Consider the following 72,089-nt stretch of genomic DNA (forward strand, 5'->3'; position numbering starts at 1 on the left):
GCTCTCTGAGGGTGGGCTCCATATTTCGCTGATATTTGCGGAATGGTAGAGAATAGGAACAAGACATTCTCCTTTCTCTTAAGAACTCTACAGGAGTTTTGAGCATTTATAGAACAACTATTTATCAAGCATTTCATATACATGAGATATTTTGTTAGATTTGTGGGAGATTTCTAAGAAAAGATTTAATCAGCAAATTAGAGAGAATAGTACAGATCCATGTTCTTGAACTCTAGCATGAATCAAAATTACCTGGAGGGGTTGTTAAACACTGATTTTTGGGCCTACCCCCAAAGCATTGGATTCAGTAGATATGAGGTGAGCTCCAAGAATGTGCTTTTTAACAAATTCCAAGATTATGCTCATGCTGCTGATCTGGCAACCATTGCTTTTTGAATCACTCCTATGGACCACTGAAGGTTGGAGAAGCAGAATAAGCACTACCACAGATGATGGACTCAGCATGAGGAGTCCGGCCTGTCTGCAACATAAATATAGCTATTAAGCTACCCTGACTTGCTCCTTCAAAGGAACTCTACCTCAGTGAAACCTGGGACTGATCTCCTAGCTCTAATCCACCTGCTGCCTAGCTCATCAGCAGAACCTGAGACAGCTGCCAACCATCCAAACCAAGTTAGAAGTCTTACGTAAGGATCCAACAGGAGTCACTCCCTTGTCAACAATATTCCTACAGGTTGTCTCTGTAGCATTGCTTATTAACACCAAATGAATCTAGAGTCCTCTCTACAAAAACAAATTTTCTTTAAGGTACTCAAGTATCTTGTTGTTCTCTAAGAACTTTCAACAACATTTAGAACACAACTCTCTTTTACAACTAGTAAAAATCTTGTTTCCAAAGGTCTATAGAAATCCAGTTTTCTAATTCTTTCTCAATGCCAGTCTTTAATCTACTATGTCACTCCCTGTGTCTCTGGTGATCCCAACTTCAAATGATAGAAGACATTTGTCTCACACTTTCTCACCAACAGCAGACCTTCTCTGAATATCTAAACCTCATCTTGTATTATTGATTTTTAAAAAGTGAGAATACTGAAGCTTAATCAATGTTTTCTAGATTGATTCATGGACTTTGACCTACATGCTACATTTGAGCTCATGGATTATAAAACATATTCAATAAGGTAGTACTGCTTTTATCTTCTTTATTTTACTAAGTAAATAAATTAACTCATTAATAAAGTGAATAGAGTGACTAATGAGTAACTTTCATAATAAAGAATATATTATCTAATTCAGTGGGAAAAAACCATAAACCATCAAAAACAGAGGCTCTATCCCATGTATCTTTATCTCTCTGTCTACTTCCCTATGTGCATATCATCTACCTATTATTCAGTCTATGAACAATACTCAGTTCATAGAGCTCAGTTTTAAATTCAGCAATGGTACCAGTAGGACCAAACTAAAAAAGTTGTCATGTATCAAAAAAGCAAATGGTATACCAAGAGCAAAAAAATAGACGTATAAAAGCAAAAAGAAAGATGAAAAAAATTACCTTACTATAGGGAATAAGGAAAAATCATCATAATATATTTTTAAAATAATAATAGTAATAAAACCATTAGAAACTCATTTTGACTTTTCCCCTTGCAAAGATTCAATAAAACATGGGAAAGAGTTTCAAAATTCCCTCTTCCTGCAGTTGGAAGACCTAATGCCTCAAATGAAACCAAGCAACAACTTACATTTTAGAGGTAGACCCTCAGTGTTTACAGCTGTTTATAGAACAGGAACCACAATGAAAGAGAAAGAAGGAAAGCTGTAGTCTTCCCAGGGTGCTCTGCTTACTTTTATTTACTAAAGATTGTGTCTACCTTTCTAAAAGTAAGTAATCACTAACAATGTGAAACACATATAAAACAGAATAATTCAACATTAAAAAAAAGGAGCATTCCAATTAATAACTAGAGGTATTATTTTCAGTAAAGACAGAAAACGATTAAAAATTTTCAGGTCAACAAAAATTGTGTGTTAGGCTAGCCACACACCAGTATATCTACTAAGCATATAATTATTTGTCCCAAGATAATTTCTCTTATTTATTCTATTTCTATGACCTACAATAAAATTGCGTGCAAGCATAAAAGTAAATATATAATTTGCATTTGTGTACAATAAATTGTCAATAATTTAGAATCAACTAAATTAAGCTTCCATAAATTAACAAGGTTGAGACTAAAGTTCCAAATGCCTGTACAAAATAATTTACTAAGCAAATCAATAGTGCAAACATGATTATAAGACACTTTGGGGATACTTAATTATGTCAATTATTTGTGTGCAAATGGTACTCCCAAAGGTAAAAGGGCCTTATTTAACTGTAAACAATTAAGCAATAACCTTCCCCACAACTAGTTAGTTCTTGTAACTGTGTTTCTTTAAATTCCTTGGCAATTCAAATGATTTCTGACTCACAGATAAACCCTACACACTGTGCCTATGGCTCTTTCCCTTAACATGTCCTTACCTCCAACCACAAAAGTGACAAGAACATCAGCTCCTGCCCCCATTGGAATAAGGTGAAAAACTCAGAATCCAAAAGTGGAGGGAAAAAAAGAAACTGAGAGATCTAAGGAGTCAGACCGTAAAGAAGCCTGTTCTGAGATATGTAGCCTACACTGACTACTATTCCTCCCAAAGCCTCTCCAACAAAATGTTGTGCTCGTTTGCTAGGACAGCCATTAAAATTTCACCACAAACTAGGTAGCTTTAAGTAACAGATATTTATTCTCTCACAGTTCATGATGCCAGAGGACCAAAATCAAGGCATTCCAGGACCACACTCTAGAGGAGAAGGCTCTAGAGAGGAATCCACCCTTGCCTCTTCTGGTTTTTGTAGGTTCCTGTCTCGTGGCAGCATCACACCAATTTCTTTCTCTGCCTTCACAAGTACTTTCTCTGTGCATTAGCAGAGTGCTTTCACCTGACAAAATAGTTCCAAGTATGATCATCATCCCATTTGATGGCAAGTGCTATTTTAATTTTACAGAAGACATAACTGAGCTCAGAATGGCCCAGGGTCACCTAGCTAAGTAGAAGTCATAGTCTTAACCTCAGGTTTTCTAAGTGCAAATCCTATGATATCAAACTACTCCTCTCTTTTCTTATATATATACAGGCTAAAATACTTTCAAATCATTCTTTAATTAAACATATTGGGTGACATTAATAACATGAAAGAAATTTAAGGTATACAATTTTATAATACATTACCTCTTTATTGCATTCTGTGTTCACTACGGAAAGTCTAGTCTCTTTCCAACACCATATATCTGAGCCCCTTTACTGCCTTCATCCTCTCTCATCCCCCTCCCTCTCCCGTAATCATCATACTATTGTCTGTGTCTATGAGTTTGTTGTGGGGTTTTTTTGTTGTTTATTTTATTTGTTCATTTGTTGCTTCTGTTTTATAATTCAGAGCCCAGACATAAACCCACATACATTTATGGGAAACTAATTTTTCAAAAGGATTCAAAAACATGCATGAAGAAAGGGAAGCCTCTTTAATAAATGGTGTTAAGAAAACTGGAAAGCCATGTGCAAAACAATGAAAGTAGACTCCTCTGACATCATACACAAAAATTAACTCAAAATGGATTAAAATATTGAACATAGCATCTGAAACAATAAAATACATAGAAGAAAACATAGGTACTAAACTTATGAACCTCAGTCTCAGAGAAGTTTTTGTGAACATGACCCTAAAGACAAGGGAAGTAAAAGCAAAAATAAATGAATGGGACAACAACACAGCCAAAAAATATGATAAAACAAAAAGGCAACCAACTGAATGAAAAAAGATATTTACAAATAATACATTTGATAAGGGTCTAATATTGAAAATAAAGGAAGAACTTGTACAACCCAACAACAACAAAAATCCAATAAAAAACTGAGCAGAGGACTCAGACACTTTTTCCCAAGACAGATGGCCAACAACAGATAAATGAGAAGATGTTCAACTTTACTAGCTATAAGAAAAAATATTATTGATTTCCAGTTTCATGGCTCTGTGGTCAGAGAAGATTCTTAATATGATTTCAGTCTTCTTAAATTTATTGAGACTTGTTTTGTGGTATAACATGTGGTCTACTCTAGAAAACATTTCACGTGTATTTGAAAAGTATATATATTCTGCTGCTTTGTGGTGAAATGCTCTGATGGCATCAATTAAGTCCATTTGATCTAGTGTGTCATTTAAGGCCACTGTCTCCTTGTTGATTTTCTGCCTGGAAGATCTATCCACAGATAGATCAATATGGTGTTAAAATCTCCTAATATGACTGTGATTCTGCCAATCTACCCCTTTATGTCCATCAAGATTTGCTTTAAATATTTAGATACACATTTATGCTGGGTGCATAAATGTTTACTAGGTACATATCCTCTTGTTGGATTGTTCTGTTTATTATTATTTAGTTTAGTATACTTCTTTGTCTCTAACTATAGTCTTGGTTTAAAGTTTATTTGTTGGATATAAGTATAACTATCACAGCTTTTTTCCTTTCCATTTGAGTGAAATATCTTTTTCCATCCCTCTACTTTTAGTGTGTATATATCTTTTGATCTGAGATGAGTCTCTCAGAGATAGTATATATATATATATATAGTAGTATATATATATACTACAATTATTGTAGTATATATATATACTACAATTATTGAAGGTAATTGAAGGTGGGTGGGATACAAGGGGATAAATTGTAATGAAAAAATGCAATAAAAATATGCAAAAAAAAAAAAAAGAATAGAAAAGAAAAACCCCTTCCCCCAAAAAGAAAAGTGCAAATAAAAACCATGATGAGGTACCACCTTACACCTACTAAAATGGTTATGGTCAAAAAGACATAAAATAACATGTGTATATATATATATATATATACACACACATATATGTGTGTGTGTGTGTGTGTGTGTGTGTGTGTGTCTTGTTTTCTTATCCATTCGGCAACCCTGTGTCTTTTAATTGGAGTATTTAAAGCATTTACATTTAAAGTGATTATTGATAGATACGTATTTATTGTCATTTTATTTTTTAACTACTTTCCTCCTTTTTTTTCAAAGTTTTTCCACAGCAAAGGAAACAATCAACAAAATAAACCCATGGAATGGGAGAACATATTTGCCAATACATCTGATAAAGGGTTAATATCCAAAATTTATAAAGAATTTATAAAATTCAACATCAAAAAACAAACAATCCAATTTTTTTTAAAATGGACAAAAGACCTGAATAGACACTTCTGCAAAGATGACATACAGATAGCCAATAGATATATGAAAAAATATTCATTGTCACTAATCATCAGAGAAATGCAAATTAAAACCACAATGAGATATCACCGCACACCTGTCAGAATGACTATCATCAATAAATCAACAAACAATAAGTGCTGGCAAGAATGTGGAGAAAGGGGAATCCTAGTGCACTGTTGTTGGTACATATGCAGATTGTTGCAGCCACTGTGCAGAGCAGTATGTAGATAACTCAAAAAATTAAAAATGGAACTGCCTAATGATCCAGCAATTGCAATTCTTAGAATTTATTCAAAGAAACCTGGAACATTGATTCAAAAGAATATAAGCACCCCTGTGTTTATTATAGCTTTATTTACAATCACCAAGATATGGAAGCAGCCCAAGTGTCCATCAGTAGATGAATTGGTAAAGCAACTATAGGATATTTACACAATAGAATACTACTTGGCTGTGAAAGAGAAGAAAATTTTACCCTTTGTGACAGCATGGATGGACTGGAGAACATTATGCTAAGTGAAATAAGCCAGTCAGAGGAAAACACATACCATATGATTTCACTCATATGTGGAATCCAATGAATAAACTGAACAAACAAGTAAAAACAGTATCAGACTCATAGATAGAGAGCAGACGGACAGCTCTGGTATGTGGGGAGGGTTAGAGGACAGAGGGATTAGGCAAAAAGGAAAAAGGACTAATGGACATGGACAACAGTGTGGTAATTGAAGGTGGGTGGGATACCAGGGGATAAATGGTAATGAAAAAATGCAATAAAAATATGCAAAAAAAAAAAAAAAGAATAGAAAAGAAAAACCCCTTCCCCCCAAAAGAAAAGTGCAAATAAAAACCATGATGAGGTACCACCTTACACCTACTAAAATGGTTATGGTCAAAAAGACATAAAATAACATGTTGGAGAGGATGTGGAGGAAAGAGAAGTATCATACACTACTGATGGGAATGTAAATTGGTGCAATCTCTATTAAAAACAATGTGGAGTTTCTTCAAAAAAATTAAGAATAGACTGTAAAAAGAAAAATGGCTGGGCCAAGATGGAGGCATAAGTAGATATGTTTCACTTCCTCGCACAACCAACAAAAGGACAACAACAAATTTAAAAACAAAAAACAACCTGAGCTGCCAGAAAATCGAACTGTACAGAAGCCTGACAACCAAGAAGTTAAAGAAGAAACATTCATCCAGACTGGTAGGAGAGGTGAAAACGGGCCACTGTGGAAAGGACATGTGGCAAGGCCGCGACTGGTGGACCAGGTATGTGTGGCAGTGGCTGGCCAACCGAGATATCCCACTTTTGCATGTGGATAAATCAGAAGGAACAATGGGGAAGCAAGACAGACCACACAACTAGGGTTCCAGTGTCGGAAAATAAAGCCTCTAAACCTCTCATTCTAAAAGCCTGTGCAGTTTGTGGCAGCAGGAGAAACTCCCAGTTTCACAGAAGAGTCCACTGGAGGGAACATGGGGTCCTAGAATGTACAAAAATTCACCCACCCTGGAATAAGCACCAGAAAGGTGCAATTCATTTGTAGGTAGCAGGAGGAATTGACTGAAGGTGGGACAAGAGCCAAAGTGGCATTGTTCCCTCTCTCACCTCTCCCTGATATACAATGTCACAACACAGCAAAATGCATTGCCTGCCCTGGTAAATGCCTAAGGTGCCTCCCCTTACAAGGTGAGCCAAGACAAAGAAATATTTCTCAAGTGGGCCAGAACAAATCAAAACTCCAGAAAAAGAACTAGGCAACGAGGAGATAGCCAATCTATCAGATGCAGAGTTCAAAACACTGGTAATCAGGATGATTACAGAAATAACTGAGTACAGCTGCAAAATAGAGGAAGAAGTGAAGGCTATGCAAAGGGCAATAAAGAAAAATATACAGGGAACCAACAGTGAAGGGAAAGAAACTGGAACTCAAATAAACGATTTGGAACAAAAGGAAAAAATGAACATTCAACCAGAACAGAATAAAAAAAATTCAAAAAAATGAGAAGCTTAGGAACCTCTGGGACAATTTTAAATGTTCTAACATCTGAATCATAGGGGCACCAGAAGGAGAAGAGGAAAAGCAAGAAATTGAAAGTTTATTTGAAAAATAGTGAAGGAAAACTTCCCCAATCTGGCAAAGAAAATAGACATGCAAGTTCAGGAAGCTCAAAGAGTTCCAAAAAAGTTGGACCCAAGAAGGAACACACCAAGGCACATCATAATTAAGTTACCCAGATTAGAAATACGGAGAGAACCTTAAAAGCAACAAAAGAAAAGGAGACAGTTATCTTCAAAGGAGTTCCTGTAAGATTATCGGTTGATTTCTCAAAAGAAACCTTACAGGTAAGAAGGAGCTGGCAAGAAGTATTCCAAGTCATGAAAAGCAAGGACCTACTTCCAAGATTACTCTGTCCAGCTATCACCTAGAATGGAAGGGCAGATAAAGTGCTTCCCAGATGAATTAAAGTTAAAGGAGTTCATCATCACCAAGCCCTTATTATAAGAAATGTAAAAAGGAATTATTTAAGAAAAAGATCAAAACTATGAACAGTAAAATGACAACAAACTCACAACCAACAACAACTGAATTTGAAAAAAACAAACTAAGCAAACAACTAGAACAGGAGCAGAATCACAGGAATGGTGATCACGTGGAGGGTTATCAGTGGGGGGAATAATGGAGGAAAAAGGTACAGGGAATAAGGGGCATACTTGGTAAGCACAAAATAGACAAAGGGAGGTTAAGAATAGTATAAGGAATGGAGAAGCCAAAGAATTTATATGCACAGCTCATGGGCATGAACTAAAGTAGAGAATGCTGGAGAGAGGGAGGTGCAGGACATAGGGGAATAAAAGGGAGAAAAATGAAAAACTGTAATAGCATAATCAATAAAATATACTTAAAAAATTAAGAATAGAGCTACCATATGACACAGCAATCTCTCTTCTGGTTATCTAACAAAAAAAATTGAAAACACTTTTTCATAAAGATATATGTACCTCTCTGTTCATTGAAGCATTATTTAGGATAGCCAAGAAATGAAAATAACCTAAGTGTCCCCTGATGGATGATTAGATAAAGAAAATTTTGTACATTTGTACAATGTAATTACTACTCAGTCATAAGAAAGGATGAAATTCGGCCATTTGCAACTACATGGATAAATCTTGAGAGTATCATGTCAAAATCAGAGAGAAAAGGACAAGAACGGTATTATTTTATACATATGTGGCATACAAAACAGAAACCAACAAAAGCATTTTTCCATTATAAATGAATTGCCACCAATTAGAGATTGTGGAATATCAAGGATCTTTTCTTAATTAAAAAAATCAGTATGTGTATTCCTGAAGTAGCTTTGGAACAGGGTTCCTCACCTACCCCAAAAAGCAGTGGTTCTCGACCTTGGTTGCACATCAGAATCTGGATGTGGGGCCCGGGCCTGTGTACATTTAACAAACTACCCAATGATTCTACCCAGGTACAGCCAGAGTCAAGAACCCTGGACTTTGGGATTTTAGACTTTATTCTTACTATCTCACATTTCAGACACACAGGATGACCTTTCATTGTTATGTTTTTTTAAAAGCGAAAGTAATAATCCCAACGGCATGTCTTATACAAGATAACACAATATATTCTTTTTAACCAAAACTATTGGGACAGTAGGGACAGAAATATCATGCTGAATGTTGGGTCTACTACTGGTCAGCAGAAGGCCTGAACACCCCTCATGCTGTCCTCACAGCCACACAGCCGCTAGGCTCTAAATTCCAATTCTGTGATGAAGATTTCTAGTGTTCTGTTAGCACGAATGGCAGGCAGATGTTTTCATCCCAAACTCTAGTTATTTAGTCACTTCCTTGACTTAGTTGTTTTAGTAGTTTCTGTAGGACTAGGACTTTTATTCAAAACTGCACCAGCCATACTTATGGGCAAGACTGAATATGCTATAACTAATCCTTTAATCCACAGTAAATCCAAAGGGTTTGATAGAGTGGCCTCTTGGCTTCCAGTGACAGAGAGAATCTGGGACTAAATGCTGCTGAGATATCCTCATGGGTGCCCTGTCCACAGGAATATGAAAAGCGCCACGTAGAACAGAAATTACATAGAGCACTGACAAACAGGAGTCCAGAGAAACCGTACATCCCTGTCCTTACCTTCTGTGGTGCCACAGCCCCTTTGCCCTTTGTGCTGATAAACTCAGCCGTTTTGCAGTTATAAAGGTGTCTTCAATATGGCAAAGGGCAGGGTGGAGAGGGGTGAAGTATTCCGAGGAGAAGTACCAAACATATGTGTGTATTACAGTAAGAGTGTGCATGCATGTCAAGTTTACAATCTTTTTGTTAGTATTAACTACAGTTATTAAAATGAGAGTTTGCTGTTAAGAACAAAGAGACAAGCAATGTAATAGTATTATTGCCATGAATATCTAATCAGCATTTTGCAGGACAGGTTTAATTGCAGATATTTGGGTGATTGTCCCATTGTACACTCTTTACTATATGATTCCGTCTTCCAGCACTGGGTTTGGAAGAGGTGGCAGGCACATGGAGCTCTTTGGAGTTAAAATAAACTTCAGCATCAGGGTAGGTGATGACATGGTGGGAGGAACATGCAGATTATGTTAAACCTTAGCCAACACATGTATTTTTTCCATCAGATAGTTTTTATTATGTAATACAAGGTCCCAGAAAAGTATTACCCAAACCAAGTCTGGGAGGGTGAGAAAGTCCAAGTTGTCTTGATAGAGGAAGAAAATTGGCATGTGGTTTTCAAGGCTGAGAGCCATATTCAAGTTTCAGTCACTGAGAGACCATGAGCTGTTCAGAGTGACTTGGGAGGGAAGGGGAAGAGAAAAGTGGGAGAAGAAGAAAATCTGTCCAGGATTTTCAACCCCATCATCTCTCATCTTGACTGCTGTAATACCCTCTTTTTTATTGTATTTTTTTTCCATTGCCATTCAGTCCCTTTATAGCCTCCTCACCACCACAATCACCATAATTTTGTCCATGTCCATGAGCCCTTTTTCCTTTTTGCTCAACCCCTTCACCCCCTAACCCTGCCCTCAAACTAGCTATCATCCTGCTCTCTATGAGTCCATCTCTGTTTTGCGTGTTAGTTCAGTTCGTTCATTAGATTCAACATATAAGTAAAATCATGTGGTATTTGTCTTTCTCCGCCTGGCTTATTTCACTTAGTGTAATGTTCTCCAGGTCCATCCATACTGTTATAAAGGGTAAAATTTTCTTCCTTTTTATAGCCAAATAATATTCTATTGTGTGAATGCCCCATAGTTGTTTTGTCCATTCACCTGTTTATGAACACTGGGGCTGCTTCCATATCATGGCGATTGTAAATAGAGCTTCAATGAACATAGGGGTGTTTATGGTCTTTCATTGTTTTAGGTCTCTTTGGATAAATTCCCAGAAGTGACATCACTGGGTCAAAAGGCAGATGCATTTTTAATTTTCTGAAGTAAACTCCATACTGCTGTCCACAGTGGTTGCACCAATCCACATTCCCACTAATAGCTCAAAAGAGTTCCCCTTTCTCCACATCCTCAACAGCACTTGTTGTTTGCTGATTTATTGATGATAGCCATTCTGATAGGTATACGGTGACATCTCATTGTGGTTTCAGTTTGCATTTTTCTGATGATTAGTGACTCTGAGCATCTTTTCCTATGTCTATTGGACATCTGTATTTCATCTTTGGAAAAGAATCTATTCAGGTCATTTGCCAATTTTTAAATGGATGGTTTATTTTTTTTTGGTGTTTTGAAAATTCTTTATAAATTTTGGATATGAACTTCTGATTATCAGATTATCAGCAAATATATTTTCCCATTCCATGGATTGTCTCTTTATTTTGTTGATGATTTCCTTTTTCTGTGCAAAAACATTTTAGTATGATGTAGTACAATGTGTTTAGTTTTTATTTTGTTTCCCTTGCCTTAGGAGATATATCAATAAAAATATTCCTATGAGCGATGTCTGAGATTTTACTGTCTATATTTTCTTCTATGGATTTTTTTTAGGTTTTGGGTCTAATATTTAAGTTTTTAATCCATTTTGAATTTATTCTTGTGTGTGGTATAAGAAGGTGGTCTAGCTTCATTTTTCTGCATGTATCTGTCCAATTTTCCCAACACCATTTATTGAATAAACTACTTTTAGCCCATTGTATGTGCTTGCTTCTTCTGTTGAATATAAATTAACTATAAAGTTGTGGATTTAATATCCCTGGTGAACATAGATGATAAAATCCTTAACAAAATATTACCAAACTGAATATAGCAATACATCATAAAGATCATACACTATCATCAAGCGGGATTTATTCTGGAAATGCAAGGTTGGTACATTTGCAAATTGGTAAAAGTGATTCACCACATAAAAAAAAATGAAGGATAAAAACCATATGATCATATCAATATATGCAGAAAAAGCATTTGATAGAATCCAGCACCCACATATGATTAAAAAAAAACTCAGAAAAGTGGGAATAGAGGCAACACTCTTAAACATAATCAAGGCCATATATGACAAACCTACTGCCAGCATCATTTTCAACAGGCAAAAACTACAAGTGTTCTACTTAAGATTGGGAACAAGACATGGACGTCTCCTTTCACTTCTCTTATTCAACATAGTGCTGGAAGTCCAAGCTATACCGATCAGACAAGAAAAAGAAATAAAAGCCATCCAAGTTGGAAAGAAAGAAGTAAAACTGTCTTTATTTGAAGATGACATGATACTGTACATAGAGAACCCCAAAGATTTCACCAAGAAACTACTAGAACTTATAAATGGATTCAGAAAAGTAGCAGGGTAGAAAGTTAATATCCAAAAATCAGTTGCATTTGTATATGCCTATATACAAATTAAACTAACAGAAAGGGAAATCAGGAAAACAATGCCATTCACAATTGCTTCAAAAAGACTAAAATACTTAGGAATAAACCTCTCCAAGGATGTAAAAGACCTGTACTTAGAAAATTTTAAAACATGGAAGAGGATACAAATAAGTAGAAGCACATACCAAGTTCATGGACAGAAAGACTTAACATCATTAAAATGTCCATGCTCCTAAGCAATCTATAGATTCAATGCAATTCCTATCAAGATTCCAATGATGTATTTCGCAGAACTGAAACAAATATTTCAAAAATTTATAAGGAAACACAGAAAGCCACATATAGCAACAGCAATCATGAGAAAGAAGAACAAAGTTGGGAGAATCTTGCTACCTAACATCAAACTATACTATAAGGCCATAGTAATCAGATCTGCATGGTACTGGTATAAAAACAGACACAGAGATTAAGGGAACAGAATAGAAAGCCCAGAAATAAACCCACACCTTTATAGTCAATTTGTAATACCCTCTTAACTATCTTTCTGATCAGTCCCATGTCCTCAAATCCATACTGCATATTGTACACTGCAAGATGTGTGCATAGCAAGATGTTCCCCCAGGAACATTACAAGAGAAATTTACGTATGGCCCTTGGTGATTTGGACCCTTTCTGATCCTCAGGTCTCATCTCCCACCCAACTTTACACCACATATATCAGGTTAGCTCCCCAGACACACCATACTATTGTATGCCTCCATAGCATACTTTTTTCTTTTCCAGAAATGCCCTTCCTCCACTGATTCATTTAGCAAGCTACTCTTCATTCTTTGAAACATCCTTCCCCTCTGTGACCTCCTCCTAAGTTAATCACTATCTCTTGGGTATTTTATGGACACCTATTTATTTATGCAACTCTGCTAATCACTTTACATTGCAATTGCTAGTTCACACATTTGACTCCGTTTCTAGAAGGATGGAAACTCTGTCTAAAATATTTGATGGTGCTTGCTGTTACAAATTAAATATCAAGGTGATAAAAAGTTAGGTCTCCCCATATTAATTCTCTTCCATTTCTAACTTTTCTTCCTTTGCAAACAATGTTTATAATTTTTCTCTATCCTCATACTAAAATAAATGAGAGAATATTATTTTTATAAAAATGATATACTACTATATGTATTACTTTGAAACTCAGTTTTTAAAAATATTATATCATGGATATCTTTCCAAGTTAATACCCTTTGATTTAAATGGTTTCTTTAGTAATGTGAGGTAGGGAGTTAAGAAGCAAAGTACCAACCAATTAGAAATATATCACAAATTTGTTTCCGTGCTTTCCAGCAAAAAATTTAGAAAGGAAGATACAATCAATTTTACCACATTTGTAATTAGAAATAAAAGCAATTAAGTTGTTCAAAAAGCAAATATTCTTAGTACTAATTCTGAAGAAGAATTTATCCTGTGCTCTTGTTAAAACAACAACTTAACTACAAGGAGTAAAGTGTCCAAAAACAACAGTACAGTAGGCATAGAATCACTTTGATGGGGGAGGATGTCTTAAAAAAACAAAAATTTATTCTCTCCTGTTCTGGAGACTAGAAGTCTAAGACTGGTTTCACTGGGCTGAGATCAAGGATATACTTAAGCAGGTCTGTGCTCCCTCCCAATGTACTATGCCTTTTCCTCTTCTAGTTTTTGGTGATTCCCAACATAGAATCACTTTCATAGAATGGACAATCAATGTCCATTAGTAATAATATCCAGTTCCCACTAAAACACTATAGAGCTGTTCAGTTATAAAGAATTCCACATATTATTTAGCCATAAAATAATGAGGAAATCCTGCCATTTGCAACATGGATGGAAATTGAGGGCATTATGCTAAATGAAATAAGTCAGACAGAGGAAGACAAATACTGTACATGAGGGAGGAACCCCCCAAAATATCTTCTGAGGGGCAGGCCCATTGTATTACAGGCTTCTCTCACTAGATGAATGTACTAGGATCCCATCTGTATTGGTGTACCAGCTGGCATTGTTGTGAGAGGCTGCACTCGGCTTCAGTGAATTTTTTTGGAAGACTCAATGCATTTGCCCACTTTATGATGGGTAATTTACAAGCTCACCTGCCCACAAAGTTCTGAGTGTTCAGCAATTTTTGACCAAAAACGGCACGAACCCCATGCCCCAGCCTCCCTATTCACCTGACCTCACCCCCAGCGATGTTTTATTTTTTTGTTTCCCCCCATGAAAATGTCCTCAAAGGGAAACATTTTGCCAAAGTGGAAGAGAGGAAACAAAAAACAGCAAAAGCACTAAAAGGCATCAAAATCAGTGCGTTCAAAAATTGTTTAGAGCAGTGGGAAAAAAGTCTTGACAGGTATATTGCATCAAATGGAGAGTATTCTGAAGGTGACTGAAGTTAAAAATGTAAAAATAAATACACAATTTTTTATAAATAAGTTCCAGATTTGGGGGGTACCCCTTTGTAAATTCATATATGGAATGTTTTAAAAACTCATTAAATCAGAGGATACAGTGATAGTTAGCAGAGGTGGTGGGGAGGATGAGGAAGGGGGAATTGGAGAAAAGTGCTCAAAAGACACAAAATAAATAAGTGCTAGGGATATAATATACAGCGTAATGACTATAGTTAATATTGCTGTATGATATATAGGAAAGCTGCTGAAAGAGTAAATCCTATGAGTTTTCATCATAGGAAAAAAAATTTGTTTTCTTTTTGCTTTCTCTTTTCATTGTACCTGTATGAGATTACGGATACCAACTAAACTTACTGTAGTAATCATTTTACAATATATGTAAGTCAAACCATTATTCTGCACACCTTAAACTTTTACAGTGATGTATGTTGATTATATCTCAATAAAACTGGAAAAAATTAATTAAAAATTTTTTAATAAAATAATGAAGAATTTCGCAGGAAGACAAAAAGTGATCTGTTTCCAAAACATGGAATATGAGGACAGCAAGAGCAGAGTTTCCTGACCTATAATCTATACTGACCCATCCCCATCCTCACAGAAAAATTATATACAAAGAAATGAATGCAACTAATAATAATGGAAATGAAAATCAAAGCCACAATGAGATACCACTTCACACCTGTTAGAATGACTATTATCATAAGACAATAATAAAAAGTGTTGACAGGGATGTAAAGAAAATGGAACCCTCACACACTCCTGGTAAGCATATAAATTGGTGCAGACACTGGGGAAAACATTATGGAGGTTCCTCAAAAAATTAACAATAGAGCTTCCATGTAACCCAGCAATCCCTCTTCTGGGTATCAACAGGAAAAATTTGGAAACATTTATTCATAAGGAGATATATACGCTTACATTCATTGCAACATTATTCACAACAGCCAAAACATGAAAACAATCTAAGTGTCCTTTGACAGGTGATTGAATAAAAAAGATATGGTACATATATACAATGGATACTACTCAATCATAAAAAATGCTAAAATATTGCCATTGTGAAAGCATGTATGGATCTTGAAAGTATTATGCTAAGTGAAATAAGTCAGGCAGAAAGACAAGAACTATATGATTTTACCCATATGTGGAATATAAGACAAAAAAACAACAAATGAACAAACAAAAATAAAAACTCATACAGACAACAGAATCATTATTATCAGAGGAGAAGAGGGTTGGGGGATGATGAAGGGGGTAAAGGCTATCAAATATATGGTGATAGAAGGAGACTAGACTTTGAGTTATAAGCACACAATGAAGTAGACAGATGCATCGTATAAAGACGTACAACTGAAACTTATGTAATGTTATTATTAAGTAATGGCAGCCAAAAATTAATTTTAAAAATGAATTCAAAATTCAGTTAAGTTTGTGCATAATCTGAATTTTTAGGGAACAATGTCTATCAAGTTCTCAGAGGGGTTTGTGCTTCAAAAAAAGGCCTTGAACCACTGTTGTTGAAGAATAAACAGTCTTTATGTCTATCCATAAATTTCATTTCTCTCAGGTAAAACTTTGACAGTCATTTGTTTACTAACACAGCTCTAGTCCCTGGCATAGATCCTGGCACAATGATTTCAATAAATGTGTACCAGCTAAATGAGAGTTATGCAGGAGAAAGTTGTTCACAATGGCTAACAGGACCTAGAAGTGATGTTGTCTCTGTGGCTTTAACAGTCATAGGGCCTGAAGACAGTTGAGGACCCTATCAAGGAAGTGATCCTGACTAGAAAATATGGAAGAAAGTGTCTAAGGGCAAGGTCTAAACTTTCCCCAAGAAGTAATTTATAAATCCCTCCAGTACCTGGATAAATAATTGATCAAAGGTTCAAAGTTCCTCACCATAGATCAAGATTACTGTAATTTTAGTGGTTTTTACATCACTTGCCTACAGGAGTATGTCAGCATATTAAATTATGTTTGTGTGTTCAATGGCAGTGGTTGGCAATATTGATATACATTTTCCTTTTAAATGAATTGACCACTAATTTAGTTGTCATCTTGCATCTGCCACTGAAAAGAGAGAAGACAAATTGACTCCATTTTTCAAATTCAGTAGAGTTATTTATTTTATTAAGCACAACATATTCATCTTTGCTAGTTTTCATATGGCAGCAAGAAAGTCAAGACATCCAGTTGTAAAACTAATTAATGGAAACAACCTTTCAATTACTAAACTGACAGGCTGATGTTGCTGATTACATTATCATGAGAACAGTGAGTTGCAGAAAATATTATTAAAATAAATCCAGACTTCTTGAGATGGTGAACACACCATACAACATACAGATTATGTATTATAGAACTATACCTGCAAAACCTATGGACATTTATTAACCAATGTCACCACAACAAATTCAATAAAAAACAAAATAAATAAAAATACGGTAAATCCACATTTTCATTTTATAATAAGAAAGGAATTTAAGCAGCTTTCTAACCAAGAATTCTTTGCTGTTATTTGGCTTAGCAGTAGTTGCTGTATTTTTTACTTTTCAGTTATTCCCATCATGTAACTATGTCCCACAAAAGACATCTGCTCAGAAAAGAATAAACTCAGAATAAACCTTGCAAATTGTCTGCTGAGGAGTGGGGAGGAAGAAATTTTGCAAAATCCTTTTTGAAGCAAAGAAAAAGGAAGAGAGAGAAAGAGAAAGAAAAGAAAGAAAGGAAGGAAGGAAGGAAGGAAGGAAGGAAGGAAGGAAGGAAGGAAGGAAGGAAGGAAGGAAGGAAGGAAGGAAAGAAAGAAGGAAAGAAAGAAAGAAAGAAAGAAAGAAAGAAAGAAAGAAAGAAAGAAAGAAAGAAAGAAAGAAAGAAAGAAAGAAAGAAAGAAAGAAAACTATCCCAAAATAGCCTATACTAGTTCAGGAATATGAATACCTTCATACTAATATAACTGGGAAAATTTTTTATACAGTTCTGACCCAAAAAAATCAATCTAAACACTATCCCTGAAACATGAATTCTCATCTTCTGCCATGATATTTTTTTCCCCATCCATCTTCTTTCTAAATTAAAACTGGCAATTTAAGGCTTTTTCTTTCTATTAGGAAGAAATCTGTAAAGGAGCACCATATTATTTCTCTTTAAATATTAGAAGCCTCTGCTACTCAAAAACTACGGTGCATGTTTACCTCACAACATAGAGATTGGGATCTGTTTCATCATCTCTGTTGAAAAGCACCAAAGAAACAGATAAAACATGAACTACCTGAAGACCACTTCAACATATACTGCTCAGTCCTGTGTCCCTTTCAAAATGTTTTATTTTTTTTAATCTCTAGTTCTTTCCTTTCAAAAGCAAGTAATTATTTTGTGGAAAGCTTTTATACACTGAGTTGTTCATTGAAAAAAAAATTGAGCTCTGGCTAGTGTGGCTCAGTGGACTGAGTGCCCCTCTGCAAACCAAAGGGTCTCCAGTTTGATTTCCAGTCAAGGCACATGCCTGGGTTGTGGGCCAGGTCCCCAGAAGGGGGTGCACATGAGCAACCACACAGTGATGTTTTTCTCCCTCCCTTCTCTTCTCTAAAAATAAATAAATACAATCTTTTTTAAAAACCTGAAAAAATATTTGAGGAAAAATACTTTATATATGCTAAGAAATGAAGAGCCAAGTCTGTTATTTCACAATCTTTTTCTGAAACGCCTTCAGTCATTTAAGGGCAGAACTACAGAAAACTCGGTGAACAATCATATTTGGTACACTAGTAAACATTGTAGAGTCACATCAAGCCAAAGAATTATTCCTGGAGAGATAATCGTGTGGATAATTTTCTTGCCCAACAGAAATAAAATTTACTGAAAGCTCTGCTATAACTGTGAGTCATAAACAAAGACAGGATCCAACACTGCAGTTGCATGATTTATTTCACTAACCTCACCCTAATCCCAGCCCTCTTTGATACTGTCTTTATTTGAAATTTTGATTTTTTTTTTACTATTAACTTCATCACTGAGTTTTTTTGTCCTGCCTTTAAGTTTTGTGCCCCAAGCGAGGACCTCACTCACCAAATGTCCCAGCCTCAACCTCTACAGTTAGCCCTAGACCTTTTTGTCACAAGGAAGGATCATGTTTAATGTTAATGGTTCTTTAAATTTAAAAATTACTTCTACTTTCTTTCTTCATGACTATCCCAATACATATACACTGCATTTACTTGAAAAAATGAATAAGAAAAAATTTAAAACATCTCTAGCCCCACCACTTAGTAATAACCAGCCACCACTCATCATTTGCTGTGTATATTTCTAGACCCGTTTTTTGTTAGAGAAAAGTACATTTTTCTCTATATGGTAAACAGATTACAGATTGACTATTTAAAAGTTATGGTTACATAATAATTTTCCAGACAGTCTGGGATTTAAAATAAGTAACATCATTCCATATTTTTTTACAAATATGCTGACATATTTATTTTTCTAAGTATAGTCTCTTTGTGAGTATGAAAGATTTCAGTATCTATGCATAGCAGAGCTTTCCTAACCATTACACAAAACATTTCATGAAACTTTTAAAAATCAAAAAGAGCAATTCATAAATCAGAGATATACCCAGTTCCCCAAACAAATGTTACAAATGAAATCAATTTCCAGGACTAATTTAAAAGTATAATGATGTGCTTATGTGTCTTGCTTTCTTGCTCTCACTCTCTATATCCCTATCCCTGCCTGTATCTATCTATACATTTAACCTATCAATGATTAAATACAAGTGTTACTATTTTATTAATATCCCCATTAATTTATCCTAGTGGATAGCATTGTGGACTTTGATGTCAGACAGCCCAGGTTTGGACACCAAATACGTGTCTCTGGGCAAGTCACAAGTGTTTTAATCCTAAATGTTCACATCTGTCAAATTCGTGCCACAAAACACCTGTCCTTATAAGGTTAAATAAAATAACCTTTATAAATGCTTACCATAGTGCCTAGCACTGAGTAAGCTATTCAATGCATGTGTACCTTGTTATAATTAAAATAAGATTCCTATTTTCATTAGAAAGTGTAGTAGAATGGGACAAAATGTCATGAATTCAAATAGTACAAAGGTAGTAGTGTAAAATGATACAAGGTGGTTAAGAATGAGGGCAGTCAACTTTTGGACTCAGAATTTGAAATTCATGTAATTGAATGTGCTTGCTTTGTAACCAATCTCTTTTTCTGGAAGAACCCTTTAGGGTTTAAGCAATATAATAACCACAAAGAAAATTAATACAAGACGACCCCATAACATGCCTTCTTAGCTACTTTAACATTATTTTTCCAGTTGATTTTTCAATAGTGAGAAAAAAAAAACACAGGGAATGGAAGTGTACCATAGCATACCTATGTGATAAAGTTGATAAACAAACATCAAAACAAAATCAGGAAACTGTCAACAAAGCTAAGTGTTATAATAAAAAAATCAAAATTTATTTGATGTTCAATAAGTGAATTCTTTTTAGGCTTATGTCAGAAGTAAGTGCTTTGAAAGCAATTTACACTATATAAATATTTATTCAGTTAATTTTTAAGAAATCCCATAAATATCTACATTGGAGGTATATAGAAAAGAAAGTGTTAAGCTCTAATTTGAAGTTTAAATTACTATCAGAGGCTGCGATTAGAAGGACTCAAACTAGAATGATCAGATGCCATCTATACCACTGACACCATCCAAGAGGATTTGGATCAGATTGAGAGTTTTTAAGAACATCCCAAAACATAATCACAGTGATATAGGGGTAAATTCAGGGAAATGTAACAAAATTGTGATTCTAGCTAAGTTTAACCTTAGTAATTATGTGGTACCTTGTCTAAAGAAAGAATGCACTATCATAAGAGGACTGGAATTCACAGTATAAAATGAGAAATTAGAGGGACAAAATTTTAGCACCACTCAGAGAAGGGAACATTCTGATCAACAAAGAAGAGTGCCTGTGTATCAGCTGTGGCTCTATAATAATGAAACATGAATCAGATTAATGTAGTTTCCTGTCACTCATCATCAGCCTCATTCACTGAAATCCACTTATTATGGTTCCATGATGAATATAGTGAGGTTTCCCAAGGGCCGTTAATAGCTCTCTCCTGTTAAGAGCTCCAGGGCTGGGGACCCTCAGACTCTGCTTTCTACCCACAATTTTAAAAATACTCTTTCTATCGTATGTCTTTGCTTTTAATTTCATTTTCTCAAACTATGTTTTTGCTAATCTATCCAGCCACTCCAAATCTTTAATTGTCTCTTTATTTCAGTTTTATCTTGAGTGCTATCTTTCTGATTTCATTTGTCCAAAAAATGATCCATAACGGAAATATTCAGTCAAATTTGTACAGTTTCATTGCCTATTGATGCCCTCTGATTTGTGCAATGTCCCAGCCATTTTTCTATAACCTGATAGATAGTATCTACTGCTATTTTCAGAACATATAATTACCTATAATAATGCAGTTTTGTCTATCTAGAAATATACTCATATGTGCACTATTAGACTGAATAAAATTGATAAAAAATATGATTTCAGGAATCCTGGAGTCTTCAGCATCTATTCTGGGTCTTGTCATGACATAAGAGTAAGATAGTATTCAAAGACTATTAAAGTTGTATCAAAATAAAACAAGAGCTACAATGAAAAGCCTTTCATTGGCCAGAGATATAATCAGAGCATCCATGAGTATAATAACTGCAATATACTAAAAGATATTGAAAATATTATTATTAGTTCATAATGCTTTAAAAATCTATTGGTCTCTTTTGGAAGGTGCTAGGAATCAAAAATGTCATTTTGAAAACTAGAAAATGAAAAGAATAAATCTTTTCTATATAAACTGTACTGAAAATAATCAAAGAGTTGATGAAAGAAAGCTGTTCCTATAGAATTACTCCAGCTAATAAATTAAGAAGGAATGACAGACTTTTGCTTCCAGGCATGATGAAGGAAAAAGAATTTGATTTACCCTTCAAACATAAACAAGTAAAGAACCAGACTAAATATATAAAACAGTTTTCAGATACTGGGCAGTAGGTGGAGAAGAGCAGCGATCTATGAGAGTGAAGAAACAAATGAGGTTAGCCTTGGCCTTACCTCAGCTTACTGTGGTAAGACCCTACAGGGAAGGGGGACCCAAAGAAAGCCCTGCAACCTTGCTGAATTGTGGAGCTAGAGAGCAGAGTCCAGGGGGACTAAGGCAGCTAGAATTTGAGAGGCAGAGTACTAGGAAGAAGCTGCACAGAGAGAAAAACCCAGAAGTCTTCTGAGGAACCCCCCTACATCTTCAGACCAGTACTGGCGTATATATGAATAAAAGGAAAGTCCCTGACGCTCAGAAAAGAACCAAAGATAGTTAGCCAAAATTCACACAGGGCTAGAATTTGTTTGTTTTCCCCTCAGCCAAAGTGAAAAGACTTCATCTTAGATGGCATCAGGTAGAATTCTCAAAAGGGCAGCATCTTAGTAGTGAAGGAAATATAATTTTAGACTCAAAACTCCTCTGAACCCACTCTAACAAACATAAAACAAGCCACAAAAGTAACAAATTAATTCCAAATAACAACATGACAGGAAAAAAAAGTCCAATGCTATTTAAAAGAACACAAAGAAAATATCTAGCACTCCACACTATAAAATGCATATTTGGCATTCAGTAAAAAATTGTGAGGCAAGTAAAGAAACAATAACCAGAAAAAAAAAATCTAAGAGAAATACAAATGACATAGATGATGGAATTAGCAGATGAAGACCTTAAAACACTATAAATATACTCTCTATATATGTTCAAGAAGATGGAGGGAAACATGCACATTACAAGGAGATAAATGGATGATATACAGCCATATGGAACTTTTAGAGATAAAAAGTCTCTAAAATAAAATTGCACTTGAAGAGACTAATAATGTTTTGATATTTCAGAAGAAAAGATCAGTAAACTTGAAAAGATAGATATAGGAATCATCCTAAATAAAGAGCAGAATAAAAAATAAACTTCTAATGGCCATCCTACCAACATAGGTAGGGGCAGTTACAAACATAGGAGTTAATCCAATGCAACTCTTTTCATCCAACATACAATCATTAAATTGCCACCCTATTCTGTATGCCGGGTATCAGGAAGTCACTCCCTTCTAGCAGAATCTTTACTAAAGTTGGTAAAACTTGTATAGAGATGGCAGCAGACTTCTACTCATGGTCTGGAAGATGAGGATGAGATATTTTAGAACCTTAAATGTCATACTGAAGAGTCCAAAACTAACTCTGAAGTAACATTAATAATTAATAATAATCCCTATTGTCAATATTTCTTAACTGCTGTTCCCAAAAGATACTTTATTTGATTATTTTATAATTAAGCTATATATTTAACTCCCATAAAAATTTAGACATAATAATCACTGCTTTTTTATTGTTAAATGCATGAATATACATATAAAATGCACACAGGGGCTGGCAGGCCCTCTTCCTCATGTCCATTCAAACTTCATTAGCTCTTTTGTAGACAGTGCATTATACTCAGAATATGCCTCAATAAATATTGAAAAGGGCATCAGTTGTTTCCCTTAGCAATTCAAAATTAATCTGTACTCTCATGAACTACATTATATATTGAAAAAATGGCCTCTCCTTGGTTAAGACTAAGGATTTGTATTGTCCAAGCACAAACTTTCTCTGCAAAATAAAGATTAGGTTAGGGTCTAAAACTAGGTTATGATTTATAAAATTGATTTAAAATGCAGTATTTCACTTCATAAGAAATTTTCAAATTTTCAAGGCTGGTTACCCAGTCAGCTGATTAAAAATGAATGTCCTCTGTCTATTCTTCTGGCTATTTTATTGTCTACCACTATCTTTAATGGGGAATGAACAAAGAAATAAAAAAGAAATGATTTTTCTTTTTTCAGTGACACAGTTGTAAGCAGCTGAGGGTCATAGGTTGGAGCTTGTGGATACAGGATTAATGGGGTCTGTAAGGACTAACAATTTTCTGTGGTCAGATTTGTTTCCCAGGTTTGCCTTAAGCCTATTATCATGGACAATTGAGAGTTTCTACCTTTTGCAACAGCATGGATGGAAGTGGGGAGCATTATGCTAAGTAAAATAAGCCAGGAGGGGAAAGACAAATACCATATGATCTCACCTATTAGTGGAACCTAATCAACAAAACAAACAAGCAGGAAAATTATAACCAGCAACACTGAAAGAAAAAACAAACTGAGAGTAATGAGAGGGAAGGAGGAATGGGGGGTAATAGGGAAAAGAAGGGGAGAAGTCAAATCAAGGATCACGTATAAAGGACCCATGGACAAAGCCAAAGTGGGGAAGGATTGAGGGTGGGAGATGGGGGTGGGTGGGGCAGGGGAAAGTGGTGGCAGGAAAATGGAGACAAATGTATTTGAACAATAAAAAAATAAAAATAAGAATAACTTTTCAAAAGGAAAGATAAACCAAAAATTTATCTGAGCCAACACAAGATACAATATTTTTAAATTTTACTTTGATGCTTTTAAGAAACAATACCTAGTCAGACAGCTCTGTTAATGATCAACCCCTAACCTCATGATTTGTGATTTTGTTTGCTTGTTTTAGATCTCATAACCTGCCATTCCTTGTTTTTCATTCTAAGAAAGCAACAAAGCTTATAAGAACATGAATTGTGGGCATTGAATCATCTTCTCCCTCCGTGGTTGACCATATAGCCCAGTTATAACATGCTTTCTTTTGAGTTGAACATAATAAACATAACATGCATATTATGTTCAACAAACAAAAAAAAAGAAAAGTTTATTCTTCTGGCAAAACATTCAAGACATCATATATCATTTTGTCTTTTGCCTTAATCTTATGCACTGTCTAGCATCTTTGCAGAGGATTTAAAGGTAAAACATCTTTACAGCTTATGCACCTCTGCGCCCTCTGTTTCTTACAGGAGTTGACCTTTCCTATACCACTCATCAGGTAGCCAGAGGATCTTTAATATTCAATAAAATGTCCCCATATTTTGAAAGCTTATGCTGGCTTCTCTTATGGTGCCTTACTTTCACATGTATAAATGTGTAAATTTTGTGTGAATGCCCTTGAAATCCAAGTGATAGAAAATACTCGTTTATAAATAAAACTCATAATGCTCATTTTTATTTCCTTTTATGTGAAGTCTTCCCTAAGAGGAAATAATAATCTTAGTGAGTGAAAATCCAAGAACAAAATGTACAAAGTTCTCTGTTCTAATGAAAGCATTTTAAATGGGTAATAAGGCATGAGAAGAGAAAAAAATTATAACATGGTTTGCTGAACCACATAATCAACTAAGGAGTTCTCTCTAAAGGAACAGTCAACACCCAGCATGCTCTTATGGGGTTGTCAAGCAACAGGGCTTTCAGCAGGATTCGTTCTGCTTAACCAAGTTAGAGTTCAATGAAACTGGTATGAAATGAAACCTATCAGTGGCAGTCTACTATGACGCAAATAACATTTTTTTCAGGACTGAAGATCTTGTTCAGCTAAGTGGTAGTTACAGTTTCAAATTCTTGGTTGCTTTAATAAAATCACCTAAAGAGAAATAGGAGTCATAACTGAAATTTTTAGAGAAATATGTTTTAAACATACAAGATCTGAAATTATGCCTTTGTTAAATCTTATTAAGTGTGCCTTAATTTTGTATATGATTTCATGGCCTACTGAACAATTATACCATCAGACATAAATTATAGTATCCCATCATCTGGACTGGTATTTCTTTTGCTCATTGGAGATGCCAATTAGCCTTAAAACATATATTCATTGTTTCTAGGACAGCGAGATATTAGAGACCAGACATCCTATCTGGTGGTAGCACTGACCATTTGGAGCTGATAGAATAAAGCCCTTTGAATGTGAATGGCCTGTAATTTTCCAGTAACTTCTGACTGCCTCCGAGGAACAAAGTTAACTTTACCAAAATAAGCCATCTCAAAGCATTCAGATATATGAGTTTCTAAATTTATCAGCCAGCAATAAAATGTTTCTCATTATGTGACCTCTTTTATTGTGATCACCCAACTAGACTACCACCTAGACTGCCTATTCTAGTATCATCTAAACTTGCATCACACCGTGACATCCCTGTTACTTACATTCCCAATAGTTTGGGCACTCTCCCCAACCAGTCCTTCCAAGGCATCTCCATCACCACTTCACCAAAGGCTGCATGTTGCCTACCCATTTTTGATCAGACACATGTTCTGTTCTGTTGTTTTCCAGAGCAGAGAGAATAGAAAGCCTAAAATGACTAAGCATTCAACTCAAGAGGCTTCTTCTGGGTTGATCCTCCCACTCTGATGTCCATTTAAGAAATACCTCCTGCCATACTGTTGAGCAAACTAATACCTTCTTTCTAAGGAATGAAATAAAAATAATTTCTAATTCTCATTTTTTGATCTACAGAAACTGGGTCCAGTATATTTTTCTGAAACTAGGCCAAAGATTGGCCAACATTTTCTGTAAAGGGTCAGGGAATAAATATTTTAGGCTTTGTGGGCCACATACACTGTCACATATTGCTCTTTGTGGGGTTTTTCTAATAATCCTTTAGAAATACATTTTTAAAAGAAACATTCTTAGCTTAAGGTCTGTATAAAAGTGGTCCACTGGCTAGATTTGGTCCATGGGTTATAGTTTGTTATCCCTGTTCTAAACACTATTTTTGCAATGCTTACCAACTTTGAGTGGCTTTGTAGCATTCCAACATTTATATGTTGAAGCTCTAACATCCAATGTCACTGCATTTGGAGACTGGATCTTTAGGAGGTAATTAAGGTCAGATAAGGTAATAATGGTAAAGGTCCCAACAGGACTAGAGGCTTCATAAGAAGAGACAGATACCTCTCTCTCTCTCCCCTTTTCACTCTCTCTCTCTCTCTTTCTGTCTCTCTCTCTCCACCTTTACCCACCCTGTACCCCAATGCAACCACTTTGAGGAAAAGCCATGTGAGCAAGATAAGGTAGCCACCTACAGGCCAAGAGAAGAGGCCTCATAATGAAAACTACCTTGCCCTTGGACTCCCCAGCCTCTACACCCTAAGAAATAGGTTTCTGTTGATTGAGCCACTCAAACTGTAGTATTTTTCATGGAGGCCAAGCAGACTAAAATGCCTGCTAATCTCAGTAGAAATTGACCATATACTATTAGGTATATACAACGAGCAGGATTTTTAATTCATTTTGTACAGACACCCATTCCCAATATACTGTCAAGAGATTAAAGTGACAGGTTATTATCAGTTCTAGTTATTAAGCAGACATAATAAGGCCCAAGTTTCTTGAGGTCCCTTCCTACCTAAAGTACAAAATTTGCACAAAAATTCTAATGTTCTGCTATCACTTGTAAGTATTCTTGAGGACTGTGTATCATATTTTTATAGTTATAGGGATATAGCACCCAAGTCCCTTTTAAAAGGAAGACTTAATGCCCAGTTGTGGGAAAAACCATCAGTATACAACCCCAAGATGGCAGTTTCTGCAGAGTCTGCTTCAGGTGGAGCAAGCTGCCACTCCCCAGATCACTCCCATTCCAGAGAAGCTTACAGCCTGTAACTAAGCAAGGCATGTGTATAAATGTCAGGCAAAAAAATAAAATAAAATAAATGGCATTCCATTTTGTCTGAACATGGGCAGTCTTGCTTCCTTCCTGTTCCATTCACATCTTGTACCCAAACTCATTCTCAGCCTGTTTCTGGAGAGTCCAACCCATGACAGAGACTAAGTCCATCCATGACAGCTGAATTATTCAATATTCCACACCACATTAATGAATGTCCTTTTTTCCAATTGCCAACCAAAACATAATTTCCAGTTTCATAACTGTGGAACTTTTAATAACTTATTTCAGGCACCATTTTGCATTTTGAATTCTTTTCAGATTAAAATTTTTAAAGAATAGTAGAAACTAATGATCTTATTCTTGTGTTTTACAGATTTCTAATCCCTTTAGAAGCTCTGTTTAAGTTTTGAGTTTGTGGCAAAGCTCCCAACCATTCTTTGATTCCTCTAAGTTATTTTAAAGATTTTCCAGTACAAAAGAGAATTATTTTAAAGAGTTTTCAGTGTGCCAGTGTCCCTTCGTCAATTTAGTTCACTCTCCACTTATAGGCTATTCTAAGACATAAAGGCTTTTAATGAATCGTGCTTTAATGCAAGACTATAGATTACCAAGAGGGATGCTATAATTAACAGTCTTATGAAACTTGTTATTGTGTCTGCTGTGAGGACATTGTTGAGGATATTCATCATTAAATTAAGCAGTTTCATCTTCATAAGGCTATCCAGGAGAAATGTGTCTCTTGTCTCAGCACTGAGAATTGTTGTGCTTAGCCTAAACAATTTATTTGCTTTTATTTTACATGAATCATGTAGAGCTCATCATCTGAGAAGTTAGTCTAGCATGCCATTAGACTGATCCAGGCAGCTGCATAGCCCAGGTCTCCCTCTTACAAGCTCTACAACCATGGATGAATTATTTAGGCTTTCTGTACCTCAGTTACTTTATCTGTAAAATGATGGTAATAATAGCACCTTTCTCATGGAGTGATATCAAGAACTAAATGAATTATAAATACATACAGGGAAAGAACTCAGTAAATATTATATTATGCTTTCCTTTAAATTGCACTCCCTAAGTCCTACTTCTTTGAGTATATTTTGTCTTCTCTGTTCATTTTCAAACTCTTCTTACACTTGGTTTTAAGTTTGCCTCAACTTTCCGGACTTCTACTTTTTGAAATGTGTAATATTTATTATGTTTTTCTGATTATGAAATTAATAAATCTGAAATGTCTAAAAGCAACCACATGGTTGAACCTTGAGGGTATTATGCTAAGTAAGACAGAAAAAGACAAATACTGTAAGATATCATTTCTATGCAGAATCTAAGCCAAACTTGCAAAAACAAAGAATAGAATGGGGTAGTGGTGAGGGAACTGGGGAGATGTTGGTCAAAGGGTACAAATTTGCAGTTGGATAATGAGTGAATTCTGGAGATCTAATGCAAAGAATTGTGATTATAGTCAAAAACACGGTATAATATCCTTCAAAGTTGCTAATAAACTAGGTCTTAAATGTTCTCACAACAACATGAAATGATAATTATGTGATGTGCTAGAGGTGTTAGCTAATGCTACAGTGGTAATCATATTGTAATATATAAATGTATTAAATCAATACATTTTACACCTCAAATTTACAAAATGTTATGTATAAATTCTTAATAAAATGAAATAATAAAAATATAGAAATCTATATTAATTTTGATAATACCATTTATGGAGTACTTGATACATGCTAAACTACATGTTCTGCATATATTAGCTAATTTAATCCTCACAGAAAATTTATTGCTATTTTCTTTGTTTCATATATGAAGAAATTAAGATCCTACAAATTAAGTGCCACATAACCCAGGATCTCACAGCTCGAAAGTGGCATTTGAATCCAAATTTACCCCATAATTTCACCATCCTGAGATAACTGCCAGAAATATTTTTATTTATTTTCTTCACCTACACATGCTTTTTGCATATGTGTATATGTGTGTCTTTTAATGGAGTCCCTTTATATAATTTTACATTTACTTAAGTTTTCCATGTCATTAATTAGTATTCAAAATAAAGGTTTTAACAGCTACATTATACTTCCTCTTATGTTTATACTAAACTGTACTTAAGCTAATTATCGCTAATTATCCCATTGTTTTTGCCAATTTTATTTTTTAATAAAACTTTGACAAAGATTCTTGCACATGGAGTTTTATGGTTGTCTTCAATTACTTGTGCTTATCTTCAATTATTTCACTTAAAATCTTATAAGTGAAATTACTGATTCAAGATACATGAACATTTTGAGGTCATTATTCATACTTCCAAAATGTCTTTAAGAAACACTAAATATTTTATTCATATACTAAAATCCAAAGAAGTTGTATAACATATCCAAGATCACATTAAAAAGAAATATTTTAATTCCATGGATTTTTATTGGAATTGCATTAGACTCATAGGCTCACCAGGGGAAAGAAATATCTTTTCAACTAAATCTATGTATGTCCCACCATTTATTCAAGTCTTGTTTTGTAATTCAGTTTTAGTTTTTCTTCATGTAGGTTGTATGCATTTGGGATAAAATTTACTACGAGATATTCTCCAGTCTTTGTTTTGTAGAAACTGTTTCCCATTATATTTTAAACCTGATCGTCTATGGAATAAAGCAACAATTTTCAACCTTTTTCATCTCATGGCACAAATCAACTAATTACTAAAATTCTGTGGCACATCAAAGAATATATTTTTTGCTGATTTGCAAAAAAATAGGTACAATTTTGATTTATTTACACCAGACAGCTATTGTTGTGTTGGCTGTTGTCATTTTTTTTTTATTTGACAGCTTAAGGGAAAGAAATCAGTGCCCCTGACTAAATAGTCAGGTATGACATGTTTTAAAATTTTTTGTGGCTCACCAGTGTGCTGCAGCGTACTGTGTGAAAATCATTGACATAAATGAAAACCACTTAGTTAATGATTTTATCCTTTTTAATTAACATTTAACTTAAAAATTCTTATTGATTTCTCATATTAGTACTATTCACTATTCTGGATTTCAGTTTGAAGATCAGTAGAGAAGCAAATGTTATTACCTAGTTGAAGCTTCCTCTTCCTCTTTCCCTCTTCCCTGCCCTTGGATTTGGTTTGTTAATAGTTCCCTGGAACATGGTATACCAAGGTTGGGGGAGACAGTGGAGTCAGCCCCAGCAGCAAGAAGTACTTTATCACTGACACGGTTCATAACTACAGGCTAATAGCAGTAATAGAAAACTGTTACACGTATTCTCTTGCCCTGGGCAGACCTCTCCTACCACTGCCCCCTGAGTTATGTCCTAACTCTAGTGGTACCCTGAGTGGGCTTAACACTGGAGTACACTAGAGAAGATAATTCTTGGTTCTCTTAGGAAACAGAGATCTACATGGTCAAGTGGATGAGGATGTAATGAATTCATGAAATTATCCTTTTTATTTTAATGTAAAATTCATTTGTCAGGTATATTTTAGGGGTTAAAAAGATTGTTTAAGTCCAAAAGAATCATCATGCATGTCATCTTATCAAGTGTTGTTTTATGCTCTTAAGAACAATATTAGGATATTGTTCATATGTTCCCCAATATTGTATCATTATTGACTTACCTTTCCTTCATAAACCATGTACACCCTATGTTTTGGATTTTCTTTGTTTTCTGACATATATGTTTCTTAAGAATTAGAACCAGAGACATGGAAATTAAGAACAAGCTGATAGTGACCAGAGGGGAAGGGGGAGGGGGATCAAGGGAGAAAGAAGAAGAAGGGCCAAGTCAAGGAACATGTATAAAAGACCCGTGGGCAAAAACAACGGGGTGGGGATTGGGGCCAGCGAGAGTGGGGGAGGAAGTTGGGGGACAGAGGGGGTGTGGGACAAGGGAGAGCAATGAGAGGAAAAGTGGGACACCTGTAATTGAACAATAATTTTTTTAAAGAATTAGATACTGAATTTATTTCATACCCTTTGCCTGAAGCCACCCTAAAGCACAATGTTCCGCACACAGACACCTGACCCCACTGCAGAGAGGACTGCCTGTGAATCAGGAACCCTAGCTCTAAGCTCTCGCTCTGCTGCTGCTAGCAAATAGATGACCTTGGGAAATTCACTTGCTACCTCAGCCTTGTTTTTCAACATTAAAGGGAAAAGTCAGTAACGTTACTTCTAAGACTCCTCCCATATGCCATGATAATCAAAATTCTGAATGGCCAACTTTTAGCTTCCCAAAGACACCGTTACGCAGCTTTTGATTTACTCATGTTTTTTCTTCTCTTTCTGCCCACTATGGACCATGACAGTTGTTAACACCTAGACACAAAGGGAAAGCATCAGATCTTAGGAACCCATTATTTATTCTTTACCGAGTTTCTCATCAGACTCTATCTATGTGGAGACTCCTGAATTTCTTGGTGTGATAACATATGGCCCTGTGGCTGCTGCATTCTCTTATACAGCATTATCACTTGTAGAACTATAACAGCAATGACACATCCAAGGACTTTTCTACACTAGGAAATGTATTTGACCTAAGTAGGAAATTAAATAAAAATTGTAATAAATACTTTTGTTTATAGTCATTTATCATTTGAAGCTAAAATTATACCCATAGCAAAATGAAACTACTTTGAGTAACAATAATAACAAAAAATCACAGAAAATTCCATTTCTCTGAATCTCACTATGACTTTTTAAGTTTTGCTGCATAGTTGTCCTGCCTTAGAAAATACAAAGGAGGTAGGTCTCACTGGGTTAGTCAGTTATACATCCTCAAGAAATTATAGAAGAGATATGTTAATATCATGGTCAGAAAATGAGACCTGAATCTCCCACACCAGGACGTGAAAATATTTCCACTTATTTTCTTCCACACATAACCCCTCATGGAGAAGTCTTTGGAGATCACAACATGGCTATGCATTTTGAGAGTTTATTTACCAGAACTATAAATTGTCTTATAATCTGGTAAACTATTAATTTTTTATTTCACCATTACTTTTATTCAATTAAGTCAGTTAACCTCCTGTTCTTCATATAGCAATTAAAATTTTGAAGCCACATATTATTACACTGAGGGCTCAACCTGCCTATCTGGGTGATCTGCCTTGGCCTGACCCCTTTACCCTGCAGAGAAGCAATGTGGGCAGTAATGAAAACTTCCCACATTCAAACTCTCTCTACACATGAAACCCTCTGCAATTGTTTACCCTCTGTGTGCCTCTGATCTATGAAATGATAATAATGGCATGGACTGTAGAAGGTAGTAGTACAGACTTGATGAGTTAAGGGCAGTACAACCTTTGGCGCTATGTTTGCTACATTGTACGCATTACACAAACATTTACCAACATCATCTTCACTGGTCCTGTACGCCAGCAGCGCTTGGTTCCTTTTTTTTTCTTTAAAGATTGCATTTATTTATATTTAGACAGAGGAGAATAGAGGGAAAAACAGGGGGAGAGAAACATCAATGTGTGGTTGCCTCTCACATGTCCCCTGCTGGGGACCTGGCCCACAACCCAGGCATGTGCCCTGACTGGGAATCGAACCAGGTACCATTTGGTTTGCAGGCCGGCACTCAATCCACTGAGCCACACAAGCCAGGGTAGTTTCTTTAATTCCTCAAATGTGATAAGCACACTCCTGCCCCTAGGGCCCTTCACAGGGATTCTCTTTCATAGCAGTTACTACAGTAAATAATCAAATACACATTTGTGCATCTATTTGTTTTATGTCTATCTTCCTCCCAGTCATAATTTCCATGAGGTCAGGGACTCTGTTTTGTCTCTCATTACATGACTGGAAATTATGTTGGTGCTCACAATGGACGCCCAATAGATTTATGTTAAGCATTGAGTAAATAAATAATAAGCACAAGAGAAGAAAAAATATCTGAATATTTTTTAAAAGCATCGCAGGAATTTTGGATTAAGTCTCCATGTTTCAAGCCCTTTCTTTATCTGCTACATCATATTACAACATCAAGTCTCAGTTTAGCTCAAAATGTTAGGTATATGTTTTTACATATTCCCTCTCAAAGTGCTTCTTCAGAATCCATACTGCAGAAGTTAATCATGAATTTTAGAGAACTACGGAAATATATGATAATCTGCAATTCCTTCATTTATTTCTTTTTTGAAATTGTAAATACTATGAATGAAAAATCTAATCACATTAAATCAGTCAGTTGTAAATACAATGCTCACAGAATGAAACCTCTTAAGTAGATGATGCAGGACTTTAAAGTTTGTCCCTTTAGGAAGAAAAGACAAAACTGCAGTAGGCTCAGCATACCCTAATGATACGGCTATTTGGTTTAGGGAATGCAGTTTGTAATGAGTATGTACTTACAGAGAAAGAAAATGATGTTCTGTGGGCATTATGCATTTGATTTTTCACATTATTTGTCCTTACTACTTTCCTATAAGGAAATTAGTACCTTCAGAAAGCAATGTCCAGATGGCCCTAGGAAAAGGTTTCATATAACATTATTCAACCCACCATTCAAAATACACTTAGAGGCTAAGATGAACGAAGGCTCTGTTGAGTGAGCAACTTCAAGGTGAATCACCACACCTGCTTTTTTTTTTTAAGTCTCACCTGAGGATATATTTATGGATTTTAGAGAGAGAGTTATGGAGGGTAGGGTGGGGGGGAGAGAGAGAGAGATCATCGATGTAAGAGAGAAACTTTGATTGGTTGCCTCCCTTATGCACCCCGACCAGAGATTGAACCCACAACCTAAGCATGTCACCTGCCCAGGGATCAAACCCGCAACCCTTTGGCATACTGGATGATGCTCCAACCAACTGAACCACCCAGCCACACCTGTTTTACTCAATTCATTCAAATATACAAGTCTGTTATGCCTTTTTGTTTCTATTTTTTACCTTGTGACCTTGCTACTGAAAGTGTGGTCTGCAGGCCAGCAGCAACTGCATCATCTGGGAGCTTGTTAGAAATGCAGACCAGAGGACCACACCTTCATGTAGATGAACTGGATCAAAATCTGCATTTAGCAAGATCCCCAGGTAGTTTGTATGCACATTATGTTTTGAGAAGCACTGTTGTAAATAGTTTTGCTAAAAGCAATGAGAATTAATGAAGAATTTCGATGCAAAGGAGAAATACAATGCTTATGAAAAGAGGTGCATTTGTTAAACAAAGTGCAGGGGATTGTGACATAGCAGTAGGGGGCAGTGGAGTCAGAAAGACTGAACCACCAGCTCTGCCCCTCACTAGCTGTGCTCATCCAACTCTTCCCCCAGTTTCTCATCCTCCCTGCAGCTACTGTCTCAGCGTTGCACATCTGTAATATGACAGCATCTCAGCCGCTCCAGGTAGCCAGTAGTTTCCACCCTGGGCTTCTGTTGTCCCCAGGAGAGATGCCTTTTGGAATATAGTAAGTAGTTCTGGAATGTCCACAATCATTGAAATGAGACTTCTCCCCACATGGGGCAACCCTTGACCAACCCTGAACTATAGCTGCAGTCAAATGTGAGGTGGATTCTCTGGGCCTCTCACAGTGTTCCCAGCAGGATAAGCCCCAGTACGAACAGCTGACTAGCTGCTTCCTTACATAGAAATACTCTATAGACACTCTATAGAGAGAATCTTACCACACATGACTGATGTTTTAATTCGTAGTTTAATTGCCAAACAACTCCTTCATTCAAGCATTATATTGATTTTACTATCATTACATTGCTTCACATATGAATATTTAACAGTAACTGTCATCAGGGCACTGCACACTTTAACCAACTCTGTCTTCTAACATTCCTGAGAGGCAGATAACCTTATGATCTTTTTATAGAAAATCAAGTCAGAATAGAACAGTTGAATACTTTTCCCAGTGTGGCAGTGAAAGCTAATACCAACACTAAATTGATGACATCCTAGAGTCATCAAGACTACCTTTCTCCTTTATGAAACTTAGCAATATTTCCAAATTTGCTGGTATAGAGAATGATTTAGTATTGTCAACTAATACAAAGTATTTGCATAAGATCTGAAAAAAAATTATTTTTGAACAGAAGTCCTCATCAAGCCTGAAACTTGATATCCCAAATATAGGTTGTTAAATTCACATAAACTACCTCCATTTTGCCATAACAAAGTTACCTATTGGTATCCCTTCCATCGTCGATGTTGGAATCATCATTAATTAGTTTATGCTTTAAGATCAGAGTGGCCCCTAGTGGTGCGCTTATCTCCTCGGCTTCGAATTTTAACAGGTACAAGTTGAAATTCATTGATGATTCATTATGATGACGACCTCATAAACAAAAAAGCTGACTATCACCACTTCCCTAAACCTATTAGGTATAGGAAATCAATTCTTCTGGGAGTGGAAATCTTGTATTTTGAAAGTGTATAACACAAAAATGTTTTTGACAGAACAGATGCTTGTTTTAACATTTACTGACAAAAAGTTCTGAAATGAGACATAAAAGAGAGATGCTTCCTCTTAAAGCACCAGGAAGTATAAAAGCCATGCTAATAGTATGATAATAGCCATCCCAAGACAGTTACTCAAGAATTAACTATCTGCAAGTAATTTGTATAAGCAGCACCTTGACTTCCAGGTTCTTAAAAATGCAAGCATGGGGACAGGGAGCCATTCATACTAATTAACTCACTGTGCCTTGTAACAAAATTAATTTTAAATAAAGGAACAGTCAGCTAAAGAAAAAGGCCAAAATCTCAATTAGTTAATCTGAATAGAACATAAATATTCTCAGAACTCATCTGCCCTTTAGAATGAAAGAGTTAGAATCGGGATGGTTCACTCACACTGACAGCCTGGACTTGTCACGTATGGCACTGTTTTTAAGATCTGCACCCCTATAGGGGTGTTTACTATACTTGGCCAGCAGAATGTAACAAATTGATGTGAACTCTTCATAACTAGTCCCACTCTCAGAGAATTAATATAACCTAAGATTTTTAAATACGTTCTTTCTATTAGCTTAAATCCTGCTTTAAAAATATTCTTGAACAGAAAGCTTCATAAGTCATAATCAGGACTGTCACCATTAATTATAGTCATAAGTTGTGGATTAGAGTCCTCTGCATACCTGATGTCATTTTACAAAGTCTGTATCACCATTCCAATAAATGCTGATACTATTTTTAATGTTTATGTAAAGTATAAAATAAGTTTCATTCCTTACTCCTAAAGGACCTAGTTCTTATATCTATCCACTGCCTTCTCAGAATCTGCAACCTCTTCTTCCACAGGTTTGAGCCTTTATGTCTTCAGGTCGTCAGGTGTGATGGAGCTTAAAGGATGTGTTTCCTTGACGCTAGTACTGATCTATCTTTCCAGCTACTATCCTCAATGTTGCCTTCTTTTCACAAAGTTCTTTAAAGGATATTCTACATCCAGTGTTTCTGTTCTCATTTATACATCTTAAATTTCCAATCATAACCAGCCATTACCACCCAACATTCATTAAAAAAAAATCAGGCCCTGGCCTGGTAGCTCAGGCGAGAGAGTCGTCCTATTACACTAAGGTTGTGGGTTCAATCCCAGTCAGAACACACACAAGAAGCAACCAGTGAATGCATAAATAAGTAGAACAACAAATCAAACTCTCTCTCTCCCCCCATCTCTTCTTGCCACCCTTCCTCTCTACACAGCACACTGAAGATTCCATTTAGGGTTGTTTTGTTATGTTTTGTTATTTAGTAATGGTGATTCACTAAGCCTTAAAATGATCATCTTAAAGAATCCCTATGGAACATTGAAGGGAGGATCAGAAGAGGTGACACTTCAGCTGAATGGGAAAAGCTCTGCTGGCCTTCTAGAATAAGGGGAAAAAAGGAAAGTGGGCCATATCCTAAACCTACATCTGTGTTTGCCTGCATCCCCCTCCTCTTCTAAGACTGTTAGTTGATACCGCAGACTTCCTGTATTTTGTGTATGGGTTTATTTTCCCTGTAATAACTTGTATTATCCTTTGACTTAAACTTTTACAATCTCATCTGGAAAATGGAGTACACGAAGATAATAAAAATTAAAATTCTTTCTCTTCTACAAATGTGTTATATAATTATAATTACTGTCCCTTCTGAACACAACGCCATATCAGTCATTGTGTAAAGTACACTGAGACACAATCCAGTGTGACCCTCACAGCCACTCTCTGTGACCTTATTATCCTTAACTGATGGACAAGAAAACTGAGACCTGGAGAAGTGAAGAAACTTGCCTGGGAAATAGCAGAACCAAGAGTCCAATCCACATCTTTTTTACTCTAAAAGAAAATTTTTTCACAACTATTAATCTAGTTTTCACTGTATCTTTGAAGCCTGGATGCTGGATATTGAGGTGAATATTTATTCTCAGTGTACTAATCCAGATAGGGAGTTTTAAATGCTCACCAGTCCATGCTTGTATATCCCAGCATGTTCAGAAGCCAGAAGGGCAAGTTAGGACCACTAAAAAAGACAACTGAGGACAAACCCACAGCTTAGTTCTCTGCTTCCACGCACAGTAGCTACCACTGTCTGTTATAAGATGTGGTGCCGTCGTGATTGGAGAAGGCTGAACTGGAAGAGAATGGGAAGCAGTGTTATACTTTGGAGAGACATTTTATCTATATAAGATTTTTTAAAAGCCTATTCCTATAAGCAGCACTTCAAATGTTTTGCCAAATTCCATATTGTCAATACCATGAGACAAATACATCTTTTATAATCACCTAGACCTAATCAGTCCCCATCTTTAGTTCTAGAGAGTGCCATTAATGCCAGCAAAAAAAAAAAAAAAAAGAAAATTAATTCATATATTGTTTAGGTCAAACTTGTTGAGTCTCTTTAGACAAATCTCTAGTTAATAAATAAGTAAATAAGTAAATAAATATTGAATATATATAATTTTTAAGAGCATAATGAGGTTATCTTTCCTCAAATGTACACATCTCTGTTACAAGCAAATCTACCAGAAGCCGCTGGAGAACCTAGCTTAGTAGATTATACAATTATTAAAGGTTGACCTTTTCTGTGGAGTTTAATGAAACGGAAATTGCATTTTTAACCTTGGCTGATGTGCTATCAGGTGTCAGTCATCATTTCTTTAATCTGTCTCAACCAGGCTATAAATTAAAGTGGGTCCAAAATTTAATTTATGAGGACAACAGAGGAATGAAAAAAAGCCAGTGGTTATGGGGAAAGACTTTAAGGAAGACCTGCTCTGAAGTCATCTTAAGAAGACAGCAGTGACAATAAGAATGGCAACTAATTTACAGACAAGGTCATGAAAACTGTTGGGAGAGAGGAATTTCTATACTGGGATTTGAATTTGTTGTAATTTGAATGCAGTGTAACAGGTACTCAAAGCCTGGTGAAGACCACCACACACCAGGCAAATGCAAACGGGTATAATTTTTAAGCCAAATCATACCTAAAACAAGTTCACCATTAAGCTTAAATTTTACTTTTTATAATTTACCCTTATTGCATTTTACAATTTCAAAATAAAAATTTTATACATGTCTCCCTTAACCAATTGACTGTTTCTATTTTACATGGAATCTATTCACTGCATAGAATTTTATATGCTAGAAAAGTAAATACCCCCAACAATTTTATGTAAATAAGCATCTCTATAATGCCTCCTTTGTTTCATCCATACCATTTTTTCTTACTATTTTCCTAATTAAGGACATTATTCAGCTGTTAAAAGATTTTCTAGTGTATAAACTTCTGACCTCTGCATTTCTCGCATGCTTTCTAAGGCACCGCAGGTGAAATATTTGCATAGCCTGAAGCTATGCAGTGTCATAATAATGACTAAGTTCAATCAATTCTGCAAAATAGCTGGTCAGTTTTAAGAGAAGGAAAATAATCAATAGCAAATTGAACACATATTTTACTCCAGACACCATGTAAGGTGTTCCATTGAGTCAAGAACAGAGACAGGCCCACCCCTGACTTCCAGGAGCTTAGAGTCCTAGGGGAGGAGCAAAGCATGTGTGCAAATAACTCTAAGTTATGACTTCTGCTGGTGAGCCAACTAGCAAAACTTCAGTCAGAAAGATTATAAAACACATTTACTAGTGTTAATAAAGTTATTATTTTTATTGGTTTATTTTTAAGTAAATTAATAAGCTTATATATCTATATCTATATATTTATATAAAAAGATAGAGGCATTTTATAGTTTGTCAAGATGAAATTCTTTTTTAAAGCACCTCATTTTCTTACACACACAAATGTGGTGAGCATGCCTTCTTTCCCCCTCCCGGGTGGGTAGGCAGCCCAGTGATATCCAGGGTCCACAACAGGAGAGGGTCAGAGCAGCGTGGCAGACCGGCAGGTCAGAAGATTGGGGAATGGAGTAAATATGTAAATATATGGAGGAGGATGAGGGCATGCTCTTCACAGTCAGAGAAGAAAGGTACAAATAAGAAAAAGGGGAAGCAGGGAGGAACCCTGCAGTGTTAGGCTGGAATTGAAGGCACAGGGGTAAATCACAGTGTTTAAGGTGTATCTAGAAAGATAAACATATAGAAAAGCAAATGTGTACATATACATAAGTATGATACATACACATATGCAGACATGTATGTATTATATATGTGTATATGTGCCTATGTATATAATTGCATGGATTTTCTGCTCTGTCCACCAAGGGCCTAGGAGCAGCAACATCTGGGCAGCATTAAAATGCATCTAGCACAGATCTTGAGTTTTAAATGACACTCCTCAATTAAAACAAAGAAAACAAGACTTGGACAAGTGTCTGGGGCTGGGAGAGAAGATGTGCTTATAGTCTTCTGGTGCAGCAGGTTCAGGAACCTGCCATTGGCCAAATCTGGAAGAATTTGAGCATCAAAATAAATAACAATTGTAATAAATTGCAGTAACTCGTTGGATAAAATATAAGTCTCTGAGTACATACTGATATAAATGCACCCATACATATATACATACATATACTTACCTGCTCTAGAATGCTAACTAGTAAATAGTAGAATTAGAAAAATTACCATTTGGCAACCATTAGATTAATAGTTAATTCAGTCAGGAAACATCAATGGATGCTAAAAATGGTAGATCAACAGAGGATAAGTAACTAGATTTTATACAGTCCCCAAGTAACTCTCCACAAAATATCTATTATTACAAAAGAGAAGAAAAGTAACTTTACAGAAGATAACTCAGAAGATATCATCTTAACTGATGGATCAAAGTTAATGCCACCAGCAGTAAGACAGACAACTGTCACCACACAGGATGACATGAGGACATTGCAACGCTTCTGTGAAATTATGACCCAAAATTCTGGCTCTTATTGTGAGGAAATATTAAAAAAACCCAAACTGGCCTATAATCTTGTAAACTCTTCAAGGTCATGGAAAGTCAAAGAAAGATTGAAGAATCATTCTAGGTTGGAGATTTGTGCAATTAATGGCTGGATGTAAAGTATGGCCCTAGATTGTATCCTACGGCTATAAGGAAAACTAAAACAGAGTCTCTGGGTGAAGGATATATGTCAGCCATTTATATTATTTAACTTTTCTGAAAGTTTGAAATTGTTTCAAAACAAAAATTATAAAACAAGGCAGTGAATAAAAAGCACTTGCTGTAAGGGCAGAATAAGCAAAGTAAGACAGGGTTGAGAAGGTAAAGAGTCCCATCTCTGTGGAAGCAGACTAGGTCTGTCTTCATTATTGCTATATCACAAGAGCCCAAACTAGTCCTTCACACAATAAGCATTCGATTGATATGTGTTAATTGAATTCATTGGTTAAGTAAGCAACAGGAAGGGGAGGTGTCAGTCAAGAAAGGCTTCATAAAAGAGACAGATGAAAACATAGGGCATTCCAGTTTCAAGAAACATGAGGAAAGTCATGAATGTGAGAAAGCATTACGATATGAAGCAGCAGGTAGCTGGAGGAGAGAATGTTCAGGAACATAGGAGGAGTGATCATTGGAAAGGTAGTACAACATGATAGACAGCCTACAAGGTCAAAGTGAGGTAAAGAGTAAATCCTGAATTTAGAAGAGAATTGAAAAACTTGTAAGCCCTTTCTTACAAAGTCAGTTTAACCTTTCTCTTTCTAGCCTTCCTTTGACAAAGGAGTAAATGCCCAGTCATGGAGCCAAAAAGGAAAGAATAGAAATAGCAATTATGGTTAAACTACCCGTTAAATGACAAAACCCCTTCGTTCTTTGGTTACATTTCCCAGAAAATTCTTAAGGATTATGTTCCACAGAACCCTATGTTAATAAGTGTTTAATGATGGAATAACTGTGTTAAGCTAAAATATCCATATTTCTCTCATAAATTACTTTTATTGGCATACTCCAAAGGAAGAGAATGTGCAGTGTAGCCCAGTACTCAGTATCTTTCCCCATGCAGCCCCTTCCCATCAGGAGAGCCCAAAGGAACTGTGAGAACATACTCTAGGGCGTGCTGCTTACATTGTTGAGCAGACTGGAAGAGGCTAACATCCCAGTATGCTTGTGAACAGCCAGCTCAACCCTGCAAGGCATGAGAATTTTGAGTGAAACCAGAGATGTGATTAAATTCAAATGATGGCAGAGGAGTAGGGCCCTGTACATCCTAACTTGCCTACTTCTTTCTTTCTGGATCTGGCAGTTTCTATGTAAACAGCTGCACACAGAGGTTATAAGAATGCAGAAAGTCAAGTCTTTCCAAGGACTCTCATGAGCTGACCTCTTTGTGGCACTTGTTTTAGCTGTGGTCTGGTTACCAGGGATATCAGAAGAGTTAGAGGAAGCATGCATGAAAGGAGTCATTCATAAATGAGTAAGGATATAGCCTATGGCTGTTAGGAGTTAAAGAAAGGGAAAACAATAAAATGAGAAGAGAAATAATCAAGAGGCCAGTTTGATGGAGGATCTAAGTGTTGCAGATCTGTACTCCATCTAGCAACACTGACGGGAACACCTTCCTTGAATGTTCACATTCAAGGTCTGGTGACTCTCTCACTGACAGAGATGCAAACATCTAGCCCAGAAGGGGGAGTGACTGATGATTTCTGTGGAATTGAAATTCAGTGGCGTGTGAAGCGTCCACAGCACCTCTTCAATGACCATATTGAACAATTACCAAGTTGAAAGATATATAAGTGCTGTGTAAACTTTGCAAATAGTCAAAGAACAAGTAGCCCTTTTCTGCATAACTGTGGTTCTTCCTAATATGAGAGGCAGAAAGGAAGGTGCAAGAAACAACAGCTGCAGAAAACAATAGATAAATGGAGAAACAGGGAAGTAGGCTCTTAACGTTTCTCCTCTAGATAGAAAACAGGAAAGATATGACATGGAGAAGGGGTGGAGTATGCACCATGCATGCAATTAATTTTTTGAAAAACCTTATGTTGCTCCTTAGTGATTCTTAAGCTTTGGCGTGCTCAGGAGTCCTCTCGGCAAATTGTTAAGAATGCAGATTCCAAATTTCCACCCTACTGAAGGTTATGACTCATTAGGTTGAGGTGTAGTGCTCAGATGACATGGTTAAAAACTCTTGTACTATTATCAACTAGTAAAAGTCATTCGGCCTTAGGATTTTCTGAGAGTATAATGAGTCCATCTTTGCATGAGTCAAAACTGATAAGCAGGCTAATAGAAAGCTCCTGGTTCAGGTGACTGGGAGATGCATAAAATATAATCTCATCATCTATGCATGGGCCCATGTCTAGGTCTTGCATATCAATCGTATACAGTAAAAATGTGTGTGGAGGGGGTGGGGGGTGGGGAAAAGGCCCACTTTAGTTGCAAAAAGTATTGAAGAGAGAAAAAGGCATCATTTTAATGATGTAGAGGAAAAAGCATGTAAATTTATGCATAATCCACCCTAACTGTGAAGAAAGTGAGTTTAAAAGAACTCATAGAATGAAGGCGTCTTTGTTAAGGGCCAGCCAGGGTCTGCTCCCAGCTATGCCCTGCAGACAGTGAGGTATTGTTATGAAAAACCCTGCATATCAGTCAGTCTGTCAGGCTTCAACATGGTTCTAAAACTTATTTGCTGTGTGACTTTTGGCAAGTCTGCTCATACAACTATCAGAACTGCAAAACTTCTATGATATAAACATATAGTCCCAACCCCTTCTCAGGGTTGTTGAAGTGACTTACTCAGTAACACATGAGAGGTGCTTAGCACAGGGTAGAATAACAGCAAGCACTCAGTTAATATTAAAGAAACAGGAAATGGGAACTGATATTTTCACTTTCATCCTTTTGCTGAAGAAGTAAAATTAATTCTTCAGGAGAAAAATATTAAATGAAAGCTGATTCTAAAACCAGGAATGTCCTTCTGGTTGAACTGTGAATGTGCCATTACTACTTCTGAAGTGTTTTACAACAGTCATGACTAGTTTGTGGCTTTATCCATGCCACTTTCACTCTTTATTAAGATTTTTAAGATTTAGAGATGATGTGGCTTAACTTCTAATATAATTGATAAAGAAATCAACATCTTGGAAATCCAGAGCTTGTGATTTGCCCCAAATCTTGCAGAGATTCCAGCCCAGTTCTCCCAAATCAGGGATCTTTTGACTATTCACTTTTGCACTTTCTTATATAGACAGGCTTCAACCCAAATGCCTATTAATTCTAATGTTACCACCTGTGGACTCACAGTGGCGCTGGGGAATCTACTCCCATTGGCCAAGATGGCAGTAGAGGGAGGCTCTTACACTGAGCACAGAAAAGCCCTCTCTGCCCCCTTCTAGTACCAGATTGGAGGCAGGACCGGGGGAAAGGAGGCTCAGACACCATAGAAGTCAAAATGGTGTGGGGGTGGTGCTAGACCAAAGAGGTCTGCTAGTCTAGCCAGTGGAAAGAAGGGGTTGGTTGAGATGTGGACCCACTCAAAGCACACAACAGCCTGGAGGATGATTGGCCATTTTGGAAAAACACCTGGTCCATCCACATCAAAAACTAATATAGTCACCAGGGAACAAAGAAACACTCTCTCTCTCTCTCTTGCTTGTGGCTCGCTGCTCAGGACTTGTACTTGGACAGTGCACTGGCCTATCCTCTCCATGAACCATATGGCCTTAGCAGCCATGTGGCCCATGAGCTTCAGGAGCGAGTCTCTCTCTCCCCCCCCCCACCCCCCTTCTCTCTCTGACCTGGTGAAGCATCAGCCAGTGTGTTCATGTGCTCTCTCCAGGAGCACATGACCTTGAAGCCTTAGCAGCCACATGGCTGATGGCCTCCAGGAAGAAGCCTGAAATGGGCAGCAGCCACCAGCAGGCTCCAAATGGTGATACTTTGAAATGGAGCAGGAACTCTGGGCACTGGCTTTTGTTTTGGTCTTGCTGAGGACAGTTGGACTTTGTCTGATTTTGCAGAGGAGATGAGCTTTGAGATGAGGAGTCTGCTATTCTCCCAGATGGCACAGCATCTGAATAAAACCTCTTTCCTTTTGTATCAGCAACTGCCTCTTGGGTTTGGCTTTTGTGGCAGCAGGCAGAAGACATCCCTTTTTTTGTTCAGCAACAGTAAAAATCACACTGGACTGGAAACCAGAATATTCAGGTTCAAGAACACTCCTTTCACCTACTAATGACCTTGAACAAGCCATCTCACTTCTTCAAGCATCCCTCCAACTCCAACAAATCAGAGATAACACTAACCCCTCTCGGAGGCACTTATGCAGATCATATGAGAACACAGATGTCCAAGTTTGTGTAGACTATAACACTATAGATGTTTAGGGTGCTATATTCATTATTGCTATTGCTATTACAACTATTAAGAGTAGTTCAAATCCTGGTGGATAAGGGCTTTTGACAGTTTACCAGAAGAATATATTCACACTCAAACCTATATTCATCTTCAGCTTGGCTACAACTCATTTGTCCAAGTTCATTTAGGAGGATTAGTTTTCTGTCACACACAAAAAACTCCATCAATACATTTGTCCAACTAAACAATTTTTTAATTCTATAGACAAAACAGGGACTTTGAACAAAGTAAAACCAGAGCTCAGCCAGCCATTTTACTCTGCTTGCAACACAGAAAACTTATGTGCCTGGTAGAGAGAAAAGAGCCTTGCTCAAGCTCTGCAGCGTCACTTGAGTGGAAAGTATGCGCAGAAGTAAGGGCTCGGACCAGTAAGCAAGAACATAGGGTTGTCTTTTGGAAACAAGCTGCCCACAGCCTTAGCTGACCAGCAGAACAGAGTTAGGGCAGCAGCCAACTACAAATCACTCACAGTCCCCCCAGAAATTGCAGGGTCTGGGAGAAGCTGGCAGCTGCGTCAACAGGCAGGATCAAAGCTGGTGGGCTGCTGCTCACCGAAGCAGAGAGCAGCATGGAGTCAGAGGCCTGGGGGAAAGGAGACGAATTCTCTGATGGCAAGGGTGTGACCTTTCCAAATCACCCTCTTTTCTGCACCGCTAAGACTTAGAAACAAAAGCATTCACAGGGGAACACATGCAAAACCCTTGAAATTCTGTGAGAAAGGGGCACAGAGCAACTTTCGAACTAGAAAGTATTCATTGTTGTGGTGCCCAAGAACAAACTGTGGTCCTTTTTTTTCTAACTGATATTTTTAATAATCCCTGTACCCACAAGCAACTCGGAAATGATATTAGGTTTTCTGTGTTTCCAGGGGTTGCTAAGCAACGTTTCTAGGCAGCTGGAGAAATTTCCATAGTAAGCAAGTCATGTTCTACCACAAAGGCCGTGGTTTAAAAAATACATTTTTCATCTATCATCTATAAACCCAGTGTTTTAATACTAGGGGCCTTTTATCATAGCTAAAATGAGATTCAGTATTTGATAATAGTAACTACAGAGTGCTTTAGTCTCAGGCCCTGTTATAATTCTGCTCTGGGGACACATGGACACGAAAGCATGTATCAGTTTTTATAGGTGCCATAAGTCAAGCATTGTCAACAACATAAATCAAAGAAAATTCAGCTAGGCAGATAATTTTTAATAAATAAAAGGGTATTTTTAAAGAGCTTTAGAGGTTCATGATGTTGTTTTTAATTTCGAACTGAAGAGAATATGTTCCTTTCCCTAATTCCTTTATTGTTATTTCAAAAAAATGTAGAGTATCCTATGATATCCTGGAGTTCTCTTGGGAGGTGGGGTCCAAATTTGAAAACTAACATTTAAAATAAAATATGCTGGTGGTCTGTATATTTTTTCTTCTAAATTCTAATTTTGATTCTCTTTAGTTGGATCCTTATGAATATCCTCAGTGTGTGGGATGCTTTTAAAAATTTAAATGTTGAGTGTGCCTGGAGGTTTAAAATTATACACACACACACACACACACACACACATATATGTGTGTGTGTGTGTGTGTGTGTGTGTGTGTATGTGTATATATATATATACATATACAGAAACCCTAAGCTTCATCTCTGGTGTTACAGAAAATCAGCTTTAACTATACATATGTTCATCAATAATGGATGAAATTATTTCCCTTCCTGGCTCACTGCCAGAACCAAAATTAATTCTTTAGAGCCTGGCAGCTATTCCTAATGCAGAGCCCTCCTCCCCTCTGAAGGGTGGGCAGTGCTAAACTTCTAATGCCAAGGTGTTGAAAGAGTTTCATTTCTTGGGTTCCAAGGACTTTTGTAAAATTGGCATTGATACTAGGCCTCTTCTAGAGGTTTCTAAAGTACAAATTTACCCACTTTCTTCCACCAGTAAAAATACTGGTTGCTGGTTCCTTATGTGCTAAAAATACCAGTTAAATTTACCATGTGAAAGCCAAACATTTTTGAACTCACCTCCCTGATGTGTCCCATTTATGCAGTTTCAGAAAATGAGTTGATCATTTCCAAAGTAATATATTTATGTCTAATTCTCTTTTGACTGAGAGAGAGAGTAAGAAAGAAGAAGGAGGAGGACAAGAATTTAATAAAATGCTATTTTACATTTGTATGATTTATTTTGAAATTTTCCTTGCAGCTATGGGTACTTTTTGGAACAAAGAGGTCTGAGACTGAGAAATTTACCAACAGACGTTGGCAAAGTAGCATATTTGCACTCTAAGAATAAGTATCTTCTGCAATAAACAACGTTCAAAATCAGATCTACAGAATTCAAGTAATTTTAATATTTGTGTTCTTTCCCAACCTTACTAAGCTAACAATCAGAATTAGGAAAATTATTTTCTCTTCTGCTCATAAATAGGCTCTCATTCATTTATTGGACAAATCTTGAGACCCTGCTATGTGCCAGGTGTTCTGCCAGCCTCTAAGGATGCAAGTGAAGGGACTCTTTTCTCTGTCTTCATGGAGCTATGGCCCAGGGGAAATGCAAGCAAGTAACCAGAAAAATGAAGCAGTGTGGTAAGTGCTGGGTGGAAGTAAATGCAGGAGGCTGGGAAGCATAGTGGTGCTCAGGAGGAAGAGGTCTCCAAGCTGTGACCTGAAGAATCACAGGGATAGCCAGGTGAAGGTGTCAGGGAAGGGGAAGAGGGGGAGGTGTATTGAAATGTGGGAAACCAGTGCCCAGGTCAGGAACGTCAAGTGAGCTATTGAAAGGACACTGGTACTGGTCTATAGCTTCATGACGAATGAATGCATAGTTTTCAGCTGGAATGTGGCACAATCAGTTTTGCTGTTTCAAGGTCACTGCATTATTCTGCTAGAGCTGCCATAACAAAGTACCACAGACTAGGTGGCTTAAATGACAGAAATTTATTTTCTCATGCTTCTAGAAGCTAGAAATTCAAGAACAAGGTGTCAACAGGGTTGATTTCTCGCTAATTTCTTGCGAGGCCCCTGTACTTAACTTATAAATGGCCACCTCCTCCCTGTGTCTTCATATGGTCTTCCCTCTGTGCTTGTCTATATCATTATCTCTTCTGCTTGTAAGAACATTAATCGAGTGAGGCGAATGACCTCACTGTAATTTAATTACCTCTATAACGACTGTCTCTAAATAGTCCTATTCTGAGGTGCTACGGGTTAGAAGTTCAACATGCGGATTTTGGGGAAACACAATTCATCCCACATCAGGTTGACTATAAATGTAGGGAAGGCCCTGGAGAAGGTAAGATTACAGCAACAGTCAGTGACAGGAGCAACTAGAATGTGTATTTCTAAGAGGAGGGGGAAGTTAACAGCACCTAAGTGCCTGCTAGATCAAAAAGAAATAAAGGAAGAATGAAAACGTCCTTCCAAGCTAGGGAAGGGAGGCATGGCGACCTGTTAAGTACAGTCTGGAGAAGTGGTGAGCACCAAAAGATCGAGCACAGACGCAGGCAACCCCTCAGGAAGTTTATCTATGAAGGCGAGAGAACTAAATGTAATTAAAGGAAGACAGAGTCAAAAGAAGACTTATTTTGTCAACAAATAATTAAATTACCACTGTGCACAAGAGGTTGAGGAAACTTTGCCATCAGCAAGATCAACATTCTGAGCTAATGGAGAAATTATAATTATGTATTAAGAAATAATTTTATTCAAAGATTAAGATACACCAAAATGATTCCAATCACTGAGTTTGGAAGTTAAATTCAGGAGTAATTTATTTTTAGAACTTCTTTAGTAATATTATTTTTTAAGTCAGCTTTTACTTTTTTAAAAAATTGGTTTTACAGAAAAAGAGAGAGATCATTGTACCACTTATTGTTGCATTCATTGCTTGATTCCTCTATATGCCCTGACCAGGGATCAAACTCACAACCTTGGTGTATTGAGATCACACTCTGAGCTACCCAGTCAAGACCTCTTTAGTATTATTATTATTAATAACAATAACAATAATAAGAACTATCACAGAATGTTTACCATGCATTAGGCAATATGATGCTTTACATTATCTCTTCTAATCCTCACAAAACTCCATGAATTACTGACCATTATTTTCTTCAGTTTACAAATAAGAAAGCTGAGGCTGTATGAAGTTAAGTAATTCAGCCAAGGTCCAAGATAGGGTAAAAGACAGAAACTGGACTCAAACCCCATCCATGCTCATATTCCTAAAAACCATGCTGCAAACTCTTTTCAAAGATGCATTGATGAGAAGGGATATAGTGAGGGGAAGTATTTTGTTTAACTTGGGGGGAAAAAGAGAGAGATTATTATCTATGCTAATGGCAAAATAAAAAAATTATTTCCAGATTCTTTTACCATTTGTCACCTATGTTACAGAGTACAGAGCTTGGTTAGATTCCATGCTAAATCAAAGAACCCCAAGAGTTTTATATTGTACGTACATCTTTACCTGCCAAGCAGACTGACTACAAACTTCTCAAGGGTAGATATGTGTACCACACACTTGTCCCCACCAAATTTAGCTGTTTTACCATAGAAGTTTAACTAATGTGTAATAAATGTTTGCTTGCTAAATGAGAGTGTTAATGAAAATTTTGAAGCAGAGAACAAAACAGGAATATAAGGGACAGGGACCTTTTTGAAAAAACACATTCCCTTCCCATTCCATTTCCACTACTTTCCTAAGTATTCTGGGCCTTTAGCAATATTGGTCTCCAATTCCTAGAGCTGTTTGACTAGTCCTGGGAGGGAAAGATGGTTCTCTTCTCCCCAATCTTGGCAAAAATAAAAGAAGGATATTCCTATTACTTTTGGAAACTGAACAAAGACACTTTACTGCCAGATATTTATTAGAAATCTTCAATCAACACCAATAATCAATTATACATTTTTGTTTTGCTACTAAGGTGGCTAATCATGCAGCAGTCCCCAACCTTTCTGGCACCAAGGGCCATTTCATGAAAGACAATTTTTCCACGGACCAGGGGGTGGTGGGGGTGAATGGTTTAGGGATGATTCAAGTGTATTGCATTCAAGCTCACATCCTCCTGTGCAGACCAGTTCCTAACAGGTTCAGACTAGTACTGGTCCACATCCCAGAGGCTGGGGACCCTTGGAATGAAATGTAGTTGACTCATAGTGTTAGCAGTCAAGAGTTATGCATAAATGGATGAGGCTGGGGGGAGGTGGAGGAAGGTATAGCAGGGATGAAGGGTGATGAAAGACTTGACTTGGGGTGGTGAACATACAATACAGTGCACAGATGATGTATTGTGAAATTGTACTCCTGAAACCTGTATAACTGTGTTAACCAACGTCACCCCAATAAATTGAATAAAAAGAAAAACATTTAAAAGAGTGATGCACAAATGCAACAGTAACCTGTAACTGCTCAATACTCAAATCACTTCTTTAAACAAATATTAGAAGGAAGCTGCTGTAACCTTTCATGCAACAAACTAGATTGGTTCTACTTTAATAAATCCCTAACTCAATTTAATGGCATATTTTCAATCCATTAGTGGACTCCTGTTTTCATGTGCAGTATGACATATAAGTCTAACAATATTTTGGATGACTATGGGGTAGTATAATAAAATAGGTCTTTTAAAGTAAATGTTATCGCGTATGAGACAATTTTCTGTCTCTAGACAACTGCAAGATTAATTAACGGTTACTCTTAATCTGATCTTTTTTTTCCTCTTCACAGTTTCAGCCACCAAAACTGCCATCTTGAAAGGAAGTATTAAAGAGTGGTTACATGTCCAATCTGTGCAGCACACTACTGGGGGTCAAATCCCAGGTTTCCTGTTTGTGGGATCTTGGGAAAGTTAACTTCTTTTGCCTCAATTCCCTCAACTCTAAAAAGAAGATGATAAAAGAATTTAAAATAATAACATAAGTATGAAACATTGATAAAAAAATTTAGGTGTCTTTCTAACAACAGAACATTCTCATTTTTAACACAAAATTCACTATTTGTAAATTGTATAATTCAGTAGCTTTCAGTACATTCATGTTGTTGTACAATCATCACACTATCTAATTTCAAAACACTTTCATTGCCCCAAAAAGAAACCCCATACCCATTAAGCAATAAGGCAGCCACTCTTCATTCTCCCCTACAGCAGTTTCTGGCAACCGCTAATATACTTTCTGTCCCCATGGATTTGCCAATTCTGGACATATTATATAAGTGGAATAATATAATATAAAGCCCATCAAATTTATGAAACAGAAGTAGCATGTATCTAAAGTCTTGAAGATACTCAAAGAATTAGAAACAATTAAAAGAGGCTGCCTCTAACCTACTGAACAAAAGATATTAATAAAAAATTACTATCCAAAATATATTTTAAAAACTAATATAGCTCAACATCAAAAAACAAACAATCCAGTTAAAAAATGAGCAGAGGACCTCAATAGACATTTTTCTGAAGAGGATATTCATACCCATGAAAAAATGTTCAACAACACTGATAATCAGGAAAATGTAAATAAAAACCACAATGAGATATCACCTCGTACCTATCAGAATGGCTATCATCAACAACACAAAAAACAAGTGTTAATGATAATGTGGAGAAAAGGGAACACTTGTACATTGTTGGTGGAATTGTAAATTGGTGCAACCACTATAGAAAACAGTATGGAGGGTCCTCACAAAATTAAAAATAGAACTCCCATATGATCCTGCAATTCCACTTCCAGATATTTATCAAACAAATGCAAAACACTAATTTGAAAAGATGTATGAACTCCCATGTTCATTGCAGCATTATTTATAATAACTAAAATATGGAAGCTGTAGTACATAAATACAATGCAGTATTACTCAGACATAAAAAAAGAGTAAAATCTTACCATTTGCAACAACATGAATGGACCTAGGGAGTATTACCTAATGAAGTAAGTCAGACAGTGAAAGACAAATGACATATTATTTTACTTACATATGGAATCTAAGCAACAAATGAACAAAACAGAAACAATTCATAGGTACAGAGAACAAACTGATAGTTGCCAGATGGGAGCGGGGTTGGAAAGAAAAGTGAAAAAGGTGAAGGGATTAAGAATACAAATTGCCAATTATGAAAAGAGTCATGTAGATTTAAAGTACAGCATAAGGAATACAGTCAATAATACTGTAATAACTTACAGTGTCAGATGGGCACTAAACTTACTAGGATAATCACTTCGTAAGTTATATACTTCATAAAGTATATAAATGTAAGCTATGTGGTATACCTGACACTAATATAATATTGTATGTCAACTGTAATTAAAAAAAAAAATTTTTTTAAAAGGAGGTTGCCTCTGGGGGGAAAGAGTAAAATTTGTAATAGAAATAGCTTGCAAAGTTGCTTTTCATTTTAAACTCTTTACTGTTCAACATACCTATTAATTGCTTTGATAATTTTTCTTTTAAAAATGAATTTTACAACTTAATATATTTATTTCATCAGATTATTTGAAAACTGAAGATGATTTGAATACTTGTTATTATAATATTTGGCCCAGGGCCTGGAACATAGAAGGTAGTTGATAAATGTTAGTTAGTGTTATTATTACTAATAATTATTAACAAGATGTTATGAATTGCATGTTTGTGCCCCTCCAGATTCATATATTGAAACCTCGATCCCAATTGGGAAGATACTAGGAGGTGGAGCCTTAGGGAAGTAATTAGGCCATGACTGTGGGATCCTCATGTTGGGATTAGTGCCTTTTTAAGAAGAGACAAGTGAGTTAGCTTTCTCTCACTCTCTTCTCTGCCACGTAAGGATACAAGAAGGAGAACGGTCATCTGCAAACCAGAAAGCAGGACCTCGCCAGCTATTGGATCTGCCAACACTTTGATCTTGGACTTCCCAGCCTCCAGAACTATGAGAAATAAATTTCTGTTTGTTAAGCCACCTAATCTTCTCCTATAGTCTCTAGAACTGACTAATACTCCAGGTTATACAGCACAATACTCAGTGTTATACTACAGTGAAATCAGAGCCATTTTGGAGAAAGATCCCAGGATACCTCGAGTGACAAGAACAGTAAAGTATTGTACCATGTATTTTATGGACATACCACTAATAAAATATTAAAATAGTTATTTAAATATAACTCTCCTTGACTTGCCCCTTCCCATCCTTTTCCCTGTCCACCCCTCCCTCCTTCCCTCTTGTCTCTCTTTGTTTCTTTTTCTTTCACTATTTCTTGCCTTATTTTCCTTGCATCTTTGTTTTGTTGGTTAGGTTCCACTTATAGGTGAGATTATATGGTATTTGTCTTTCGCCCCCTGGCTTATTTCACTTAGCAAATGCTCTCTAGTTCCATACATGCTGTTGCAAAGTTTAGTAGTTCTTTTTTTCTTTCTGCTGTGTAGTATTCCATTGTGTAAATGTACCACAATTTTTTGATCCAATCGTCTACTGATGGGCATTTAGGTTGCTTCCAACACTTGGCTATTGTCAATTGTGCTGCTATGAACATTGGGGTGCATAGGTTCTTTTGAATTGGCGTTTTGGGATTCTTAGGGTATAGTCCCAGCAGGGGAATCACTGCATCAAAAGGCAGTTCCATTTTCAGCTTTCTGAGGAAATTCCACACTGCTTTCCATAGTGGCTGCACCAGTCTGCATTCCCACCAACAATGTACTAGGGTTCCCTTTTCTCCACAGCCTCACCAGCACCTGTTGTTTGTTGATCTGTTTATGATGGCCATTCTGACCGGTGTGAGGTGGTACCTCATGGTGGTTTTGATCTGCATTTCTCTGATGGCTAGTGATGCCGAGCATCCTTTCAAATGGCTCTGGACCCTCCGTATCTCTTCCTTGGAAAAGCATCTGCCCAGGTCCTTTGCCCATTTTTTTATTCGATCATTTGTCTTCTTGGAGTGGAGTTGAGTGAGTTCTTTATATATTTTGGAGATCAAACTACTATCTGATGTATCATTAGCAAATATATTTTCCCATACTTTTGGCTCCCTTTTCATTTTGCTGATGTGTTCTTTAGCTGTGCAGAAGCTTCTCATAAGAAGTTCCTTTTGTCAAGGAACATATAGCAAGGACTCATGGACAAAACCAAAGTGGGGAAGGATTGAGGGAGGGAGTGGAGGGTTGGGGCAGGAGAAAGTGGTGGGGGGAAGGCAGAGACAAATGTATTTAGATAAATAAATAAATAAATAAATAAAACTCTCAAATTTCCACCATTCTTTTATATGATTTTGATTGAGAAGGAAAAAAGCTCTTTCAAATAAAACTGAAAGCTGTAACTGAATTCTGCTATTTAATTGTTATATCTATTGAGTCATTGTTAGACTCAAAGTAGAAAGACAGGCACTTTTGGACACCAACAAAACATGGCAGGAATATGACGCTGCTCTAATGGCCAAGGTCATAAGCAGTGGTGTGTCTATCTCATGTGACCGAGAAGCATGGACCTTCTACACAAGGTAACATAGACACATTTTTCACACATTTTTCAATATGCTTTATCAATGTCACCCATTAATTATTGAACATTAAAGTGACAGGTCAGGGGCATCACACTGAGACCAGACTAAGTGCTAGAACTAAAGTACTAATCACAACTGAAATGAGTTGCAGGTGCCTTGAAAATACTCGGAAATAGAATGGACCTTGGCAACCAACTCCCTGATTCTTAAGTCCATTTTACAACGAAACTGCCAAGTATCCTGCCTAAAAGGTTAAGAGGCTACCAAGACATGTGCTTCAGGGACCAGGAATAATAACAAGCAGGGAAGACAAAGAAAAACTTCCAGGATTTTCTGAAACTTTCAGGTCTCCCCTAGGAGACATAGAGCTGTAAATGTTGCTAAACAAAGACTTCAAGCCTCCTATAACCTTAACACAGCATCAGGAACATCAATGGTCACTCTGAGGGCATGCCCTAGGTTTAAATTTCAACTCCACCTCTTAACTTATTTGGGTGGCCTATAAAGAAAACACTTTAAAGCTCTAGTTCCTTCATCTATTAGATGAGGTTATTAAGAGTCCACTATTGTGTTTTTGTGGGTATTAACTATAATATAATAATAACCCTTGTAAAGAACTTAGTGCTGTGCCCCTCAAAAGCAAGTGTTTATTAAATGTTAGTTATGTCATTATGTTCAATGGTAGAAATTACTCTAATCAAAGTGACATAGTCATTAAGGATAGAATGCTTGCAATACAAGCTAGACTCTTCATGTCACAATCGCAGAAAAACTTTACGCTGTCAAATGGTTCTACCTGAGTACAACTGAAACCATTGAGGAATAGAATTCTGAAGATAACATTGCTTCTTCCTATTGAGCTCAAGAGAGTGTGCCATGCTCCCAGATGAGCTGAGATGGGAACATCTCCCTCCCTCCTTCCCAGAATTCCCACAGTACCTGGAGAGTTCTGGGAAAGAAAAAAACAAAACAACCATTTATTTACCTGGGAAAGATAGATGGCCACATGAAAGACCAGCCAATAAGGTGGTCTGTGTGACTAGGGAAACATAAAATCTCCCCAGTATATTTGTTTATAGGTTGTTTTTATTTGGAAATATTGGTTTCAGCTGCCTTAAATGAAACACATTGGCTTTATGCCTGCTTCTTCTCCCTTTCGAGATCTATTACTGGCCATGAATCTACACAGTCCCATAAAAACCTCCAATTGGGAGAGGATCTTAGAGAATTTCTAGTTCAGCCTGCTTACATTACACATGGTGAGACTGAGGCATGAATAGATTAAATGGGTCACTCATTAATTTATTAGAGATAGAGGAAATTGAAGCACATGAATATTGATTTTAGACAAGTTACATCAGGCTAGATGCTTTGCTAGTTATCAGTATCCAGAATCACTGACTCTCAGTGCACTAACTACAAAATAAAACCCTATTCCTAACTAGCAAGAGCAAACAACTTAATAACAAATTATGCCAAAATGGTTACAGTTGCTGTTTTTACCTTCAACCACCATAGGATGCCAGGTAATACCCCCATGCTAATCAATCCCGCCCATCTGGCTAATGAAGTCTTCATAATATATAATCCAAAGACTTTGAGAACAAAGACCTATTTACATGCTCATACACCTTCTCACTATTCTAGCTGATTTCAACTGGTAATTATCTATAGACTGAAGCAATGAGAGCCAATATTTCCAAGTGATTAGCACCTTAGAAATCATAGTCAAAATGTTTTCTGATTAACATTCTTTGGCTTTGGAAGTTATTCATTCTAGCAGTAACTCTAGTGGGTTCAGTTTGAGGCTTGGGGCCATAGAAACTCAGGCCTATTTAATGGCCAGTGACTATCTCGAGAATATATAATTATGACGTTTGGACATAAGAACTTGGTTCACTTGACAGAATAGTAAATATAAATTGTTTCAGCTCTGAAATACAGTCTAGGGACAATTGCAGAAATTTGAATATAAATGTATATCAAATTATATTATTGAATTTCTATTGATCATCTTAGGTGTGACAACGGTGTTATATTATGTAAAATGGATGCTGAAATATTTAGGGAGGAAGTGTCATAATGTCTGAAAGTTACATCCAAATGGTTCAGCAAATTATAAATAGTAAGATAGGTAGGTAGGTAGGTAGGTAGATAGATAGATAGATAGATAGATAGATAGATAGATAGATAATAGATAGATAACAATTTTGGGAAAATGTTAAATATTTTTGGTTCCAAATAAATCTATTACTTTACCATCCTAAAGGAGTATTCATACCACAATCTTCATTTTCAGAAAACTACTTGAAACCAGTATTTGAATTGTGCCACTCCTTCCATTTGCCAATCTTTTCTCCTCTTTTTCCCTAAATTTTTAAGAATTGCACTCTAAAATGAAAATATTTAAAAATTTTAAGCACATTTTAATGCCTTATATATCTTGGTATTTAACAAATATCTGTTGGACTATAGATATGAAAAGTGACTATGAGGACACTGTTCTTCCAGCCAAGGTGACTGTATTCTGGTTAAGCAGCCCGTCTTCAGCTGCCTCAAAAATGCTCACTGATATAGGTACAAATGCTTTTCTCATACCTACAAGTACCCAACTTAACCACTGACATCACCTCTTATGCTCAGTATACCCTCATCTTTGTTTGGTTTTAATCACTCAAGGTCAAACATGCTTGAAAATGTGCCTTCATATAGCGATAAACATAGCTAACTTTATACTCTCTTTTAAAATTCATTTTAAAAATCAACATAATTAACTGGTTTGAACACAGTCATTAAACTAATAGCAGCAGTGACCCTGTCTGCCATGCAATTTTTAAATGTGGACCCTTAGACGTGTATGCAAATAAGCCAAACCCCACAACCCCAAAAGAACCATTAGTAGTTATTACCAAATTTGTCAAATTTTTGTCTAAATTTTTCTGGTGATGTTACAGATGTAATCCTAAACTAAAAGCAACTGCCGAATAATGATTAAGCAGTTAACATTCATTGAGACATCAGAACACCATACCTGACATTTCATATGCAATATAAATCCTCCTTCAATCTTATCCTTGATAAGACAAGCGTGAAGCCACATCAGTGCGATATATTATTGTAACTGTATTGAAAACAGTCCATTTTTAATTTAATAGCAAATTAAGCAGGTTTTTTAGAGGGTAAGTGTCAATAAATAAAATGTAAAATGTTACATATATTCCTCCACATATTGATGACACTGAATTTATTAATTTTTTTTCTGAAGGAAGAAGCAAACAATAATACATACATACTCACATTCACATGCACACCCTTACACACACACTAGCCATTAGACCTGATTTGCATGTTCTTTTCATTTTAAATAGAAATGCAGTGCTAGACTGCAAACCAAAGTGTCACCAGTTCGATTCCCAGTCAGGGCACATGCCTGGGTTGCGGGCCATGTCCCCAGTTGGGGGTGCATGAAGGGCAACCACACATTGATGTTTCTCTCCCTCTCTTTCTCCGTCCCTTCCCCTCTCCAAAAATAAATAAATAAAATCTTAAAAAAAAAACTTATAAAGAAATGTTGTTCCCAGCTCTCCTCACCCAAACAAAAAAAGATTGACTATTTGGTTGACAAGAAAGCCAAAATATAGAATTTCAAGAATATTATGTCAACATGTTAACTTAATGAATATTAAACAAACAAATAAAAAATAGGCTGAGAAGGTCCTAACCTAAATATCTGACCTGATAAAATAATCACAGAATCAAATGATAAAAATGTGATAAATATTTCTTTTGACATTGATGCACATTTGCATTTCTGAGAAAATTATGACTCTATACAGAAAATTATGTTTATGACTTCTTTTAGCATTGGAAATGAGCTAGAAAGAAAGAAGGATAACAAGGATAGAGAGAAAAGTATGTGTAAAAGCTGAAAACAGGAGTACAAAATTGGTGAAATCAAGAGAATTTTGACTTGGTGACTTTTGACATTTAATCATATTTTTTTTCTTATTACCACAGGATGATAGTCTGACCCTCCAAATGATTTCAAAGATCCAAGATCCATTTGCTTAAATAGGATTTTTTTTTATATCCTGCATTCTATGAAATTCTTTTCTTCTCTTTGCAAAAGTCTTCTTTAAAAACAGAAGCAACTTTCTGAATTTAAGATGAGGTCTCTCAGTATTATACGTTAATTTGTTATATAGTTATACAGTTGCAATACCATCAGCCCTAGAAGTAATGAATCCCCATGATCTCTGATTTCAAGAGGAACCTGACATATCTTTGGAAAAAAATGAAGAAACATAATCAAATGTCATTGTTAATGATATTCAATTATTCCACCTGTGACCTGAGCTATTACAACTATCACCTTATAATTGCAACTCATCCACTGGGAAAGCCACCTTCAAACATTACCATAGCTTAAAGGTCACTTGGAAAGGATGCAATTTTAACAAAATCTTGTGATAGTTATGGAAATTAATTCATTTTTTTATACCTGGTCCCGAATGATATTTATTCTTTAAAAAATAAACCATAGAATGAGTTAAATATTGACAATGTGTTTTCTATCCCTCCCACATTTTTTTAAAATAAAATAAAAAACAAATTTTCCTTACATAATTCTCTTTCCCAACAATCTTTTTTCTTCTCAAAAGAGCAGCTGACATCAGTGACTTTGTCATGGGACCTGGTATGTATTTGCAGAGATGAAGTCAGCTTTTTTCCCCAGTCTTGCCCTGCCTCTCCCCCTTTCTTTCATTCTTTCCTCTAAGACTTAGTGTTGAAGTGCTCTAAGGCTTCTTGTTCACTTCCAATAATAAGGGAAGAAAGGGCAGTGCGGCAGAAAGCAGTTCCCTGTTCTTCGTTAGCCTAAACAAATTCCCTGATCTGTCTTTATGAGCCTAAATCCATGCTGAAAATATAAAAATAAATAAAATTTGAAAATAAATTCTACCATTTTATTATATTGAGATCCCCATAAGAACTAACATTTCTTAAAAGCATTCTGTATGCCAAGCACTGTGATAGGTGCTTTAGGCGTATCTAATTTAAGTCACCTGCTTCTTTCTTTCTCTTGGTTTGATTTTTACACTCAGAAATATTCACCTACAGTTTTACTACACTGAAGAATTGATAAGAGAGAACTATTAGGCTACCTGAATCCAAATTACTTTGATGGCAATTATTGCATGACTCTAAGTGACTGGTATTTGCACATTGGGTGAGAAGTCAGAAAGGGGAAGGACTGAGAATGGGTGGGTCTGAGGAAGACCAGGAGCCATTGTGCCTCCCCAAATTAGGGCACAGAAACAGAGAAAGAATAACTCTTGCCATGGGATAAGGCTAAAGCTAGTCTCAAACAAATTGTTAGTCAAAAACGAGGGAAAGGAACAGACTAGGTGGTAAGAGATGGTGAGTTACAGAGCTCAAACAGGAGGTTAGGAAAACAAGGGAAGGGAACTCAAAGCCCTGGAGGAGTGGGTGCAGGCAGGAGCAGTCACGCTTGCCCTGTGTGCACAATGCTGAGGCCTACTGCAGCTTTTCATAAGCTTCTTCAACCAATTGGGCTGTTTTCTCTAATGAATTAACTAAATGTAGAATTTTTTTTTCATAGATAATGAGAAAATTAAGGTTAGAATGAGATGGGAATCTTGGCGCCTCAGTGTCCAGCAAAGACCACTGAGGGATGTTTTTTAATCTTCAAATGATCTCACCTATAGGTGGAACCTAATTAGCAAAACACACAAGCAAGAAAATATAACCAGAGACATTAAAATAAAGAACAGACTGACAGTAGCCAGAGGGGAGGAGGAGGGGGAGGGTGTAACAGGGGAAAGAAGGGGCAGGGTCATCAAGGAACAAGTATAAAGAACCCATGGACAAAGCCAAAGCGGGGATAGGACCAAGGGTGGGAGGTTGGTGGGTGGGGCAGGGGAAAACGGTGGTTGGAGACAACTGTACTAGAACAACAACTTTTTTTAATTCTTAAAATTCTAAAGCTTAAAAAGAGTTTAAAGGCCACCTTCAAAAAAAAGGAGTAAAAGTAATAAACACAGGGTGGGACAAAAGTAATATACAGTTGCGAGTATGTGAAACAGAGTTTATTCTTGTATTATTATTTACCAATTATTGTATTATTTTCTGCATGAACAACTGTAAACCTACTTTTGCCTCAACTTGCATATGTTAACAAGGATAAATCTTTTAAAAATATTGATACAAAAAGTAAGTATGTATGCCCTCTTTGTACATTCAAAACAGAGGCAAAACAACTCTATATGTTGTTTATAAATACATAAAAAGTGTTAAAATAGAGTGACAACTTTTTTTCCTCCAGTGTTAACTTTCTTTTAAACCATGTTTACATGGCAAAATAGCTGTTCGACTTTAGCCAACTAAGTTGCTGGGACTGAAGCATGGGAAGGGGTAATTAGTCAAGTTGGTCATCAGACATTATTTAGAAAAAAATCAATAGATAAACACTTTTCTTTTGTATGTTTTCTTACAGATATGGTCCATTAGTACCATAAGTCTTTTTCTTTTTCCAGATTTATACTCTTGCTTTACCCCATCTATGAATAATCATAGGCCCATCACAGGATGAGTGAAAAAAACAGCCCAGCTTTTGATAAAAAGTGATGGCCTTTATTTTTTTTAACTAACCCTTCTCACAGTAGCTAAATCAGACAAATGAGCATTGTCCTGTTTCAGGTGATTTTAATTTTGCAATGAGCAGTATCAGGTAACATGGAGACATAAATCAATTTATAAAACTTTTTTCCAATTCTCATTATCTATAACTAAAATTCTTAATTTATACCCAATTCAAAGTAGCATTATTGAACAGCTGTTGAATCAAATTTTATCCGTCTATAAAATATGAAACATTCTTATGTAAAGATTGCTAGACTGGAATGAAAGCAGTGTTTGATATCTTTGGTAAGCCAAGAGTCTGTCTACCTACAAAAAAAGAAGGCAATCTTTTTGGACGTTTTTTTCAAATGAGGCCTTATTTTGCCTTAATGTGTTGGGATGTGGGTGAATTTCATCAAACAAGTTCATAAAAGCATGCAGATTGATCTGAGCACATAGGCAGAGCCTGAATCCAGCACTGATTCTGTCAGGGAAAGGGTTTCTACCTTTGTTAAACTGCTCTGCCATAATGTCCTCATTCTTCTTAGAGCATCTCTCAGTGTCATCATGATCCATCAAAGAAAATACAGTGACTATGTAAATGAGGGCAGCGATTAAGGTAAACTATTTCATAGAACAGTGCCTTCAGGAAAGAACCATTTGCACAGCCTTAAACTTTGTTCTCTCACTGAACCACAGTGGGGAAGTGTATATTCTTCAGTCAGATGAACAGTTTATGAGGTTTTATACTATATATAAAAAAAAAACCTTCAGGGCCTTGTGTTTGTACATTGTAAAACCTTAAGATAATTTATGTTACACATACATACTTAATGTGATAATTTTTAAAAAGCTTATTTGTTTCAAATTCTCTTTTAACCTTGCTTATATAATGAAACAGCTTGATGTTATTGGCTAAATTATGAAGACTTTCATTATTCATGGCTGTAGTGGGAACCTGCCCAACATCTATACAAGTGTATTTATATAGTTTATATAAATACATAAATTAGATTCAAGGAGCAAATGACACATTCACAATGAGCAATATAACATCTATATAGAAGCACACCATCAGGGATTAAAGAAACTGTGTGTTTTTTAAGATCCAATGTGTTTCTTTAGTTCCAAATTTTTTTATAGTAATATATTTTTCTTTTTGTTTTAATTCACCAAGTGGTTAAACTACAAGCCAAAAACTGTTTAGTATATAGAACACAACATATAAGAGCAAGAGACTCTTAATAAAAGACAGAGAGAGTCCGGAACTAATAAAGTTAATTAGCAAAATGTTTAAAAAGCATCTCTGAATGGAAATTCACTTAAATGTCACCAAACAGCATTTTACTACACAAACAATGAAGGCTACTTCAAGATTTGCATTTCATCTTCATGATATCTGTTACTGATGGCAGGGTTATTAGTCAACAGAAACTAAGTAGTAAATAATGCTCTGGGACTAGTATTATGAAATTCTAAGGAAATAAGAGCCATTAATGAATCTTTCTAGATCCGGAAGTTTGCAATGTAAATAGTGGGTTGAACATCAGCCAGTATACTATTTGATAAACAAAGCACAACAAAAAAGGGAATGTATGCCTCAGTCTAGCTTAGTTTTAGCCTAGTTAACCAAAACTCATGTCTAAAAACAAGCATTCCTGAGTTACTATATTGGGGAGGTCACTTAAGACTTACACATTATCAAAAAAGTGTGTCAAGTATTGTTTACACTACTGGGAAAAAATGTTCCAAATATCACTAGAGAAAATGTCTTAATCAAAATATTTACCTGTTTTGATCTTAGGCTGTTTCTATAACCAAAATATATGATGATTTGAATCAAGGGTGGTGATTTCTACTTTAATCCCCATGGCAATCAAAATGTATAGTTCAAATATTGTGCTAATTTTTACAATATTAATCATATAACTATACAGTTCTAATTCATTTTACTACACGAAACAATTTTATTGATGTGTGTTCTTGATCTAATCCTTTTATGTAATACAAATAAGTCAGCTTTTTATTGATGTTCTGTGAACACTGTCTAGAAAAAATTTGGTTTATATCTAATTGTATGTCAAAATAGTGTCTCCTGGTGTAGATCTAGGAGAGATTTTTTTTATTTTATTATATTTTATTTTAGATTTCTAATATTTTATGGCTATGTGATTACCTATAATAGAATGCAAGCTTAGATGTTCTACTCAATGAACACTGACAATTGTATATACATTCCACCAATACCTAAAACAACCTACAGAACATTTTTATCATCTGAACAAGTTCCCTCATGTCTCCTCTACTTTTCCCAGTTAAGCACTTTCTGATTTCTGTCAACAAAGTTTAGTTTTTATCTTTTCCTAGATTTCACACAAATGGAACCATCAGGTAAGATTGAGGTAGGAGTGTAAAAAGCTAGGAAAATTCATTGGTAAGTGGAATAGGGAAGCTGAGACAAGATAATTAAACAAGGCCAAATAATTTGACCAATTTACAACTAGCTAGTGAACACTAAGGCCTTATCTCCCCTAACCAAGAACACTTGAGAGCAAATGGTTTATACCTCTCCTCCCTAACCAGAGGATAAACAACTTAAATCACCATGATCAGGAGATAGGTAACAGAGATCTGATTAGTGCCATTTGTGCTAGCTTCAAGGATGGAGAAAGTCAGGGGAATAAACAATAAAAAATTGTAATAATAAAACTAATTAAAGCCAGACAGACCCAAGATAAAAGTAAATCGGTGAAGCCGACCACAGGATAATTCCAAACCCCACTATACACTCATTTCCATGTATCAGCACATTAAAAACACACCTGGAAAGCTAAGACATACTCTGCTAAAACCCTCCCCTAAGAGTCTTGCCTGCAGAAGAAAGATACAAATCCTTAAGACAAACACCCAGCGAAGGCTCTCTCTGGAGCATACCCATTCCTTTTCTTGACATGAAGTTTTTACTCTCTTTCTCCTAAACTCTAAGGGTCCCCAGAAGAATTGCAATGAGGGGAGCAATGGGCAGCAGCAGCTTATCTCAGGCTTAGCCCCTGAACCTGTCTTTAAGGCCCCCTTTTTATTCTGACTTTCCAATGAGCTGAAAGCAGCCTCGCCTTCACTCACTTCTTTCCTGTAACATTTCTGGGGAGTCAAAGCAGAGCACACCTTAGGCTATCTCCTACTTCTTTTTCGACATTAAGTTCTTCCTTTGCTTCACTGTCCCCAGCTGTAATAAATATATGCCCAAAATCACCTGATCGCATGTCATAAAATCTTTCCTGCTTGACATCAAGAACCCACACACACTACGGGTTGGTCAGAGGCAGACCCATTCTGGTGAAAAGATGTTTTAAATGAAACTCGCTTTTGCCACTTGATAAAGGATAATTAAATAATGTAATAAAAGTACGAGAGCTTTTAAATTGAAAGAACCTTTATACTAAGTACTGGTTTGTGATAAACTTTAGGTGGTTGGTATCTTTTGTGGTTTGACATTATGACACACTCAGGATGATGGAAATGACTGTTTTGCTTTTAAAATTGCTTCTAATCTAAGTTGAGCATCACTTCATTCCACTTACTGAGGATCTCTATTTAACTGTATTTTTACATTTACATTCTTCTCTGATAGCCAAAATGGACTGCAGAAAATAACCTCAGTGATTTTTGCTTCTATTTTCTTTTTAGTTGTAGTTGTTTGGGAAAAACCCCAAAGACCAACTTCAGAAATAAAGGGAAAGAAATATCTAATTATGTTATTTATAGGAAAAGAAAAAATGGAAATGTAAGTTTTTACGCATTGTAGGGTAGCTTGCATCAAGGAGACACAGGGCTCCTCCACCTCTAGAGGTATTTTCTCACAGTAATTAGTGAACAAACACTCATGGCCAAGCCAAGCAAATCACAGGCATTTGCCCTGAAGATTCTGTTATAAAATGATATTATTTCAGGTGCCCTGTAAATGCCTCTTGAGAAATTGAACATCATCATAAATAACAAAGCAAGAATAATATAAAATATATTCTCTATGAACCTCTTTATTTTTAAAGATTCTGGTCTACCACACCCAGACATGAAAAAACTATTTATTCAAGGTGGTTGTGACACTGAGATGGAGGCTGAGACCCATGCACAATAAACTAAGGTATTTGTTATTGTAATTGGTTTTTAACACTTAAGACTTCAGGAAATATTCCATTCTGTTAGATGTTTGCTGGATATTTGTTTACCTGCAACCCACAAGTAAATATTAAGTAAATTTTCATTATGGAGAGAAAGATCAGAATTTAGTATGTAGAAGAATATGCAAATAAATTATCACAGCAATGTGATAAAATTCCTATATTAATTCAATGGGAATGCAGAAACAGTTTTAAATTTCAAGGGAATGGTTGCATTTGAACTATGTCTTTAAAGATAAGTAAAAGGGAATGGCAAAGGAAAGGGCAGAGATGTGAAGAGGGAGAACGTTTCAGGCACAGGGAACATAATTTGTGGAGGCATTAAAGCAAGAAGGAAACATGGCAGCAGCTTTCTGCAAGAAGTTTGGTATTGACTAGAACAAAAAGAGCAAATAAGGAAATGGTATGTCTTCCCTGTACCCACAACTTTGGAAAGAGAAAAGAATGGATGTCTCTATCTGATCCATTTTTCTGAGATTGCTTCTGAGGAGAAACAAGTGAAACTGGGGAAGTTAGAAATGGTATTAACATTCTTTCCGAAGCAAAGGCTCCAGGTCTAGTCAATAAATTTTAAGAGTTACTCAAAACCTCTAGCATGAAACACCCTCTATCAGAAAAAGGAAACAAACTCTGTGTCCTGGCATTTCACACTCTTTTAGGAGAAAGAACAGGACCTGAGTATTGTAAAAATGGTGAATTCTTTCCCTTCCTTGCCATTCCCTCAGATGACAGAAAAATGGAGAGAATGAAACATCTTCCCTTTCTCTACAGCTTGAAGAGGAAAAAGAAAAATGCTTTCAAGATATCCTGGGAGGAGGATCAAGTCACCCATAGCATATTGGAGTAAATAGACTGTCTAGCCAGAGACACTCATGCTTAAGCAACATAAAAAGAAATGGCACTGATGTTATATAAACACATTACAGCAGAAAACGTGCATGCAAAGACCAGAGAAGAAAAGCAAGCTGTAAGAAAAACATAAATCAAAGAATTTTTTAAGTATAATTAATTGCTTTATACCATAAAACAGCTTAAGGATATCAATTCAAAAAGGAAAGGAACCCAAAGATCAACTGATGAAACAGAATGAAATAATTAAATTTGAGCCAAGAAACAGAAGAGGCCCTGCTAAAAATCATATTAGTTAACAAAGAAAACAGCACAAGAAAATCAGTGACATCTAAGAAAATAAACAAAAAAGCTATGAGGCAAAAGGTAATAGAAATAAAATAAACAATCCAATGCAAGGATAATGTGATAATATAGAGTTCAGTAAATGAAAGAGAAGATATATCCAAAGGATAAGAAAATTTCTTAGAAATGGAGAAACAACTGAATTTGCAAATCAAAAAACAACCAAACTGTGTTCAAAGGAATTTTGAAAACACACACTCAACTTTAAAACAAATCCAATTAAGTTTTGCACTTAAAAAGAAAACCCCCTTCAGGGTCTGGCAAACAAGGGGGGCAGCGGGATGGGGCAGGTGACGTAGACAATGGGATCATCTTCACAAGGAAAAAGAGGTCAGGTTGCTGCTGAAGCATTACCTGCTGGAAGATAAGAAAGCACTGTGTATAAGTGCAGCAAGAAAGTGTAACCCAAAAATGTAATTCAAATGTATGGTAGCCATGAGTATTTCTTTAAAAGTTTGCCTGACAGTGAAATCCAGCATATTAGGAAATGCAAGTATATAAAGGTCTTCAAAATAAAGAAACTTCAGTGAAGAGACTGGTAGTGAGATTGAATCAACTTAAATAAAAAAATCAATCCTAAACAACTGTGGAAATTGTTGTTTGGGAAAAAAATTCTTTTTCTATCCTGAAGGAGATTATTTAAGAAATAAAATCTTCATGGTAAAGAAATATTTATTAGAATTTTAACAATTAATTTTACTCATTTATTTTTCTACCTTTAAATTCAAGTAAAACTGACAAAATATCATTCATTTGAAAAATTGTTGGGAACCATCCTGCCTGGTGTCAGGGACTGTGGCCTCTCTGGCAGGCAAGAGGGCCCCAAGGTTGGAACTAAGCAAGGGGGCCTTGGTAAAATAGGCCACTGAGGAGGCAAAGCCTGTCTCCCTGCCTCCCTCACATCACCCTGCTTGCCCCCAGAGGATGGCTGGTTAGTCAATGATGGGCAAGACCCCTCCATGGCAGGGGCAACCTAAGACAGGCACAGTCACATAGGGGCCATCAGGGAAGGACTTGGGGGACACAGAGAGGTGGAAAAAGACCCCCACCCCTCAGCTTTGATATGGCCGGAGTCCTCATTCTACCTGAAGGAAGTCTCCTTATCTCCTGGCTGCTCTGCCCCACCTGCCTGGCTCAGGCTTGACACAATACTAAAGGCAGGTACAGCCCTAAATTGGACCGAGTGGTTCCTGGGGACAATTAGTCCTGGAAAAGGAATGCATTCAATCCTATGAAACTTACTCTGCTAAGAATGCTTTGGAGTTAATGAGTACTGATGTTTGGGGTTGAGCATAGAATGTGGTCAGTTTCCCAGGTTTCAGGGCTGAGTGGGCGCCACCCTGACCTGAGGCAAATCTCTCGTGTTCCTTCAGTTGTTATCTATTATCTCTATTTGTTTTCTGTAAACATAGCCTTTTGACATTGAATTGATGAGCTTTGCATCCAGGCTCTATACCCCTGCACATATGGTTCTCAATAAAAGCCACTTTAAGAGGGCTCAGGGCCTTCTCCACTAGAGGGAAGTGCGCCCCCGCACCCAACCTCCTCTGGCAAACAGAGAAAAGTGTCTGGGATGACTTATTTTATTTCCCCATCCGTGAAGACTTGGAGCAAACACTTCCAGACAGAGTCTGCCTTCCACCTCAGCTGGCATCCGGTCAGAGACATTCAGGACCTGCACCACCTTAAAAAATTATCATCAAAAATATGAATTAATTCTTTTTGAAGTCCTTCTATTTTTCTATCTTCTATGCTTCCATCTATCTTCATGGAAGATATCTAGAATGATGTTTACTAAATGGGAACTTCTAAGACATGTGATTTGGGGAAGAGTGGGTTTTGTACTTTCCAGCATTGATTTTGATAATATGGTTATAATTTTTACAAAAATGAAAACTGATATGCAAAGATGTTAGCATTGCTTAATTCTGGATGTTGGGAATATGGGTTTATTAATTTATATTATTTAAAAATCTTTACTGCATACCCATTATGTAGTTGTATTATTTATCCAAGCTTCTAAAAATACAACATCAGAACAAAAAAAGTTCCTTTCTTCACGTACCTTAAGAAAAGTAGAGAACATACCAAAAAACACATAAAAAGTAAACACATACTGTGTCAGAGAGTGATAATATAAACTACAAAAAAAAAAAAAAAAAAAAAACCAAAGAACCAGTTAACCGCACCATTACGTCCCACTTTGCCAGGGCCAGCCTCTGTTTATGAATCTTGTTCCAGTCTCCTATGGAATTTGGGCTCTGTTTCACTCTCAAAAGTATTCGTTTTTAGATGACAAATTGCATGTTCACCCCAGGCAAGGGAGGTATGCAGTTATTTAGGGTGGGAGTAAGAGAGGGTGACCAGAGAAGTCCTCTTGATGGGGTAATATTTGAGCCAAGACTTGAGGGAAGGGAGAGAGTATATCATGAAGATATCTAAGGCAAGAAGGACTCCAGGCAAAAGGAGACCCAAGGACAAAGACCTTAAAGCAGGATATGGCTGTCATCTTCCAAAACCACAATGAAGACCCAGAGGGATGGAGGTAGGAGGTGAGGTCACGGGAATCAGGGAAGGAGAGGAGAGTGAGAGAATCCTAAAGGTCCCTATATGCTCTTGTAAGCAGTTGGTTTTTACTCTGAATGAGATAAAAAGCTAAAAGAGGATTGTGAGCAAGGAAAGATTTGACGTGATTTATATTTTAAACTAATCTGGATGCTGTATAAATACCAGGCCACAGGGAAGCAGAGGTACAAACAGAGTGAATGAGGAGGCTATTGGAATAGTCCAGGTGAACAGTGATGGGAGCTGAGCAATAGTAGTGGAAGTGGTATGAATGGGAACAACATAGGAGGTATGATTATTTATTTCTTGTACCTCCAGTATTTTTTAAATTTAACAAAATTAACATTTTTAAAGAAAGAATAATGGCAATAACTTCAAGAGACATTTGAGTAGAATCCAAAAGAAGCTAATAGCCATTTGAAGATAGTGAAGAAGGGGCAGTCTTTGGAGTATCAGTTTTTTATCTTAAACACCAAGAATCATGCCACCATTAGTCAAAATAGGTAATGCAAAAATGGAACAAGCTTTGGGTATTAAAATATTGAATTCAAGTATCCACAAAACAGAACTAAGCAGGCATTAACCAGGCAGCAGTCACATGTATGAGCTTGAGAAGGTGATCCAGGTCTGCGATGTAGAGTTTGGAAGTCATCAACACAGAAGTTATCACTGAAGCTATGTGGAAATAATTGCAGGAGAATGTGGACACAGAGAAAAGAGGATGAGGCCATGAAGGAAGTGGAGACTGTACATTGGATAAGAGCAAGAGTATCTGGGAGTAGATGCCAAGAAGAATACTGACCTTGAAGACCCAGAAATTAAGATTAATTAGAAAATGCCAAACTTCACATGTACTACCATTGGTCAACTTGTCTGACTCAGTTTCCATCCAGCCCAGAGAATAAAGTTTACAAGTGTTTTCTAAGTCTCTATTTAAAAACAGAACTTTGTTGTTGTAAGTTTTCACTGTACTCTTGATAAAGAGATAAAATATGGCTGTGCTTATGATGACAGTTTAATATTTGTTTTATAATTTGTATAGACTTTTGTCTTATTTTAAGTGTATCCTAAAAATTGGTTTCTGAACATTATAGACTATACAATCTATATTACAATGCCTGCTTTATAATATGATCTCCATTATATCCTATTAAGCTATCTTCAGTTTATTTAAATAATATTCTTGCCTTAAGCAGCAGCATCTTGAACTAATACAGTTCAGGTCTAGAAAGACCATATATGGTCCACCTGTCTGACTCTAAATGAAGAAACAAGTCCATAAACTCTTACTTAAGCTTTATCTATTCCATTGCAATACAAAGGTAAGTTTATACATTGCTGCTTTTATTTTTCATGTATAAAACTCAGTTCATCTGATATAAATTTTTCTGAGATTTCCCTTTATTTCCATTGTAACAGATATAAAACCCTTTTCCCCCCAGTCAGTCCGTGATTGGTGAGACATGACAAATAAAAAGGATGCCTTAGCCAAAAGCCTCCTGTCTTTCACTCATAAAATATATTTATGATGAAAAAAAGGTGATAAAATAGGATAGTATGAGCTCTTCCCACTCACTGATGTTATTCCATCCATACATCTGCAAAGCCTCAGATGTCAACTATCCACCCCTGAGTAAAAATCGGCAAAGCAAATTTCTTAGTTTCCTAACTTCAAGGTGACTAAAGCCCTAGAGTCTCCTATAACCACTATTCATGGACATTTACATTTACCCTCTTTGGGAAATAGACAGTTCATACATTTTAACACTTAAATCAACCTTGAGTGCCCTTCTTCAAGTAATAAAGACATGATGATCAATTTTGCACATTTTCTCACTAACATCTTACATGGACTGTGAATGTTTAATGGGGTTCTATTTCTAAAAATTATGCTATGTTGCTTTAGCTATTCTAATACCCAAGGGTTTGGAAAGGTGAATGTTCATTCTATTGCTTTGGGAGAAATTTCCAGAAAAAAAGAAACACGATTTCCTTTCCAAATCTAAAACTTTCTCTAAAAATCTGTTTTGTTGAAAATTAAATCATGTACCAGGTATCTTTAAATAATGCCTTCTCTTCTTAAAGAATAATTTCAAATTATCACATTTGTAAGCAAGCATTCTCTGCACAAAGACATTCATTTGTCAGTGAGCTAATCTCCTTGATCAAGTGATGTTGCATTTATTTGGCCAAACAGGGTTGATTTTCCCAACTGTAAAACTATTCCTCCCTATTGACCAAAGGAAGAACTCTTGTGTGCACCTGCTTTCTCAGGCCAGAAAAAATAAATATGTGGACTGAGTGCACAGCAGTAACAATAAAATCAAATGCATGTCCTGGCTCTGATATATGATCTATAGACAATCTGTATCATCTGAAACTTTGTTCCCTATAAATTCTTGCCCTTTCCCCCCAAACTAGTGAATCAAAACTCCTTGTGGAGGGGACAGTCACTGATGTTTACCCAGCACTTCAGATAACCCTGGTGAAGTTCAAGTTTGGGAAGCATTGAATATTAGAAAGAACAGGGGCATTTTTTAAATGAGAATATACTGCAAAGGAGGTTGGAACAGACCAAACTAATTAAATAAAAGTCTCTTGGACCAGGGCCTGGGCATGGGTGTTTTTTCAAAGCTCCCTGGTAATTCTAAGGCCCAACCAGATTTGAGAGCCACTGCTCTGGAGACATCCAGCCTTAAGTGGTAAAAATCACTCTTTTACTTACATAAACAATTTACTAGTTTTGTACAACTACTAGTTGTATTTATTTAGGTGCTTGTTTTATCTACCTAATTAGCTTGAGGTGAAAATACAAATGTTACTCATATTTCATCCCCTAAAGTGTTTAGCACAATCTCATGCACTTGGAATTTAATGAGAACGTTTCAATACCCCCTTCACCAAGTACCATCCCATTTGATCCTCACAACAAACCTCTAAAATAGGCAGTTCATTATCAATGTTTTTATAATAGAGCTTACAGAGGACTTATTTTCTCACAGCTAATTATAGCAAACCAGGAACCACCAACCCAGAGATCTTTCTACCACTAAGCTTTTCCTTCACTTCAACTTCCATCCAGAAGGCAGTTTCCCTACAGAGGCT

Source organism: Pteronotus mesoamericanus, unplaced genomic scaffold (genome assembly GCF_021234165.1).
Source record: "Pteronotus mesoamericanus isolate MK-2021 breed Mesoamerican mustached bat unplaced genomic scaffold, CSHL_Meso_final contig_100, whole genome shotgun sequence".
Lineage (NCBI taxonomy): Eukaryota > Metazoa > Chordata > Mammalia > Chiroptera > Mormoopidae > Pteronotus > Pteronotus mesoamericanus.